We start from the raw sequence: 72,089 nt of genomic DNA on the forward strand, positions 1-72,089 counted from the left end.
ACCATGATTTTTATTTAACAGTTGACGTTTTTCTGCTTGCATGTGTCTTTGAAAAATTTCAAGTTGTTTGCCTTGAGGTCTACAGGTTGGACCCTGCATGCTTTTACAGTTCACCGATTCTCAGCTGGGATGCAATGCTTATTACCACAGGAGTTAAATTGGAGCGTCTTCATGAGTACGACATGTTGTTATTCTGTGAAAGCTTTTCGTGGTGGCTTGAATGGCATCGGTTCCTTGCGCTATTTCAAAGCCGATAATAAGTACCTTTCAGATTATAAAAGCAGTGAAGCTTCTGTTTTTGGGGCGTTATTTGACGTCACTTCACGGAACTATGATGAAAAAACTGCCAATTGGTTCTTTTCAATGGGACGACACTCTAACAGTAGACGATATTAAGCATTTTGATTGCGATGGTGAATACTATTTTTTTGTGGAAGTTGATCTCAAATATCCAACCGATTTGGACATTGATCATCAAGACTTGCCATTGGCTCCCGAAAAACTTGTCAGCTGGTTGTCTGACGAAAAACTTGTCAGCAACGAGTCTAGCTGGTTGTCTGATTACTGCTCTCACCTGAAGTCAAAACGATCTGCAATAGTTCCAAAGCTCATTGAGACTGTATTCGACAAAAAACTATATTTGTAACATCAAAAGTCTACAATTTTTTGTGAAAAAGACTCCAGATCAACAAAATTCACAAAGCGCTGAAATTTGAACAAAGCAATTGGCTTTCTGTATACATCGAAAAAAAACACAATGAGAAAAATTGCCAAAAGTCCCTTTGAGAAAAATTTCTGCAAACTAATGTCAAATGCTTGCTTTGGAGGAAAATGAAATCGTCGTAAAATTCATTTTGTTTGCGATGAGGAAGCAGCAAAGATATCTAGAAAACCCAATTTCTAATCATTTGAGATTATAAGTGAATCTCTTTGCTCTGTCTCTATGGCATAGTACAAAGTTTGTTGGCCAGTGGGCGCTGCGATTCTTGATTTGTCAAAAATGTCCTTGTACGGATTCCACTACAATGAGATGAAACCCCGATATGGAAAAATGATTTTGGTAGAATACAAAGACAGATTCTCTTCTTTACCGAATAGAAACTGATGACCTTTATGAGGACATGAAAGAATTTCAACACTTGCTTGATCTTTCCGACTACCCTACCGAGCATCCCTTGTTCAACTCTATCAAAAAAAGTTCCCCTGACTATGACGGATGAGCTCAATGGTCAGGTGATGGACGACGCCGTTTTGTTGCGATCAATGTTGTATAGCATCAAGTATCAAGGTTGTGCTAAACAAAGTGCTAAGGGAGTGCAAAAAAGCGTTAAAAAAGCCTACATCATGACAAGTTTCTGAATTGTTTAAAGAGTCAGAGCGTAGAGAGGGCACCAATGACAAGAATAACTCAGAGAAACATCAGATTGTTTTATAACGACAAACAAAGTTGCCTTGAGTTGTTTCGATGATAAGAGATTCATTCTTGAACCAGGATTGGAAATCCTGCCACATGGTAACTTCTGGTTAAAACAGAAGCAACCTAACGATGACCGAGCGTTATCCATTCCTGATGATGACGATGATGATGATGAACAGACGTCTTTGAACAATTTTGATGAAAGCGAAGAAGGTAAGATTTTGTCGGACAAAAACGAGAAACCATCTGACAAGAGCAGCGGGGCTGAAGAATCGGATGACTTGGGCAGCATTTCATCAATTCTTGACAGTTTTGGTGAGTGTCATTTATAACACTGAACATTTTGTTGCCGCTTCATTATATATTTAGCCAGTTTTTAAACCTTTTTTGCGGAGGTGCCGGATCCAGGCTTTCTACCTCGTGACCTCCATGCTGAAAGTGATGATGCAGACATCGTCGATTGGAATGCCTTGAGTGATGAAGAAGATACAGTTGGCTCTTCCTTGCCGCATAACCCCTTTATTGAGTACGAAGCTGTTGAATGTCTGGTGGATGTTGAACCGGAGGGAGACGATGAGGAGCTCAATGAAAGCGCAACATTCTTGCGTGCGCCCAAACGGAGGAGAACTGTAATCGACTCGGACTAACTTTCAAAAGAGAACTTTTGTATGAATGCAGCTCAATTATACAAGTGTAAAAGTATATTCAGTATTTAACCTAGCATTAAAAAACCATTAACCTAGAGTCCGATCTCTTATTAAATTTATTTTATCCAATTTTAATGCACAGCTCGCGCAAAATTGTTCAACATCGGAAAACACTGGGATCTTTTTCTTTTGAGGTGAATTGTTTGTTGTGAAGAACAAAATGGCAGCGTAAATGCAATATAAACTGCATAAATTTGATGAAGCTGTTTGAACTGATGTTCATATTTCGTGCAAAACAAAATCTTTCCGATTTTATAATCCTTGTAATCGAGTGTAAACATCTGAAGAAAGCAAGTGGGATGCATAGACTGTTCCAAATTAAATTTTGGTACAACTTTTGTTTCAAGTTTTTGTTTGTTTTGTTCGCAGCCGCAGGAACTTTATAGTACTCGGGAAAGCTAATAGTAAAATCCAATGGGTGCCTCGCGTCTTAGACTTAGATGTGTTGATTATTTGGAAAATGACAGCTTTTTTGTGAACTTTTGGAAAATTATCGGCCGACCACACGCCTCCAAACAAAAACTTGAGTTCCTTGAATTGTTTTACAACTGCAGCAATTGACACGCTATCTTTCAGGTCAAGTGGAAGTCAGGAGCTGGTTTTTGCTGATATCTCGGGCGCTGTTTATAAAAACTTGACTAAACTTTTCACCAATCAAATAGAGCTCTACTGCATCAGCCAGAGCTGTCCCAAACGAAAGCTTTAATGTAACTGGTGCTCCTGTGAGTTCCGGAAAAAGTGTCAATGGTTTAGATGCCTCCTGTGACAATGTCAAGTCAAATGTTAACATGTATTGATCGTCAAAATCGTCAAGCTCAATGCCGTTCCCACCATTTTTGAAACCCAAAGCAGTCAAAGTGTTATGATAAAGACAAGAATTGTTGCGAGCGTCGACGGGCGTTCACGCAATTGGCAATCCGTTGCCCCGACTGATTTCTATGGGCGTTAGCCCAAATTTGATGTAATGGAATGGATCAGTTGCTAAGATTCCGCGGAATCTTGCATTAGCTATCATGCACATTGTTAATCTCTCTACTGGTTCTGACCCAAAAATAGTTTCTTTAACAAAACTGTTTTGACCCAACTGAATTATGTAGCTTTTACAAAGACTTCAATGTACGGATATCTTGCTGGCGCTTTCAAAAGTGCAGGTTCAATGGAGAGGTTGACAGATTCTGTGAGCGTAACTTTTCTCACAAAAATTGACGCTTCTTCGACAACCGCAATGAACGATTTTTTGGCATTGTCGCCCAAGCCGATGAGGCTTAACTCGTTACTGGAACGATAGAGCTTGACCCGCATGTTAACATCTGGCAACAGTAATTTTTCGCACGTAAGGAAATCAACATAAAGTGCGCCATAAAAGTGGAGCCGATAGTTTGAAGCTAGAGTTTTCTTCATACGCTTTGCGTATCACTCTGTTGTTGTTCGTTTGTCGTCTGGATCGGGATTGTAGGCGTAGCCTTGACATGCAGCCCAAGTGTTTTTTTACTGTCGCTGTTTATCGTTAGCTCAGTCTCAAAACTCGATTATAAGAATTATTAATGTCTGATATCAAGCAGACGTTCAGATAGACCTCCACCTGTGAAAATAAACTATGTAGAGTATTGTTTGTGAAGAACACTGCCTTGCCGTCGGATGCCTTTACTTTGTTTCTTCGATCCGCATCATAAATGCTTGCGACCAAAGACATGTGAATATAATTGAGGTCAATACTGTTCCCTTTGTCCCCACTAACAACAAAATCAAGAGTAGGTCCATTTGGTCCATACTGCGTGAAAACTTCTTGATCGAAAGCACTTTCATAGTTTACGAGAACACTCGGTATTCAAAAAAATCCAGAGCCGTGTGAGTCACTGGGCTAGCAATATCGGCTGCGAGACTTTTGAAAGACGTCTTCGCCGCTACTACTTCACTCGGTGATACCATCGTGTCTAGATTAGATAAATTTGCAAGGATATCCGCAGAGAAGGCCGAGAGTGCTCTTTTTGGGTGATTTGGATGAAGTGGTTGCTTGTTGTTTTCGTTTCTTGTTGTTAATTTTTATCTTTTGTTGTTTGCCTGGGGGAACAACTTTCCCTCTGACTCGCCCCCGGCCTTCCGCCGTTCTGCCCGTCCGTCCGCGCATGTCCGCCCACCCGCGCCGTTCCGCCCGCCCACGCCGGTCTGCATCTGTAAACGCCTCTCGCTCGCACGTTGAAGAGTTTATTCAATCGACTTTTTTACGGACGATTTGAGGGCGCTCTTAATCTTTTTCACTCTCAACGCCAGTCCCAACTCTGGAATAGCTGCTTCAATTAGTTTGCGTCCAACTTTTTTGGCGAGAAAAGGCATATTTTCTCAAAAGAGGTAGAGCTGATCGTCCCACTCGCACAGCTAGGGCCCCCAAACCAGCAGCACCAGAACCAAACTGCCTTGCTGGTCCACTACTGTAGGCTATGATTGCTCGAATTTGAGCTTCATAGTGAGAGTCCATTGGTCTTCTTGCAACTGTTTTTTGTTTTTGAAGTTGTCGAAATGATGCAAAATTTTTCTTCAGACGAAACTTTAGGAGTAAGCGATGACAAGAAGGGAACAACATTACGTGTTTCGTTCCTCAGACTGACGGTTATTGATTGAAATGACGACTTTACATCATCTTTGCACTGTAACTTTGCAAATGATTGGTAGCAAACTGCAGTGGCGCTCTCGATGTCACCTGTCAGCGTAATGCTGCGTAGTAGAGACGTACCCTTGTCACCCAATTTTTCATTTTGCACCATTTCGCAATAAACCAGAATACTGTGACGTCCAGCGTCAATATCCACCGGAAAACGGGCCTCCGATTCGGTTGCACTCAAGGTCGTGACTCCCAAAATGTTTTGCAAATTCTTTGATCTCAACTTGATGGAGGTAAAAAAGAGTCGGCAGATGATGTTGATTTGGAAAAGTTTTCAGCTGCGTGTATCTCTAGGCGTTGATCCTCTTTTCTGATGTTCCAGTAAAGAGGCCAACGTCCAGCTTCTTTCGTGTTGAACGCCTTCCAACAAAGCTCAGTCATCAGATCGTCAACAGAACTGTATCGGCCAGTTCTTACCTGGGCTGATCGATAGTTGATGTAGCTGCTGCTGCTTTCATTGCTCTCTGAGTATTCGTTGAGTGAGGTATTTTCCTCGTCGTGGTCGTCGTCCAGAGACCAGTTGAGAGAGGAAGAGTGGTTGCCGCGAGATATGGTTCCAGAACCTAACATTATTTCTTGTCTTTTGTATCACCGAGGGTAACGAGTAAAGCTCATCATTGTTTTCTTGTTTTACTTTTGCCTCTTCTTCTTCGTCCATGCTTTCAAAATCCCAATTGGAAAAGTCGTCAGAATCATCAACTCGGTCGCACGCGTCCGTTTCAAAACGTTCGTCAGTAATGTCGTCAGTAATGTTTTGATTGTAGAGGGCCAAGAGATTTCCAAAAGAACCACCTGCCGAGTACCCATTGATTTGTTAAGTTCAATGACATTTGGCAAAAGATTTGTGAAGCGTGCCAAAGTGTTATGCTCATAGGTTTGCATGGATGCATTTGAATTTAAATTTAAAGTGAAACCAGTTGTTGATTGTCGATTCCGGTGATTGGCATATCCGAAACAGAAGTCATATCTGTTGGTATTTGAAAAGTTCAGATTCGTAGAAACTACCTGTTATCAATTCGTTTGATTCGTGAGAGACCATCCGATAAGTTAGTGGATTTCTTGTCAGAATGGCTGAAATGCGAAATAATTCGTGACTGAATTGCAGCTTATATCCTTTGTGAAATGTTTCCAGCTTTTTTCTAATCCTGACTGTGTCACCGATTCTGAAGTTTGGCTTCCGCAGCTGATTGTTCAGTGTCAAAGACACTAAGTAACCCAAATGATCAGGTGTTACATCTTTTGCCGCATTCCGATTACACGATTGGTTCGAGAATTTATTACTTGCACAAACTTTTGCAACTGACCAATATACCTTTGTGTGGTGCTCATTCATGTAATGGTAAATCAACGCCTTAAGTGACCTGATGTTTTGTTCTGCAAAGCACTCTTCTTTTCATTATATGTTTGATAAATGGCAATTTTTTTTCCTTGCAGTGTCTGGTGAAAGCACCCAGGAATTCGGTACCATCATCAGTTCACACACGTTCTGGAACAACTCCTCTGTTTTTCAAACCTTTCTTCTTCGTGATCATTCTGCAAAACGCTGCCTTTGTTGTTGTTGCGTCTTTGTCTTTCATTGTTTCAACTCTCAAAATTCGGCTCAGCGTATCAACAGCCACTGAAAGGTACCTAACACCGTTATTGGATAAGTGAAGGGACTGCATATCTGCCAAATCCAATGACAAGATTTCATTCAAGCGATACGATAATACCTTTAGGCGAGGAAAGTTACGCCTCGTTTGCTTGAATTTTGTGTATGTGGAGCTGGTAGATAGATATTTGAGAGCAAAAGAATTCGGCAACCCTGCTGCTTCTGCGAGTGAGGAATCGTTCCCAAAAGCGCTGCTTCAATAAGACATCTGAATAATGCTTATGCGCTTTTTGAAAACTTGGGTTGACAGTGAGTGCTTGTGACACAACTCTCTCCCGAGAACACCTTGTACAAGTAAAAGTTGCGTCATCATAGTCGCTAGCTGACGAGAAACCACTGCAGTCAAAATGGACCCAACCGCAAACTGTACACCAAAACAGCGGCTCGGTTTTCGAGCTTTTCCTCAAATACTCCGTGAACCCTCAATTACAGTTCAATCTCCGTGGCCCCGGGCTGGACTCCACGCAACCAATTCTCAACAAGCAGACAGCAGTAAATTGCAAAATGCCAACCACTGAACGACATAAATTTTGAAAGTTTTGGATTGATTAAAAAATGGAATGCCAGGTTGGCGATGCTCCGGCACTGAATTGATAACTTGTTTCTCCATGTGAAGTTGCTGATGTCGCTTTTGTCACCTTCTTGGCAAATGTGTTTGCAACAAGATGAGGTGGCAACTGTAGTTTGGATATAATTTCAAGGTCTTCGCTTGCTAATTTGTTGTTGGGATTCTGTACAGCTATTAGAAAGTCAAACAAATTAATCTTAGACTTCAAACCGTCTTTGCCTTGTAATACACCTGTTACCGTGTCCAACGTAAAATGCTTTTGATTAAAAATGTTAAGTATACGCTTGGACCGCTCAATTTTCGCACTGCTCATTCCATTTGCGAGCAGTGCATCAAGTACTTTATTGACTGCATGAACAGGAAGAAATTTGTTTTTTCCGCTAATGACTCGGTTGCTTGTGAGCTGGCATTTGTTTGATCTTTCTGGGGGCTTAAACAGAGTGAAAAATCATTGTTCTCGTTTTTTTTAAGAAGTTCTGAGGAGACGTTTAGTTTGGCTACTGCCTCTGAGTCTGATTGGTTGAAGGCGCTTGCACCCAAAATTTCATTTTTTGCTTGCTTAACGAGGTCGTTGTACGAGTTCAATGGCAAAAGAACATACTTCCTTGTGCCAACTTGTTTCTTCATCTGATTTTTGACAAATGAAGTTCGACATCTGGAGCAATTATTTTTATTAGTGAAATTCCGTGGTTGGTTGCGAAAAGTCTACGCTTTTCGGAAAGCTTGACTTTTTTCTGACACATCATAGAAATAATATATCGAAATCGTTTGAAAGTATGTTTGGTATTAGTTTTCTTAGACAGGTATACATTCCACTTAACCACGTTGAAAATGCAATCAACTAAAAATCTTATATAACATACATCGGCATGAATTTAAATCAATCTCTGTAAAACAGGTTGAACAGTTGTAAGAATCTGTAATATACTTTGAGATTGTGAAAGACTCATTCAGTGTTATATATTCGTTGTTTTTGGAGTCTATATGAAACAAGGGTGGTAATTTGTCTGCAGAGCAAATATTCGAAACGAGGCGTAAGTTTTCGTCACAGCGGGGTTCCAAATCAATTTGTTGATGCCCATATGGCTCCTCGGTATCGGATCGATAAGCATACAACAAAAGATCTCGATCTCCCAACTGTCTTCCAAGACAGTCAATTTGAACTATGTCGCGTGGACTTTTCAAAAGTAGTAAATGGGTAAGGTTGAGGTCGATTGTCTTCGAATTCGAACTCTTTTGGTACAGGTTGTGCTTAAAGAAAATAACGTGTTGGTTTTTGTGCCGAGCGGATACAACAAGATTTAAAAACTCTAATGAACTAGCGATTTTGTCGAAGACGTCATCAAACACCAGAAGGTGGCGCTGAAAATTGATCATTATTTCCAACTTTTTGAAGTCCAGGCCATTGAGAAAGTTGATTTCTTTTGGAGTTCATTTCTGACTCTATTTTTTTTGTAAACTGGCTGCCAGTGCTGATAGATGTAGGTTATGCAATCAAAGTTTGGCCGAAAGATTTGCCTGTTTCACCAGTAAGTCCGCCACTAGATGTCTTTTTCCGCAACCACTGGGGCCAACAACGGCCATTAGGAAGTGTGGATCGGTTCTCAGTAATTTATTTATTCTCATTTGAAAACAAGAGTTGACTGTTTTGACAGTCAAGAAAAATCTACTTTGGATGGTTACTTTGGTGTAGGTACAAGGCAACCCAAGAAGTGACCAGATTTGCGGGTTAGTGAATTGGTAGTAAGTAATGGTTATAAAACAAAAGATAACTGCAGAGAGTTGTAGGAAAGAGTCAACAACACATATAAGAGATCGCTCAATATGACCGCAGCAGATTTTCCAAGGAGGACGCTCCTGATTCTGGCTGCCGAAAACAAACTGGTTGTTGAGGTCAATTGCACAGTCTGGGTAGTCTGCCATGATCAAGCAAATGTTACAGGCTGAGGTGGTTTCGGTGGTCCAACTTTTGAACTAGCCTTTGTAATGGAAAGAAATTACTCCAACAGCTTTATGGCCTCACAAAGCTGGGAGAGTTAAGTCAATCTCTGTTTTCATTATGACCGTTTCTCCCCCAACTTTTTGTAGCACTGTTTCTGAAGAATTACTTCAGTTTCATCGCCATTATTTTTAACGCAAAGAGCAGCTATCTTAGACACGTGCAAAGTAAGTAAATTATGGTCAATGGAATTCATGCTCAGAAGGGTAGATATTTCAAAACTTCAGAATTTTGGCACTTGAAACCTATCCAGTAAAGGAGACCGCTAAAGTTACCAAGAAGAAAATGATTACGCAAGTTAGGTATAACATAAATATAACCCCAGGTCAGGTTGACTTCATAAACCCATAAGCGTCTTGAAAAATTGCGTGACACCGAACAATTTTTGAATATTTAAAATAATTGTGCAAAATGCTGTCACCTGGTCCTATTGGACCACCAAAAGGTGCTTTTTTGTTTGCTTCGCAGAGGCTGCTCTTTGGATCAATGGTTAGGCAAACTGCAAGAAGAGCATTTTTGGTATCAGAGTTGTTTTTAAACAGAGAACAGCAAACGGAGAAGTTTTCTAAGACTTTTTTCAAATTTTGATGTGGAATCATTGAACGACCAACCGTTTTACTAATCGAGTTCACAAATTATAATGTTTTTTTGTTGCCTTATCAGTAATTAGTTTGCTCAGTAGAGTAAATATTTTCAGTTTTTTGGTCTTTCATCCGAGCTCTCATTTATTTTCGAATCTTCCCAGCACTTGCAACAATTGCATTGAGCTTCTGTGAGTTCACACTGTACTTGCAAAAACGCAGTGCTCAGACATACTTATGCTCCCGTAACCAGCAGCCAAAATATCAATGTAGGATTCTAGCGATGATTTAAATCGCGAATCACTGCTCTGGAGACTCTATTTTTGCCATCAGGCGACGCTGATCTTCAGTCAGACAAGAAAGATGCAGTGGTCTTACGGGGCAAGCTTTTCCCATTTCCCAGACAATATCCATTTTTTCGTTAGATCTTTTCTCAAGTCCTAGCTCGTCTGCTCTGAGAAATTGTTCGAATTTATCTCCACGACTAACAACGTCCACAGCACAAATTCTGAACTGATTAATAATTCTGAATGGTTAATATCCACAGCACAAACTCAAAACTGATTAATAAAATTTTGCAGGGGTGATTGAGGAATAAACATCCGGGTTCATATTTCGTACAATACTTTGCCTTGGTGTCTAACAAACGCCTTGATTGTCTTTTCCATTTGCTTCGGATTGTCACTGCACACCATAATGTGTTGGTGATCTGAAGTGTTAGAAGTGTTTTGTGCGCCAGCCTCATGAGAAATAACTGCAAGGTCGTAGTCGGTGTGATAGTCGGTCCAATGAGTGAGGCCACGTGTTTGATTTTGAACGGAGAGTGAAATCTCATTTGAATCACGTTTTCTCTTTTTCTGAGAAGAAACGTTCGTCTCTAGCGTGAGTTTTATCGGTACAAGTAACTTTGCCGAATAAACGATGAATCGGTAATGTTTTGGCAAGTACTTTGACACACTCATCTGTTCAACTGATTCACAAAAAACTTCCTGTTCAACTGATTGAGCAAAAAGTATAATGAAAATGAAACGAATTGGGAAGGGAAAAATCCATGACAATTTTGCCTGATAAGATAAACAAACAAAATTTCTGAAATGGAATTTTCTTCTCTGGTACCAAAGCCAATGAACTGGAAAAATCAACAAAGGAAAAGTCCTAACAAGGGAAAGGAAATTAACATCGCCTTAAAAGATAGACAAATAATTTTTCTGTAATGAATTTTACCTAGCACAAAAAGACAACTTTTACTCTCAGGAATCGAACCAAATTAAGGGATACAATTGCAGCATTAAACAGTCGCGGTTCCTGAAAGGCCAAGTTGCCTTGGTTTTCAACAAATTTAAAGGCATTTTGTAGTTTGATTAACCTAGACAAATTGCACCTAGATTGACTTGAAATGATAAGTTTAGCAACTATTTCATAGATGAATAATATTTCTTAGAGGTTCGGAAAACATTCAAAAGAGCATGGATTGAATTTAAGAACATGGTCTTTGGCGCAGTGGTTACGCCTTTGGAACAAAAAATTTGAAATTCGCACTCGTAGGCTCGAATCCGGGTGGTAAAAAAAGTGTTGGGAGAAATGTCAAAAAGTGTGCGGCAGACCCCCGTATTTCTTACTTCTGACGTATTTCGCCTATTTTTTTTTTACTTTACGAGAAAAGGATCACGTGAGGAATTTTTGAGCAAATCTTAACCAATGAGACCTTCCCGTATCAGAAGAATGAAGCTGCATCTAAGACAAATAATAGCTCTGCAGACGTACACCAGTAAATTAACGTTGGCCAATTTTGCTCGTCGATGAGCGCCTGTCGATACATTTGGACTGCGAGATTTTTCAAGCTCGCATTTTTCTCTTCAGAATTTCTAGAAATTGTTGTTTCATCACTTGAAGGTGAAAGTTACAATTGAAGTTATTTTTAGAGGTTGGACAGTTCATGTGGCCCCTTTCATAGCAGCGTTGTCTGTCATTCAGCTCCCCGAACATCGTAAGTGCCATCTGTATAGCAGAGGTTCTCAACCCAGGGTATTGATAAAATGCTGCGAAGACTCGCCCAAGCGAAAACCCTTTGTTATAGCGGGCAATAATTTTATAACATCATTTCTTGTGGCCAAAACGAAACCTCGATATTGTTGCGATTTTCTAGATAGGTAGTCATCATAAAAATTAATTATTGCTCACATAAAATGGGAACTCTTGAAAGTTTTCATGTGGAGTATAATTTACCATTGCGTGAGATTGTACTTCTTGACACGTGTGAAAAACCCGGATGCTTTTAAAATCCAGTTGCACAACCGAAAAAATTTTGAGCCATTCACCAAAAAAGCCACTCACTCAGCTCAACAAACTCACTGGCAATTCCGATGAAGTGACTCATTATGTGGCATTTCTGAAAAAAAACATGTGCAAGAAAAAGTAGTGGGCAATTAAAAAATAGAAAGTTTTGGTTTCATTCAGTGCAAAGGACACTTGAAGTAAATGCTTCTGGAATCCACAAACCTCGGTGATATTGTAGGCGACTTGAACCAGGTGAAAGGAGAAAATGTTATTCCAAGTGTAAATTCTTTTAATGAAAAAAGCAATAAGTGTCAGACCTCTCATGGGTATGGTATCTTTTAGTTAAAAAGCATCCCTTAAAATTTGTTGGCTGTCTCTGTGTCAAGAACTTTTTTGCGGCGGAGTTTTTTTCGGCAGCACAAAAACACTTCTGAGTCAAGTCGTGTCTTAACATTACAGGAGGACATAACTTGCAGAACTTATACGAATTGTGGCAAAAATTCTGGAATTTGTGAAGAATTCATTTCTCAGGATTCATTGACTATCTTTGAACGCAGAAAATATCACTAATGTAAATGTTAATCGTGTAACAACAGAGTTATCTTCCGTTTTTTAATCACAAAATTCACAAAGTTTGTATACCTCAGCAAATCCACGAAGTATCAGCCTTGGCACGGGAAGTGTCACAATTTCTGGACGTTCTTCAAACTTTGCCTCATCAACAAAACTATCCTAATAATGACGCCGAAACGAGAGGCGTAATAGCTTTTGAGAATCACGTAAAGCCTGCACTCAGCTGCCATAAGCATAGAAAATCTAGGTGCGGAGAGACTGGGGTGGCAAGCATCTGATGAAATGAATCTGATACCTACTCCCAACTGATGATTATCGGTTTCCCAGCAACCAAATGCAACCATGGTTTCCATTTTTTTGGGTTTCGAAAGTTTGCACAAAACTCAAAATACTTGATGCAAAGAATTTTAACTCCATTCGCTCGCAAAAGTTTGGTCTAAAAATTATTTCAGACTGTCTTTAGTAAGCACATGAAATAGGGTTGTTCTGATTCTGCCTTGCAACTCTAAAGAAAAATCTTTTCATATTTTTTTTTAATTACCAATATCCAGGTGGTGAGCTTGTTCCAATCCTTGTCCGTAAACTGCGGCCACCAGTCCCTGATGTTTGTCTATAAATTCCTTTTGACTATCTACGTTCGAGATTCTTATTTTTAACGATCAAGATCTCCCTAAAGTTGGCCTGATTTTTTTAGCCACTTGTCTTCAGAAGCCTGTCAGGACAAAATACCATATACCAAAATACCCAATGTGATTTAAAAAAATACGCAATAATTTATTCTAACGTTGAAACTGCCAGAACGATTATTTAGCATACTTAGTTAGTGCATTTGGCCATGCTTCAGAGGTCCGGGACACTTGATATGAAATTATCTCAATCGAACATGGGATTAAACATTCGGCTTAATTGTGAGAAAACATGTTTGTAATAACGAGTGTTAATTTGTAATCGGATTGTTGAACGAAAAGATCAAGGGGAATAAGTTGGGTATAGATGGCATTGGGTATTTTGTCATACAACCCTTCGAAACGAACGTAATTTTTAGAGAAAATCCAGCAGATTTATGTTCTTTGAAATTTTACTTTTTTGAACTGTGATCGAGCTGTTTTACTTGAATGGCAACTTTTACTGTTATTGGATTGTTCTCTCTGGTGACTCTCTCGTTCTCAAGAAAATGCTTTAACCCAAAACTGGCGACCTTGCTATAATCGTTGGTGCTTTCAGTAACTTAAATTGGTTTAGGCAATTGGTATTTCTTTTTGTTTGCACTTCGATGCCAAATAATTAGTAGTAGACATAGCTGTGTAGTAACTACTACGGGAGGGGATTTTACATGTTAGATAAGCGATACCATATAAGGAAGGATAGATGGGGGACATCTCCTACAACAACTTTAAACATGTCCAGTTATACCATTCGAGGTGAGAGGTCGAGCATGAATGGCTGAGTCATCGAGAAAAATTTAGACAAATCACGTTTGAGAATAAGGTTTTTATTTCTAGCAATATATTATTTGAGCCATTCATTTCTTTAGAAATTGTCAACAGCATTAACTCTTGCAATGATTAGCCGATTTGTGAAGGATGAAATTGATGTTGTGGCGTGACCAATTTAGTTTTCGACGAAGGTATTAAAGAGAGATCACCATGGCGTTGCTGTTCTATTACTGTGTTTTTGCGATCAGAGGCTATATTCTTTGTCCAAGTTCGAATTATTGTGCTTGTGATAAGCCTTTGACTTGCCCTGCTCTTTTTGATATCAGAGAGCTGAAAAGAAAATTCAATGTGGATTGCACTGCTTTCATGTCTATTCGTTTACATCCTGTCAAATCCTTAATTGTGAATAGAGTTATTCTCGCGCATGACAGGGTCTTTATGGCCATTGTGAGACCCAATGGATGTGGAAAAACTACTCTCATGTTCAACATGTTACGAGGGCTAACTTTCCATCCCCGTTTCTCAAAAGTCTATTTTTTAAGGAGTACCATGGACTAGTCACGGATGTTCAACTTCAGCTTCCGCAGGTAGAGTTCATTAAATTTTCTGGATTTGAAATAACGGAACTTATGGAACTGTTTATTGATTTTTGATGATTCTTGCGAAGAAATGATCAGTGATAAAGAATTTGTTAAATTTGCATTATCTGGCCGACATCGAAAACTGCATGTCATTTATGTTTCACAATTTGCCACACAATTTGTTTCACCAGAGCAAGTGGTCTCTTTCAATTGACCTAAACAAAACTCACTTTTTTAAAAGTCCCTTTGTGACCTTCAGCAGATAGAATATCTCGGGAAACAGTTGAATTGTCTCCAACTGCTTACGAAGGCGTATAGTTTCGCGACAGCTGAGTCGTGCGGGCATTTGGTGATTGAGCTGGATCCGAAAACAACTCAATGCTTACGCTTCTCGTGGAACGTAATTGGACCCGAACCATTGATCTTCTACATTCTTTCCAAGGAAGCAGTCATCAAACCAATGGCCAATGAAAAGTAAAAACTTGCGTATGCTGAAGCTTTGGTACGTTAGCAATAACTCGAAATCAAAAACTAAGAAAAATAATCTGACGATCAATTCGGATTTCTTAGGTTTCTAAACAACAGCTGTGGTATGAACGTGCTCTCCGGCGTTGTGCCTACAAACAAGACAAAAAGCCAAAAATTTGAGACTGAGCTACGACAGTTATCTGACAAAAAGTTCGGCAAAGAGTCGACAAGTAAGCTTTTCCAAACAGCAAGAGGTCATCGTCTGATTCAGCTGTTAGCTAAACCTTGTCTACAATATTTACAAGAACATATCAACTGAAGAATTGGTGTTGATTCCGCGCCATATGTTTTTACAAGAGCAACGGTAGTCTCCTAAATTTTTAAGAATCCAAAAATTCAGGATCCGGCCAGGCAATTGTAACTCCTGTGAAGAAACTCAAAACGACAATCATCACCATCTACAATATGTTTCAATTCAGAGCAGCGAAATCATAACGTAATAACTGCTGATAAAGAAAACCGATCGATGGCTAACGACATAGTAGCAAGGTTCTATATAAAATCGATTTTCTGCAAAGCAAAAAGTTTCCAAATAGCAAAGAAAATTTTAGAAACAATGAGACAAAATTTACTTTGACAGTAAAGGCAACCTAATTTTCTCAAACGAAAACACTGAAATTCCGACATCCACGTTTTTGTACGCCTTACAGCAGACCCCATCAAAACTAACAGGTGTACACTATCATATACTCTATCATCATTCTCACTCATTTTACCTGTAACAAACAAAATCCTAAGACTAACGAAGAACAAAAAAGAAGCTGGAAAATGAATCTACCCACAGGAAACAGAACATTCCTCTCAAGACGGCGGAAGAGACAGAGACTGCTATCAAAAAAAGTTGAAAAGTTCTTGCAAACAAACAAACAAAAAACTACAAAACCAAATGTCGACATCTCAGAAATAGTTTTCCGCGACTGAAAGATATTGCTCACAGAGTAAACGAAATATGACCTGTTGACGTTGCCTATATGGACAAGTTGGCCTAACACAAAAATGAATTAAAATATCTGTTAGTCGCTTTCGATGTTTTATCAAGTTACTTACGTGTCCAACCCATGAAAGCTTTATATGCAAAAGATGCAGTTGAAGCATTCAAAAAAATGGTCCAGAAGAAACAGCCAATGAAGGTATGGACAGACAAACGCTCATAATTCATAGGAGAATTCACAAAATTTCTCAAAAGGTAATTCTTTTATGTACAACAGAAAACGAAACGAAGTCGGCCTTTGCTGAGAGGAGTATTCGATCGCTCAAAAACGATATTTACCGATTTTTGGAGGAAAATTGATCCTGGTTATACATCACAGAACTTTCTAAATTCGTAAATATTATTAACAGCCGTATAAACCGTGCTACTAAATTAGCGCCAATTAAAGTTTTCAGAAACACGAACCTTTATTGGTTTCGCTTTCGCTTAACAACAAAAAATACACTAAGTTTCTATGAAGGTGATTTCGTTCGAATTGCGAAACCAAATGAACCATTTCGGAAAGGTTACAAACAAAATTACACGAATGAACTTTTCACAATCGCAAAAATTACTAGGGTCAGTTTGTCCACTTAACCTTGTGGATGCAAACAACGAAAATAATCATCAGCAAGTTGTCATGTTGCAAGACTCTCCTGTAGCAGTCCAACTCCCTTCACGTGGCTGCTTTCCTAAAGCGACTTTTATTTACTCCATTTACTGAAAATAAAAAGTCCCTATAATAGGCCCCCAAAGCAGTCCTCTCCCTCACAATAGGCTTTCCAAAAAATACTCAATCATTTATTTCATAACTCTGTCTTAAAGAGAAACTAAAACGAATTTAACATTCAGCGAGGAAAACATTAAACTATTAATATACCTGTAATTTAAAGCGAAGTTTTGCCGGTAGGCAGCCAATATCAATCTTAAAACTGACCACAGCAGGAGGTCTAGGGGACAGATGAACAGTATGGTAGCTGATTTGATACAGTACGAGACAACGATATGATATATTAAAATTAATGAGGTTTAACTCAAGTTACTCAACAAACGTTTACTTTATTTGCTTTAAACTACATTCGAAAGCAATTGATTATATATAACACCGTGGTGACTTTTTACTCAAAAAAATTTCAATTTCAGGAGACAGAGAACGACGAAGCATTTCACAGGCATTGATTTTAATCTTGATATTTGAGGCAATTATTGTAAACGTGTTGTTCTCTTTTATGCAAAATTTTCGCTTGAGGGTTTCTTCTAGAACTTTCTTTCGATTTCACTTCTCGAGTTACTTTTTCGTCTGTTTTAACTACTTGATTTTTTGGGTGATTTGATTTTCGCTCGTTCAAAAAATAAGTTTGCTGCTGAAGTAAAATGTTTTGTGAACTTTGAACGAACGTGATAAATGTAGCGTATAGAATAATGAAGAGGCTGTCAGTCGAGGGGTCGTGGGTTTGAACCCCTCACCATTCAGAAGTTTTTACACTAAACAAGTTTCTCTAGCCTATGCTCCCTTCTAAATTGTTTCCTCGCCAATCGTTCGAGAGCAATTCCTCCGACTTTAGTCCGTTTGTTTTACCACAAAATTTAACGAGCTTGATAATATAGGATTGGTGCTATGTATATTGAGAACCATCTCAAATGCATCGTTTGAGTCTACGCGAATGCTTTAGTTTCTCAATTAGCATCCTTCATCACTTTTACAAGATTTTATTTCGAGACCATTTAACCTCTGACCAATTGATTATCTATAGGAGACATTGCACTTCACAAAAATCTAGGCTACGAAGAGCTCGGAAGTCAGTTGTGTATTTAATCTGCTTGGCCGTGACAACTTAGGACATCCGCTAGGTCGCCATGCTTTTTGCGTAATTAAGTATTGGTAGTAGTCCAGTCTTTCTTTATCCACCCTTTCTTTACACAAAGGTGGTGGCATATAACATCTGTAGAATATCTTCAGCCCATAGCCGGGCATTTTTTCCAAGAATACGTCCAGAACACTTCATTTGTCCATCATCAACTCCAACCGAGTACTTTTTGGTGTAAATCCATTAATTCATTCAGATAAAAATATTGGAATTAAAATAGCTTCAGAACTAACCGTGCACGTCTCCTTGAATAAAAAATTTCAGTATGTTTGATCGCACGTCGAAAGTCAGAGGCGAGTTGTCTGCTATCGGTCGGGCTTGGATGAAGTCCGTCACTACATAGATTATTGTGGGATTTTAACTTCTTCAAATTGACAAAAGGAACATTCAACTCTCTTACAACATCTCTATAACAATTGTTCAGCCTTGTTACAGTTTTTGTTTTGCCTACTCGACCAATTAGCTCAACAATTGCCACATTAATAGAATGAAACTTCACTTTTTGCATCAAAGAGTACATTTCCTCCGATGTTTCAACTGGACCCATTGACCGTTTTTGTTCTTATCATACAGGTTATTTGTACCGGCGATGTTTACGACTTGTCGTACTTTCCTGTTCCAGAGCTTAAGAATACTATCGCAGCACATATTCGAGATTTTTCCACCTGGACAAGAAATTGTAACGCAGTTTTGTGCAAAGACACCAAAGACTAAAGACGAACCGAGTATGCAAGAAGTCTTTTCAAATCGTTCATTGTTGTGGACTACAATTCTTTGGAACGGTTTTTGAAATTCTTTTGAAAGGCAACCTCTGAGACTGAGGTTTCTCTTGATAGTATTGAAACGAGATTTTCGAAAAATTGGTGGTATCCGTATCAACTTCTGAAAGCAGTTTGATAATTCCTTGTGAAAAGGAAACTCTTCAATTCTCTTCTGAACAGGTATTGATTGCTAATTTTTCTCAAATTAGTAAGCTGTTCCATTTGGGACCGCAAATACTAAATGCTCTATCACCAAATGAGTTTTTAGACCTGACTGGAAGAGCTTTCCACAAATTATTTGATTGTTTGGAATCATTTTTAGGCTGCAGTGTAATAAGACTTCGAATGTACTCTGGAGCTGGACAGTTATGAACAGAAATTAAAATTTTAAAATCAATGAGCTTTTCAAGAGGCAGCAAGTGCCGGTTAAACACGAAATTTTTGCACGACTCATCTATTCACGGAAAAAATGAACCGGCAGGCAGCGTTTCGCACTCGTTGCAGCTTCATAATGTCCATTTTACTGATACCTGACAAAAGAGAATTGCAATAATCAAGACGTGACTTAATTAGGTTCTGTACAGCAATTTTTCTGGTTTCGAAAGTGAGGTAGTGCTCTATTTTGTAGAGTATACGAAGTTCATTATAACAGAAACGAGTAACTGAATTGACATGGTCCGACATGCTTAGGTGCTGATCGAGAGTTACCCCCAGGTAGACTACTTTGGGTTTCAAGGTTAACAATTCGCCCGCTAGTTGAGTCTGATTGATTTGGAGTTTTCGTTTTCTTGAAGAAATTAGCATTATTTCTTTTCTCGGCGTTGACTTTTAAGCTTCACATTATTGAACACTTGAAAAAGATTACACAATTTAGCAGTTATGTTGTCGATTTGGGATTTTCTGTCAATGTGGCTCAGACTATCAAAATTAGACTGTCGTCAGCGTATATCTGATGATTCAGCTCATTTTGTCGCATGAAGTCGCCAATTGGAGTTATATACATGGTAAACAGAAGAGGTCCCAGGATTGAGCCCTTTAGAACTCCGTAATTAACATCAGAATCAAAAGAAACTGTGTTGCCAATTTGTACTTTCTGCTTTCTTGTTACTTGTACAACATTATCCAGTTTTTGCACTTCGCTGTGATTCTAAAACGTTTTTCTAATATGTCAGCAAAAATATTATAGTCAAATGTGTCGAAAGTTGCTGAAATGTCTAGGCCAAGAATAAGAACCGTCTTGTCTAAATTAAGTTGGTTTTGAGTAAACAGGTCTCAGTAGAGTGATCAGTTCAGTAAACAGACTGTTTGACGTCAAGCAGTTTATTATCTTCAAGACATCGTTTGATTTGATCGTTGGCTAGTCGTTCTAGCAGTTTCGAGAAAAATATGGTGTTTGCAAGAGGTTGATAGTTTTTGGATACCTCAGGGTCAAGCGAAACTTTCATGCTTTGGTTTTATAATTGCTACTTTGAAAACATCAGGGTAGACGCCTTGTTCGAAGCTGCTATTAGCAAGGTTTGTAAAATTAGAGCAGAGATTAAAAGTTTTTTTGAAACCGAGGTGGGAATTGGGTCCAGCTCACAGTAGCTGTTTGATAGATTCCTAAGTGCGATATTCAAGTTGTGTGTCTCTATCGGCTTAAATTCATTTCAGGGAGAAAAATGAATTTTATGACAGGACACTGAAACATCAGACATTTTTGTTTTGGTGGAGTTTCTAAGGTCAACAATTTTGTTTGTGAAATACTTCCTGAACTCTTCTGCTGTTTTTGATTGCAAACCCCAACTGTTAGGAAGTTTTTGTTCACTGGGAACGCCAAATATTTGACTGAAATTTGAGAATTTTGAACGAAGATTCAAATTTTTTATTTTTGTCAAAAAACGCTAACTTCTTTCTAAAAAATGTTCTCATAGTTGGAAATAGATAGCTGAAGTTGAGTTTTATTTTTAGTAGAGGGGTTCTTCTGGTAAAGCCTATCCCTTTTCCGGCAATCTCGTTTTAGAAATTCAAGCTCTTCATCAAAAATTGGGATGATCATTTGTTTTAGACTGCGCTGTTCGCTTGGGACAGCTTCCTCTACAGCCGCAGTAAAATTGTCAGGTAATAAGTTTGCTAAGTCGTTAGGGCAGTGACTGTGTTGATTCAAGCAGAGAAGTAATTCTACTGCATTGTAAAATGCAATTCAATCTGTTTTTCTCCCAATTTTCTTGCGGCTGGTTTACAATTGTTGGGTTTGAATAGGGAGCATATTCTAAACTTGCTAAGTTTGTGATCAGAAAAGCTCAGCTCATTGACAGAAATCAGAGAGACACTTTCATGATCATTAGTAGGAAATAGGTCAAGCACATTTCGACTCTGATGGGTCGGTTCATATACGAATAACCACGAATCATATACGAATAACCAGGACCTAACTCGTATTGTAAACGAAACCTCCATGCAGAAAGCATGCAAATGCAACTTTTTAATCCTCTTCAGGAACTTGTCCCATGACGAGTTATCAGTTCCTATGGCGAGTACGCCATGTGCCTCAGTTGTAACGCAATTTCATAATCAAATTTATCTGAACCACTGAAGTACTCACAGGTTGCAACAAAATAGATTAACCTAACAGATTTTTCTGGAATTTAATTTCTTTTTGTATAATTTTGTTGTCTTCGAATTGAATCACTAGAGCCTAAACCAGGTTTTTCCGGGTACATTTGAAATTTTGAGTTGACTACCTTGCGAATCATTTTTTTTCTGATAGAAATTATTCAGCCAAAAGTTCTCAAGTTCAAAAGGTAAAAGCAGTTTTTGATATTCAGAAATTCCATGATCTAAACACTCGTTTAATATATCAAAACTCAGAACTAAAAAGACAAGTTCTTTCAATTTTTGAGAAGGTCAATTTTCGGTTGTCGACTACCAAGACAAAATATTTTGGCTAAGGCATGCTCAATTTTTTTTCACTTGTGTTATATCGAAATATGGTCTGAAAAAGGACTTTCCTTGCCCACATGGCCTACTGGCGGATTTTCCTTGCGCAGTTTCTATGCTACTAGCCTGACTAATCACGTTAAATTTGGTTTAATAATAATATGGTTGCTGACGAAAGCTAACTGTTGTTTTTCAATAACATGAAGGAGAAGTATGACACCCTTTGTTGGGAGTACAGTTGTTTTTGCAGTAAACCATTGTTGAATGCACGTTTGTGCCACAAAGAATAGAGAGGGTGACTGTTCGTGCTCGTCTAAAAAACTACATTTCGGCGCTAACTGTTGAGGATTTTTTTTTGATTTTTTGGAGAATTGAGCCTATTGATCACAACATTGACTTGGCAGAATTAATCGGTGTTCTAAGAATGACAAGATTTTGAAAAGAAACTACATTTTTAACTTTGACGAATGCAATATTCCATTAGCCGGGATTACAGTTTTTTTTGTCCAGCCAGGCTTAAATAGTGGTGGAATTAAAATTTTGCGACAAATTTGTTTTTTCTAAATTCTTGAAAAATCGAATGGAGCCAAACGTTGAGACGTCAAACTTTTGGTTGAACTCATTCTAAAGGACGGTCAAGAATACTGCCACAGAGCAAAAAAAAGAGATCAATACACAACTTTTAAAAATAAATGATAAAACTACAATTTTTATTCCTTTCCGGAAAATTTGATAAACTTTCCTTCTAAAAGTTCATTCTTACCCCCTTGATATTACGTACATACAAGATACTATGATGCAGTGCTGAATATAACCATTGATATGATGATAATAATGGATTGTTTCTAGAACAGAGAAGCAACAATATAAAGGATATTAACTTAGAAAATTAAACCTTATAGAGTCATTGTCCTATAAGAACACTAAAAGCCTCGCCGAGTGGTGTCTTTAAGCAGAAAACTTTTGCCTGCGTTATGAAGTTTGTGAGAATTAATTAGTCGCCGATGAACTTCGCAAAAAATACAAATTTTGGAATATTGTGAATAAGTACTTATATACAATGGCCCTCTGGTCCTGAGTAGTCGCTAGTGCTGTAACTAGGGGGCTTCAACTAGGGGTCTATAAATTATGTTCAAAATGTAAGCCAGATTTCTGTTCAAAAAATATTTAACTATACATTTGTTGTCAGTTTTTTCCCCAGCAATATCCGAGATTTTAAATGTAAGCATTATAAAATAACGAACTGTGTTCTATTTTGCTATTTCAGATCATTGAGATGGTGTTAACATCTGCGAAATTATTTCTTTAATCAACGTGAGTCTCACCGTGGTCACAAACAATGTACTTAAAAGCACTCCGTGCTTGGTCTCTGACAGCTTCTGGTCTGCCAGTGATGTTGGGCAATGTTCTGGCCTTCAGAGACGTGGGTTTTGAGCCGCTGGGGACGCGTCTGTTGATTTTGGTGCTGACACTAATTTGTGTATCTTTTGTTCACATGGCTGGCAATCTTATCAACACTTATTACGACTACAAGGTAAGTATTGGTCTACAAAATTAACCACTGATTCTCTCATATATGTGAGATAATTTGAAGGAAGATTGTAGCTATTCAAATTTATAAGTTTTAAGATTATCAACAGCTTAGATATTCAGAACATCCAATTAAAGTGATTGAAACTGATTTCAGAACTAAGTTCTGTGGGCTTAAGTTGAATTAGAATTCTTTGTAAATTTATTGTGACCTTGACATAAAAGTGGGTTACTTCGAAAGTGGGCTGATCGAGCAAGTAATGGCTTCCAGTGAGCTGGGAAATAATGAGATCGTTGTTATAAGCAACACATTTTTTACCGAGCTTTTTAAAATATTTCAAACAATTTTTGGGTCTTTGCCATTATAGCTCCCCATTATGATATAATTACCATGATTGAGGGAGTGGGGCTATTGGTTATCTTGCCACTAAGCTGGGGGGGGGGGGGGTATAATGGGAAAGACCCCAATTTTTAATGCTACTTTTTAAAATAGTGCTCAATTTTTTTGGTGACGTTCTGTTTTACTTATTTACGCAATATACAATCCTCAGAACGCGTATATGACGCAAAAAAATAGAACTTTTTAATACCTTGTTTTATATAAACTTATTTCAGTATGGCGTTGACCACCCCAAACAAGCGGATGACCGGACCCTAGTCGACCACGTGTTACAGCCATCTGAAGTGTCCAATTTGTGCTTAGTCTTCTACTCCATCAGCCTCATATCATTCTTAGCTGTTGCTCTCTGTTCTGAGTTACGTCTAGAGTACTCCGCTTTCCTTTTCTTTGTCGGCTTAAGTGGCTCCTTTTTATACACAGGTGGAATGGGCTTCAAATACTACGCCCTGGGTGATATCTTGGTCTTGGCGTTGTTTGGTCCAGTTGCTGTCACCTTTTCGTACATGCTTCAAACCGGAACATTCGCAATTAAAACTATTCTATTTGCGGCGCCTTTGGCATTTGGAACTGACGCGATATTGCATTGCAATAACACTAGAGATATCGAAACCGATCGTCGTGCAGGGATCAGAACCATTGCAATTGTTCTTGGAAAAGAATGGTCCTATGTTCTGTTTTGTTTCTTATTGTTTACTCCTTATTTGATATTATCTTATCCTGCCTGTAAAATTTCGCTGCTGATATTTCTTCCGTATATCACAATCAACGAAGCTTTCGCAATTGAGCTGAAATTTAGACATCAACAACTTGAAAAGTTACCGGAGAGAATTAAATTCTTGACTTTGAATTTTGGATTGCTTTATATTTTGAGTATTTTGCTGTCATTTTGGATGATTTAATTCAATTTAGAAAATGCAAGCTTTTGGAATGCTTTAAAATTAGATGTCGTGCCAACAAAAAGGCCATGCATTAATAATAATTTCAGTGCTCACATTCAATTTTAGCGTTCATATTCAAGTTAGCGTGGTGTAAACGCTCAATTTCATCTTTTGTTTTATGTTATGCATTAACTACTAACGAAATTTATTACTCAATTTTCGGTTGGTCGCTTAGATTTGATAAAACTCAAAAAATGCGTTAAGCTGCATTAGTCTTCTTAAGTAGTCCTTAGAGTCTTAAGAAGTTCTTGGCGTGCTGATGTTGCGGGGAATTCAAGGTGCCCCCGATGCTGGCCTAATTTCAAAGTGGCGAAGAAAAGGTCTCGAAATGTTGGTGCCTAAATTGGTGAGGTTTTTGTTTTGTTTTCTCTGAATTTGTATTATGCTGGTGACACCTTCTAGAGGTGTCCCTTAAGTAGGACTGCTTCTCATCTTTTTGAGGCATATCTATTGGTATTGAATACAAAAAATTTAAAGGAATTTTGAATTTCACTGAAACTTTCTGAAAATTCGTGAATTTCAGGTTCACTTTTCTTTTTGTTTGCGGATTCTTAAATAGGTAGATTTTAGGCGCATAAAATTGATTTCAAGAGCTTAATTTTATGAGTGTTTGTTACTTTTGCTATGCTCATTTTTCAATTTTTTGAAGAGATTGTCGGTTTTGCCTGCATTTGTCCCTAAAATAGCCAGCCATAGCTTTTGAAGCCTGCAGTTTAGTTCTTCAGATTTTGGCAAAAAAGTTGGTTTTGAGGACACACGTAGAAAAAAATTAAGATTATTTTAAAATTTATTTTAAGTTAACTGTCTTATTTGTGTTTTTTGTCTTAGCTTAAGGGTGAAATATCTTTGGTTGTGAGGTTGAAGATGAGGAAGATGTAAAAGGAGAGGATTTTAGCAACCCAATAATTCTTTGGAAGACCTTGACTCTCGGAACCTTCAGAGAATTAAGAAACTTTTGTCGGTTCTTGTAGATCTTTTGACATCTTTGGGGAGGTGCCAATTTATCTGTTCTCCATTTCTTGCGTATTTGGTAAGGAACATTGGTTTCGAATACTTTAACATCGGACGTGCCTGTAATTTAAATGCAAATGTTGATTAAATGCAAATCTAGATTAAATGCAAATCTTCTTTAATTTTGTGAAATTACTTTTGTTTGTTCGATCGTTAATGCTCTATTAATCTGCTGGCCAGATCAAGCATTTCCGAGTTTTTCATACAATTCGTAGGAATATTTTGCAGGGCTTGTTTTCCTGTGTATTTTAATTGAGAAAATTTGAATTGTATTGGTGCGCTGTCTGTTTTTTAAAGATTTGTTGTTAGATTAAATTTTTGAAGTCGAAATTGAGTGGCGATTTAGAGCGAAAACCGACTTGGTGTGTGGTGTTTGTTTAGCGTCGTATTTTTCACTTTAATGGTTAAGTAAAGTAAGAAAATGACTTTTGATGAGAATTAGCTTTCTCGATAGGTTTTTATGTGCAGAAATTCGAATTCTTTCAAATTTTGAGTTTTTAATTGCTCTTGAACGAAGTTCATAGCAATTATTGTGAACGTCTTTTATGCAAAATTTTCGCTTGACCGTTTTGACTTTTCGAGTGACTTTTACGCCCTTGACTTTTTGCGTTTCGCGTGATCTAAAATTCTCTCTCAATCACAATTTCAAGCAGCTGAACTCAATTGGCGGCAATTTAATACTAAAAGTCAAATGAAAAGTGCGCCGAAACTGGTGTCATTTTTTACTTAACAGTGGTATATGTTAACATCTAATGTGGTTATTTGAAGCCCACTATTGAACTTCGTAGTCCCATTTAGGCTCCTTCTACCAATCACCAACTGCATTTGTGCGCGCTAGTTCAATTGTTAATCAGTGAGTATGAGTTTTTATGTCAATCATGTTTATTTTTTGATATTCACTAAAATTGAGTTTGTGCTAACTTCTGAAATCTAAATGGAGAATGTAAACTCTAATTGGAATTCGATTGAAGTCACGCAAACTAGATAGTTCTAAGGCTGTATTGTTGAAAGAGGTAGAGGTTCGAAATTTGATTTGATAGTAAGAAAAAAAATAAATCAAAATATCATTTTGAAATAGATTTTTGGTTGGTTGTAATTTTTAAATAGGAGTGGGTCTCAACATCCTTATTCGCAGCTGTTGTACGGCAAAACTTCAACTATGATTTGTAACTGTTTATCAGCAAATTAAATGGCGGCCGAAACTGACTAGATCTTCAATGCCAATAGCGACTTTTAGAGAAAGTGTTTGTCAGAACTGATGTTTTCAGTTGTTTTGAATGAACAGTTCTGGTGATACCTTCAATTATGAAGTTGATGCAACACACAAGCTACACAGTGGATTGTTCCACCCAGTGTTGAGAGCATGGCAGACTAGATGCACGAAGCCATGCAAGGAGAACTTGATTTATCCGATCTTCGTTACTGACAGTGAGAATCAAGGTTAGTGAGCCCCGGGGTTAATTTCTGAATCGTACCGTGTCGAGACCGGATGTGAACGTGTAAGAACTTGGTAGAAAAACTTGTAAGACGGTTCGTCACCTTGTAAGCACTGGTGAGAAACTTGCCAGGTCTTACAAGTTAAACATCAGTACTCAAACTGGGTACCTTAATCGTAGATAGCTCTCGAGAAATTTAAGAATACAGGAGTATTGAAATTTGAGTAACATCCTGAACTAAATTGAGTTGTGATTCTGGAGTTAATCAAAGTCTCAGTTGAATGAGCAATAACAATTTTTTCTTTTCCTTATTTAATCGGTTTCCAAAAGAATAGCATCATATGAGTGGACAAATTTATGGAAATTTATCATTTCAAAACTTTCTGCAATGCTCAATTTTGAAATGATGAAGTAAAGGAGTACTTATCGAGAAAGGTGGTCTGGGTTTGAAAAGTCATAAGTATTCATTCAGTGCAAAAAATATTTACTGAATGCTAAAAAGCATTGAGATTAATTTTTTAGTGGAAGAGATTGGAAGTTTGCCTGGTCAGAAGAGGTACTCTGTGGATAGATTGGTGGAGAGTTTGAAGCCTCTCATTGACAAGGGACTGAAGAGTGTCATTCTCTTTGGTGTCATCAACACGTGAGTTAATTTATAGCATTTTTACTAGAACCGGAATCTCATGGGATCTGTTCTGCTAACGCCCCCCCCCCCCTCGCCCTATATAGCCGTTATTTTAGCACCACCCAAAATATAAGTTTTCGCTAATTGGAAGAGCGGTATTTACATTTTATTGAAACATGAGTGTCTAGGTAGATTGAAGGGACTTTTTGAACAGATTCCTATTTTTTTTATCAAGCCCTTATTGTAGCCGATAACACCAAAAATGATATAATACGCAAATTTTTATTGATGCTTACGTTATATGCAACAAATTTTCGTTGAAATTAGTAATACTTTCAAACCATAGCTGTGCTAGCTTTCAATAAATGTTCACATGCGTTCATGTATGAGCATACTTAACTTTAACAATACGTTTAAACATGTATAAATGGGGGGAGGGGTTGCACAACTAAGCCGGGAGGGGGGCGCTAGCAGAAAAGATCCATCTCACGAATAAGAATACCCCACGCAATTATACCTAATGCCATTATGCACAATGCCATGTTACCCATGCACTTTGATCTTTTTGTTCATTAATTTGATTATAATTAGCCGTTGGTATTATAAGCATGTTTAATTGCTCTCGAACGAAGTTCATTGCAATTATTGTAAACCTGTCTTTTTTATGCAAAATTTGCCGAAACTGGTGTCATTTTTTTACTTTAAATCTTAATAGTGGTATATGTTAACCTCTAATGTGGTTATTTGAAGCCCACTATTGACTTTCTTAGTCCCTTTATTCTCTTATTGATTTTTTCGTTCAATAATCCGATTAGAAATTAGCACTTGGTATTACAAGCATGTTTTCTGATAATTTGAGCCCATGTTCTGCTGTGATAGTGTAATATCGAGTCCCTCGGCTGCTGACGCATGGCTGTGGCTTAGGAGGCGTGGTCATATACACTAGCTAAATATTATGCAAAATAATCGGTCTGGCAGTTTTAACATTAAACTAAATTTTTGGCTATATGGGTATTTTGCCGTTGGGTACTTTGTCCGGACACTCAATTTGATTAATTGCCGCACAGCGATAGGTGGGGCTATTATTGGCCTTCTCTTGGTTTTTTTTTGTTTCGTCATGATTTTTGTTACGACCATATGACGTCACAGCCACTTTTTGTTCATTCGTTCATGCAATTTCAACTGAATCGCATGTGTGACGTCATTTTTTGCTCTTAGTGGAGCGAGTTTTTTTTTGTTGATTTGCATGATTAAATTTTTGGTCACACTTGACTTACCTCACTCTCAAAAGTGACTTCCTCACTTTGAAATTGACTTTTATTTACTTTAATTCAAAGAGATAAGGTCAAATGGTTGTGTTTCACTCTAAATGAAGGTTATTTGAGATCGGCTAATAGAGGCAGCAATAACTTATACAGATTTTAAATCAAAATATAACAGATCAGCCTTCAATGAAAAGACGAATTTTTTTGGTCTGTCTTTACTGTTTTTTTAGACCGCTGATCTACGAATCTATTGCGGCTATTTTCTGGCAATCTGCCAGCTATGTTTATTTATTGGAAGGCATTGGTCCCTCCATTGCAATGTTGCGATTATATTGGCTCCACGATTATTAATTTATAATTACGTGACTCCGATGAAGTCATTGATAAAATCTAGCCTGTAAGGGAAACGGCAGCAGGTCCGAGTTGTAAGTCTAAATTTCAAAGTGGTTTTTAGCGGAGTCACTAAAAAGCCGTTATTTTAGCACCACCCAAAATATAAGTTTTCGCTAATTGGAAGAGCGGTATTTACATTTTATTGAAACAAGATTGTCTAGGTAGATTGAAGGGACTTTTTGAACAGATTCCTATTTTTTTATCAAGCCCTTATTGTAGCCGATAACACCAAAAATGATATAATACGCAAATTTTTATTGATGCTTACGTTATATGCCGCAAATTTTTGTTGAAATTTGTAATAATTTCAAACCATAGCTGTGCTAGCTTTCAATAAATGTTCACATGCGTTCATATATGAACATACTTAACTTTAACAATACGTTTAAACATGTATAAATGGGGGAGGGGTTGCACAACTAAGCCGGGAGGGGGGCGTTAGCAGAAAAGATCCATCTCATGAATAAGAATACCCCACGCAATTATACCTATTGCCATTATGCACAATGCCATGTTACCCATGCACTTTGATCTTTTTGTTCATTAATTGGATTATAATTAGCAGTTGGTATTATAAGCATGTTTAATTGCTCTTGAACGAAGTTCATAGCAATTATTGTAAACGTGTGTGTCTTTTTTATGCAAAATTTTTGCTTGACAATTTTGACTTTTGAGTGACTTCTACGCCCTCGATTTTTTGCGCTTCGCGTGATCTAAAATTCTCTCTCAATCACAATTTCAAGCAGCTGAACTCAATTGGCAATTTAATACTAAAAATCAAATGGAAAGTCTGCCGAAACTGGTGTGATTTTTCTACTTTAAATCTTAATAGTGGTATATGTTAACCTCTAATGTGGTTATTTGAAGCCCACTATTGAACTTCTTAGTCCGTTTATTCTCTTATTGATTTTTTCGTTCAATAATCCGATTAGAAATTAGCACTCGGTATTACAAACATGTTTTCTGATAATTTGAGCCCATGTTCTGCTGTGATAGTGTAATATCAAGTCCCGCGGGCTGCTGACGCATGGCTGTGGCTTAGGAGGCGTGGTCATATAGACTAGCTAAATATTATTTAAAATAATCGGTCTGGCAGTTTCAATATTAAACTAAATTTTTGGCTATATGGGTATTTTGTCACATTGGGTATATTGCCGTTGGGTATTTTGTCCGGACACTCAATTTGATTAATAGCCGCTTAGCGATAGCTGGGGCTATTATTGGCCTTCTCTTGGTTTTTTTATTTCGTCATAATTTTGTTACGACCATATGACGTCACAGCCACTTTTTGTTCATTCGTTCATGCAATTTCAACTGAATCGCATGTGTGACGTCATTTTTTGCTCTTAGTGGAGCGAGTTTTTTTGTTGATTTGCATGATTAAATTTTTGGTCACACTTGACTTACCTCACTCTCAAAAGTGACTTCATCACTTTGAAATTGACTTTTATTTACTTTAATTCAAAGAGATAAGGTCAAATGGTTGTGTTTCACTCTAAATGAAGGTTATTTGAGATCAGCTAATAGAGGCAGCAATAACTTATACAGATTTTAAATCAAAATATAACAGATCAGCCTTCAATGAAAAGACGAATTTTTTTGGTCTGTCTTTACTGTTTTTTTAGACCGCTGATCTACGAATCTATTGCGGCTATTTTCTGGCAATCTGCCAGCTATGTTTATTTATTGGAAGGCATTGGTCCCTCCATTGCAATGTTGCGATTATATTGGCTCCACGATTATTGTTTTATAATTACGTGACTCCGATGAAGTCATTGATAAAATCTAGCCTGTAAGGGAAACGGCAGCAGGTCCGAGTTGTAAGTCTAAATTTCAAAGTGGTTTTTAGCGGAGTCACTAAAAAGCCGTTATTTTAGCACCACCCAAAATATAAGTTTTCGCTAATTGGAAGAGCGGTATTTACATTTTATTGAAACAAGATTGTCTAGGTAGATTGAAGGGACTTTTTGAACAGATTCCTATTTTTTTATCAAGCCCTTATTGTAGCCGATAACACCAAAAATGATATAATACGCAAATTTTTATTGATGCTTACGTTATATGCCGCAAATTTTTGTTGAAATTTGTAATAATTTCAGACCATAGCTGTGCTAGCTTTCAATAAATGTTCACATGCGTTCATATATGAACATACTTAACTTTAACAATACGTTTAAACATGTATAAATGGGGGAGGGGTTGCACAACTAAGCCGGGAGGGGGGCGTTAGCAGAAAAGATCCATCTCATGAATAAGAATACCCCACGCAATTATACCTATTGCCATTATGCACAATGCCATGTTACCCATGCACTTTGATCTTTTTGTTCATTAATTGGATTATAATTAGCAGTTGGTATTATAAGCATGTTTAATTGCTCTTGAACGAAGTTCATAGCAATTATTGTAAACGTGTGTGTCTTTTTTATGCAAAATTTTTGCTTGACAATTTTGACTTTTGAGTGACTTCTACGCCCTCGATTTTTTGCGCTTCGCGTGATCTAAAATTCTCTCTCAATCACAATTTCAAGCAGCTGAACTCAATTGGCAATTTAATACTAAAAATCAAATGGAAAGTCTGCCGAAACTGGTGTGATTTTTCTACTTTAAATCTTAATAGTGGTATATGTTAACCTCTAATGTGGTTATTTGAAGCCCACTATTGAACTTCTTAGTCCGTTTATTCTCTTATTGATTTTTTCGTTCAATAATCCGATTAGAAATTAGCACTCGGTATTACAAACATGTTTTCTGATAATTTGAGCCCATGTTCTGCTGTGATAGTGTAATATCAAGTCCCGCGGGCTGCTGACGCATGGCTGTGGCTTAGGAGGCGTGGTCATATAGACTAGCTAAATATTATTTAAAATAATCGGTCTGGCAGTTTCAATATTAAACTAAATTTTTGGCTATATGGGTATTTTGTCACATTGGGTATATTGCCGTTGGGTATTTTGTCCGGACACTCAATTTGGTTAATAGCCGCTTAGCGATAGCTGGGGCTATTATTGGCCTTCTCTTGGTTTTTTTATTTCGTCATAATTTTGTTACGACCATATGACGTCACAGCCACTTTTTGTTCATTCGTTCATGCAATTTCAACTGAATCGCATGTGTGACGTCATTTTTTGCTCTTAGTGGAGCGAGTTTTTTTGTTGATTTGCATGATTAAATTTTTGGTCACACTTGACTTACCTCACTCTCAAAAGTGACTTCATCACTTTGAAATTGACTTTTATTTACTTTAATTCAAAGAGATAAGGTCAAATGGTTGTGTTTCACTCTAAATGAAGGTTATTTGAGATCAGCTAATAGAGGCAGCAATAACTTATACAGATTTTAAATCAAAATATAACAGATCAGCCTTCAATGAAAAGACGAATTTTTTTGGTCTGTCTTTTTTACTGTTTTTTTAGACTGCCGAGCTACGAATCTATTGCGGCTATTTTCTGGCAATCTGCCAGCTATTTTTATTTTTTGGAAGACATTGGTCCCTTCATTGCAATGTTGCGATTATATTGGCTCCACCATTATTGTTTTATAATTACGTGACTCTGATGAAGTTATTGATAATATCTAGCCTTTAAGGGATACGGCAGCAGGTCCGAGTTGTAAGTCTGAATTTCAAAGTGGTTGGAGTCACGTAACCTTGCCTGAAAAACTTTGCAAATTTAAAAATTGGCCTTTTATATGGGAAAATCTGCCACCGCAGAGATTTAGTATTTTCCTATCTCAGCAGTTCAGTCGAAAAGGTATTTGCTGCAGAACAAAATGGCTTTTTGTTTAATTGTAAGAACTTTTTGGTATTTGTTGCCGCAACTTAATCGGATTTGCCATTGTAACAAGATGTCGCACACCTAATAGAAATTAGTTCTGCTGTTTTTAGTTTTCCTTGCTCAAAAATTTAAATCTCACTGCAATGCAAGGTGGAAAGAAGATCGTCTGAAAGGTTGCCTTCTATACTTTCTATTGTGAAATGAATGACGTATGAGTACTTCTTTAGCCTTCCCAAGAATGACGATGCTTCAAACGCGGACAGCCCACAAAACCCAGTAGTGCGAGCAATTCCACTTCTTCGGAAAGAGTTTCCTCATCTTCTTATATGCTGTGATGTTTGCCTATGTGCCTATACCTCCCATGGGCATTGCGGCATTTTTACAACAGACCCGAGCTCGGAAGAAACTTTTATCGACAACCAATTATCGATTCAGAGGTTGTCCCAAGTTGCTTTGAAGTATGCCCAAAGTGGTGTGCATGTACTCGCCCCCTCGGACATGATGGACGGGCGAGTTGGTGCTATTAAATCTATTCTTTCAAAACACAATTTGTCATCCAGAGTTTCAGTTATGGCTTACAGCGCCAAGTTTGCGTCCAGTTTTTACGGACCGTTTCGCGATGCTGCCAAAAGCGCGCCATCGTTTGGCGATCGTTCCACGTATCAGCTCCCGTGCACAAGTAGCGGGTTGCCATTAAGGGCTCTGCAGAGAGACGTTAATGAAGGTGCAGATATTATCATGATAAAACCTGGTATGCCGTACCTTGACGTTATCCGTTCAGCGAGGGATCGTTTCCCGGACTATCCGATATCTGTTTATCAAGTATCTGGCGAATATGCAATGATAATGCATGCAGCAAATGCGGGGACGTTTGACTTGATTAAAGCTGTTTTTGAAAGTCTCTATTCGTTTCATAGAGCAGGAGCCGATGTTATAATTACATACTTTGCACCATTTTTACTTGATAAATTATAGTATTTTTTTCGCTGTATCTATAAACTACTTCAACATGAATTTAATATCTACTCTTAGAAGAGTTTTATCGTGTTTTCTTTAAGAGCAAGTTTTAAGAAATCATGTTAGGAGAATCGGATTTATTTGCAAAATAGAAAATAGACAGCAAAAATGGTGTCTGTCCCCGTGTTTCACCCGTATTTGTTAATCCTCCTCCCCCCCCCCGCAATTTCACCTCGATTTTAATCGTTTATAAAATTGGTACTATCAACGTGGATGCGATAATCATTCGGCCATGCCTCAGCGGCCTGTGGGACTTCATATGAAACTATCGTAACCGAACATGTGATGGAGATATCCGCTTCATTATGAAAAACATGCATGAGATGATATGGTGATAAAATATGCGGGGTTAAATGAATCGGAGTGAAAACAAGCAGAACCGACAAAGATCTAGTGGTCAAATTTAGAGTTTTAAAGGTTCGGGTTTTTCTTCAAAACTGTAACGCTCGCCCCATTGCTTTTACCCGATCATAATCATTCGCAATCTAACCCATCAGATTCAAAAAACCGAAAATTTTGCTTTTAAAAACGGTTCTTTATTAATTATAACCTAATCCAGATCTATTCTGTTTCGGCTCACGCGCCCCAAGATCACCGCTATTTTTTCCATAGTAGAGTGCTATATAACATTACATAATTCGTATGGGGGGGGGGGGGGGAGGGAGGGGGGGGGGGGGGTTGCATACAAAACCTGGGGACAGAAAAGAGCCCAAACTTCCTTACTGTACTGCTCTTTCAGATTTGAGATTTTGAATTTTGCGTATCTTATGACCGGTTCTCCGCCATTAATGAGGCCGAGGAGAGAGGCTTTCGTGCAGTAATAATGATTTATGACTTTGGCGTTGAGGATGAGTTGGCTGAAATGGTCTCTGCTATAAGTCAGAGGAATAGACTGAATTTGACAGGCACTTCTGCCAAGGAAGAGGAGCTCTCCTTCGATTTATCACTTATCAAATTCAAGGTGAGTTGCACGGATTTTGTTTGTTTTAGTTTGCATGTCGTTGTTGAGTTTAATCAGTTTGTTTGGTTACTACCATTTGACCTAATAATTTATCGACTAGGCTGATGTGAACCTCTCCCATTGCACTGAATATTTGAACCGACCTCTCAAACGATTTAAACAATTTTCGGATCTATTCTGTCCCCCCCCCCAGTGTTTTGTATGACCTCCAGTTACAAATTATATGTCGTTATATAGCACTTTACTATGTAGGATAATATCACGTGCACCTTGAGGGTCATAAAAAGTTTATGCTCACTAAGCTGGGGGGGGGGGGCAAAACAGAATAGAGCCCAATTTTCCATTGTTTCATAATTTGGATCTTTTCCGTTTGTGCCCCCCAGTACGTTATGCTCCCCCCAGTGACAGAGCACGTGTCATTACATAGTAAATCATTATGTAAAAATATTGCACGTGCGTCTGGGGGTAGCAAATAATATGCACCCACTAAGCTGGGGGGGGGGGCACAAACGGAAAAGATCCCATAATTTGAACGTTTTGGTTATGCGAATTTTGTTTCGTCCACTTTTTGTTTGAAACTGTTTTTTTATTGTAGGAGGTTGAAAAAAAGAGTTTCTTGAGACTCATTTCAATTTATGCAGTAAAACTTTTTCTTTGCGACACAAATATTTAAAAGAAAACGAAAAACGCTCACCCAAAATAGCTAAGAAACTACTCGGTGGTAAATTGTGAAAGATAATGCGAAATGCAGTTTGTTATTTTGGTTAACTCTTGCAGAACTGATGGGATAAAAATGCTTTTTTTAGATGTTATTAATTACTGGGAAAATGCACTTTTTCCGAAAAATTTTGATTATCTCAGATTTAAAAAGAAACAATAGAAGCCAAAGCTATCAAATGCTTTTTTCGATAAGCTGTAATATTTGTGGACCGATTCAGTTCTTTCACGCAACTATAATTAGTTTAAAGCCAATGCCATTCCAGTTTTAGATCACTGATAAATTTTATATGTTTTCTAAAAATAATTAGGGCAACTAAAAATCAATCACGTCTGCAGCCACAAGATATGTCAGAGTATAGTTCTGGGAAGCCTAAGGCAACTAGAGCTCAAAGCCGAGGGCGCTTGCGCCCGAGGCTGAGCTCGAATTGCCGAAGGCTTCCCAGAACTATACTCTAACTTATTTAGACCCCAATTTCGCTGTTCAAAACTCAGAGAGAATTCAATTAAAATTTATAGGAACATTGCAATTCTCCTGCAGCGAATCAATCCAACAATTGAATTATCCTTCAACCCAAATAATTTTTTTTCTGAATTCCTTGATATTATTGTAGGAGCGAATGGATCGCAGAGGTCGTCAGCCGGCTCTGTTGTGTCACTTTTATGGTTTTTTAGAAAAATGAGCAATTTATAAAAGTATTTCCTCATATTGACTAAATTATAGACCTTAAAAAAAGTCCTCTTTGCCGACTTTGTTATATTTTGTGACCGTTTCCTGTTTTCAATTATCCCCCTTAATTATCGTTGAAAAGTGTATGCTTTGTCTCATGAGAAAAAATTGGGCTTCCACTAAAATTTTCCAAGAAACTTGCCTTAAGGCTTCCAAGAATTTTTTCCAATAAGTTTGCTCAGTTGATTGCTCATTTTATACCATTTTGTAAGGTTGAACTCTTCGAGACAAGTGTGATATGTGAGCAAAAAAATGATTAAGTTCGAAGTCTATTGTGATATGAAACGTGAAATCTTGAAAAAAAGTGGGACGCTTAAAAGCATGAAATAATGACTCTTGCTTGATCAATTTTCAAAATTAGTGATCGAGCCTAACTTTATTGTTGATTTTCTGTAACAGTGAAATTGAGGTCTAATTTTCTTGGGTCCAGTGAACGAGAAAAAATGCAATCATTTTTTAATTGGAATTGAATGTTGACAGTGAAGTTTGGGGTCTTTTCTGATTATAACGCAAGACGAAATTATAGCTCACATTATGGTATAATTAAGGTGATGGGGGTATACGTTGAATGACCACTAAGCTGGGGGGTTATAATGGGAAAGAGCACCCACCGAGTTTCATTCTACATTAATGCAAGGATAGTACTGTCCTTTCGCAACCTCTATCTTGAGAACTTGCTCAGGAAGTGAATAAGTTCCGATGTGCTGACTTAACAAGTGCTGACTTTATACAACTCAAGTTTCATGACATTTCATCCGCCTTTATGGCATAGTTTGGGATTATTGGTGTGCAAGTTTCATTTGATGGAACCATTTATAGGATAATTTGAGTTTGTTCGAGGCATTTAATGTGCTTGCTGGAATGCGATTGCTTGTGTTGATGAAAGAGAGACTTTTTGTTATCTTCTAGACTAACCTTTTGTCTATAATACGCGCCCAGTTAGAATCTGGGTAAACTTGTATGATCATGAGGGATTTTTTAATGATTGGTTACCGAACTTTAGTACCTTTGAGATACTTTAGACATCCTTTCACGGCGAATAAGCGTCGCGCACCTGGGTCCGTGGGATAGTCTGAGTGCTCTCTGGTTTTCTTATTACTGCGACAGCTGAGGCTATTTTTGGCCTTCTCTTGGTTTTTTATAATTCAAAGAATTTGAATTGTATTGGGTCGCTCTTTTTGCGACTCGAAGAGGAGTATTGGAGAAGTCCTTTTTTAAATCAATTTTATTGGAGTGATTTTTGAAGCGGGGAAACGCGTGAAAAAATTTGGAGTGATTTTGGTGCTGAAAAAAAGTGAAGAGCGGAGCGAAAAGAGAGTGGTTTTTGTTCATACAGCTGTTTTTGAGAGAGCGAGAAATTGATGTGAAAAAATTTTCTCTAAGCGAGCGAAATTTTTTTGTTCACGTGCGGTTTTTAGAAGCAGTTTTTTTTGCAACTTTTGATGGTTATGAGGTTGGATTATGATATTGTATTTGTTTTAGCCTTGTTTTGATAGGAATTGAAGGTTTCAAGTAGTTAATTTGAGTTTAATGCTAATTTGGAGGTTTTTGATCGGTTTTGCTGTTTTTTAGACGAAATTTAATGATTTTTTGCCTGTTTTTTTTGTTTTAATGCTTTAAGTGGGATTTGAATAGAAGCTTTTTAGTGAAGGAGTATTCAGTTGCCATATGACTAAAGTTTTCTTGGTATAAATCATTTTTTCCTTAGGAAAATTGACAGAAAAATTGAGAAATTTTAAACCATTCTTCCTTTTTTTTCTGCAGTTTTCTGTTAATCTTAGACAAGTTTCTTAGCCTATTGTGACTTTCCAATTGTTTTGCGAGCTTTTCCTTGTTCTTATTGCAAAGGAATTTTACTCGGTTTTGTGTTTCCTTGTACTATTAAAAAACTCATTAATCTTTTCTAGTATTTTTTTCAATTTGTTTTTGGTTTATGAATACCGTTTCTATTCTTCCTCAAATTTTTTATGGCATTTGTGGAGGTTCAGGGCTCACAAAAGTTGTTGTAGTTGTTTAGTCATAATTATGGGCAATTTTCTGCTTCGAGTCGTTTCCGGAATTCTTTCGGCTATGTTTTTATTTTTTAAGACCTGTTCACACATTTTCATGATTTTTGAAGTCAAATTGGAGTAGTGATTTTGGTCACGCCGAAACAGGAAGTGGAGCAAAAAACGAGTGGTTTTGCAGCGTGAAATTTTTACGCTCTAATTTTAAAGTAGAGTGAGAAAACGGAGTTTGAACAAAAGTTCGCTTTCTCGCTAATGGTTTTTTGTTCACATGCGGCAATTTCTTTTTGATTTTTTTTTGTTTTTAATTGCTCTGAAACGAAGTTTGTAGCAATTATATTAGACCTGTCGGTCTTTTTTTGCGATTTTTCGTTTTATCGATTTTTCGTCTGACGCTTTTGACTTTTGGTCCTCAAAAACGGGATAAACAGGTAGCGCCCAGCGGGCATAAAGTGCTCTTAGAGCCTCTCAGCTCAAATTGTTTCAGAGACTTAAACTTATGTGGTGAAGGGCAGTTCTTAGAGGTTGACTACACCCCCACTGTTGACCCTACCCCCACTATTGCCCCCACCCACCCTCCGCGCTGTTGCCCCCAACCCCACTGTTGCCCAACTCCCCTCCCTCACCATCAGCCCCAAGGTGCACACCTAAACCCCCCCCCCCCCCCGTCGCTACGTTCAACAACCTATCGCTAAAACACGCAATTTTCTACTAATTTTTACAATTTTTTTCAAGTTTTTGAAAATGTTTGTCATTTTTTGAGTTCCTCCTGCCCTTGGTGTCAAGGAAACTCCTCTAGGGTTTTATAATAGGTTACTGCATAGTTTCTAGTGATATTGAAGTGGTTTCAACATTTTAACTTCACGAATTTTAGCATTTTTTGAAAAAAACGTGCAAATTTTTTCAATTTTTTGGACACCAGAGACAGAAGTTAGTTTTGAAACATTTTGACTGCTAAAGCTGGAAGCTTTTCTTTTATTTTTTGCAATCTTTTGCAAATTTTTTAATCAGTTTTTTTATTATTTTATTACAAGGCTAGAAAACTAATAGTTGCTTAGTCGAATCAAATTAAAGCTAGCCTCACTAAACCGCGGCTAGCTACTGATGAAGCCGACTGCTCGCCTGTCGTTTGAGAGCAATTCGCCCGACGTTAGTCAGTTATATTTTCGATTTTTTTGGATAGGATAGTTTTCTAAATGGTTTTCCCAATTCATTCATAGTTCATTCGAGGCATATTTTTTTTGTTTGAACCAAATTTTCATTTATCGCTAGTGGTTTTAGGATCACACGCGGCATTTTTGCTTTGGTTTTCTGTTTTTTAAAAATCTTATAAAAAAGTTTTCCCAAATCACTCATAGTCCGTTCTAGGTCTAGTATTTTTAGTCAATGAAAATTTTTTGAATTGTACGTCAGGACTTGTCCTGCTATGTTTTTTTATATTTCGTCGTCAAGATTTTTGTTACGACCATATGACGTCACTATCACTTCAAATCCGCTTTTTGTTCATTCGTTCATGCAGTTTCAACTGAATTGCGTGCAGGACGTATTTTTTCACTCTTATAGGAACGAGTTTTTTGTTCATTCGCGTTAAAATGTTTTTGGTCATACGTGATTTACCTCTCTCAAAATTGACTTCCTCACTCTAAAATTGACCTTTCGTAACTTTGATTCAAAATGATAAGGTCAAGTGAGTGTTTGTCACTCTAATTGAAGGTTATTTGAGAGCAGTGAATAGAAGTACCATTAGGATAAACAAATTCTTAATAAAAATATAACATCTCAGCGTTTAATAAAGATTTTTATGGTCTGTTTCTTTACTAACTTTTTGAGACTGCAGATCGACGAAGCTATTGCGGCTATTTTCTGGCAATCTGCTAGCTATGTTAATTGAATACTGCGTAGGTTAATGCTCAACTCAACTGATTTTAGATAAATTCATCTTCAATTTGGTGAAACTGTGTATAAATGTACAGTAAACAACTTCGATTCTTTTTGTTTTTCAAAAATTTATTTGTCGTATACTTCTTGAACTTTTTTGTTGTTCTTATTTTTTAAGAAGCAACTCTGATCAATGGTTGTTTTTTGAACCCCACTAATTGTTTGTGTTATTGAAGTTTTCATTCAAGTTAGTTTGTAGCCCAGAGTTTATCTTTTCTTATAGCCAGAGACATCCGAGTCCTTTCATACTCATCATCATATCTAATCAAGAGGCTCCTAATTTTTGTGGACGGACTGAAACCTTAGCTAAATAGAAGAGTTCCGTTTTTTAATTCCATTTTTTAGACTGCTTCATTTCATTTAAAGATTGTGTTAGTTTGTATAACAGTGGCTGATGCGTGAAAATTGTCTGGCGGAGTTCAACGTTTAAAGAAGATATTTTAATTTTCAAAAAATCATTGAGCGTCTTAACAAATGGCATATTTAAGTACTGTAATCGATGGGAGGGGTGTGGTGACAGAGCAGGTTTCAATAAAATCTGATAAATCCTTTAAAGTCGTTACTAATATTAGGTTTTATTCCGCTTTCCTGTGTCTTCTCAGGCGTCGAAATGAGAAATACTCATTTGTTGTCGAAACAGTATTTTTACGGCAAGACAGACCTTCCTGCAAATTTTTGAACAGTTTTCCTAACTTCGACGCTTTATTTTTTTCTGCATGTAATATCTTGATGTCAATAATTGAACATTGTTGTTGTTGTTACAAGTTTGCTTGCAGTGACAAAGGGACAGATTTTTTGCATTTCGGATAAGCTTGTTTTGTTCTTGCTCTTATATTTTGTTTTTGCTGTCAATATATTTTTCCCCTGAAATCTCTGCAGTTTTTTGTCTGTTTTTTTTTGGAGGATGAAGTTTTGTCTGATTTATTTGCAGTATTTTTTTTGGAAGCAATGTTTTGGATTGTATTTCAGGACGTGTTCGGCTGTGTTTTTTCCGTCGTCAAGATTTTTGCTAAGACTATATGACGTCACAATTTTTTCAAATATGCCTTTTCATTCGTTCATGCAAATCAACTGAATTGCGTGCGTGACGTCCACTCTTTGGTGAGCGAAGTTTTTTTGTTCATTGGCGTGATTAAATTTTTGAGAGTGAAGTAATCACACGTGACTTACCTCTCTTAAAATTGACTTTTAAGACTCTGAAATTTGACTCTGAAATTGACTTTTCGTTGCTTTCATTCAAAGAGATGGTGCAAGCGAGTGTTCGTCACTCTAATTGAAGGTTATTTGAGAGCAGATAACAAAAGAAGCAATGAGATAAACAGTTTTTTAACGAAATTAACATCTCAGCATTTCATAAGTTTTATCTGCTTCTTTTATTATCTTTTTGAGACTGCAGATCTTCGATTCTGTTGAGCCTTTTTTCTAGCAATCTTCCAGCTATATTTACATTTAGACGCAATAAAATGCGTAAATATGCGCTGAAATTTTGCTGTGCTTATAAAAGGTCATTTGCAATGTCTTAATAGTTTCAACTATTTTTCAGAGCTCCAAGAGTATGTCTCGTTGGAAAGATTCTCCAAAAATGACTGAAACGGCCAAAAGAATTGAATCTCATCGAGACGAGGACTCCATTCTAAACACTTCTAGACAGTCCACGAGGTTAAGAGAGCGAGGACACATGTATTCGACCTCAATGCGCTTGATGAAGAAAGATGCACCTGATGATGATAAACCAGGAAGTCCGAGTGTTTCTTCTCAAGGTAATCGGTTTAATTGTTACCGCGATAAGTTTTTTATTCTGTGATAAAATTGACTTTCTTCATTCAGTTTAAAGCTGTGAACATGTTTTCTTTGTGATGCAAAATGTGATGAATACCTACCACCTTATAGAAAGCCATCTGTCTGTCCTCGTGTAGTTTTTTATTTTCAAGTATACACTTGAAATTTGAACCTAACAGAAAACGAGCGTCACTTCGTCTCCTGACTTCAAAAGAACTGTCCCGGATTGAAACTGTTTTTTACTCCAGTGATTGCAGTGCGTTCCTATCAATATCTGTTTGTTGTGATAAACTTGTTAGCCTAATTCTTGTGATAAACTTATTGAATATCACTCGTGCTGTGTAATAAGTTAGTGTTTAAGTTTTTGTCATGCAAACGGAGTAGGCATATTCTATTTGATTAGCCTCACAACGAGGATTTCAGAAGCCCCACATATGTTTGTTAAAAATTGGCGACAAATGTCGTACCTGCGATGAATGCGTTGAATTGTCTGATAATAATGCACTTGACTGTCAATGGTGTTGCAACTTGTTAACAAATCCTGGCTCGGAATTAGTGGCAAGGTTAAACTCGAAAACTTCTACGGAGCTGCGATATTTCTGAGAAAATTGGTCATGAATTTCGTTACAAAATTCAGCATTAGAAGGTACGCTAAAATCTCTACCAGAACAAGTTAAAACAATTGAGGAGAGAATAATTAACAGACCGACCAGTTGAAAACCCTAACGTTCCGCTTTACTTCATTCCATGGTATCAAACAAGCAGCAGGCAAACGATTCTTTTTTGCCTTTCCCGTGCGTGAGCGTAAGCTATCGAAAAACGTGACTGCTCTCCATCTGCATTGGTCGCAAACTCTGGACCCAAAAAAATCGAACTGCGAAGACGTTTATGACTGGATTAGAAAGTGGAAACAAAAAAGTATCAGGCGTCGAAAAACCTAAATGTCGACACTTGTACGTAAGTAGATTCACCAATAATAGTACTTTGGGTGACTTGTTAGAAAGGTGTGAAACAAATGGTGGGCGACCTATTTTATCACGTGAAATCAAAGTTATCATGGCCAAAATTGATAATCCTGAGTTTTGGCCACGAAATGTAAACACAGGAAACTATTGTATTAATGTGGAAGCTACATCTCTAAACCGCACATCTAATATCAGTGAAACCTGACAGATGAGAGCTAATCCAAAGTTTGGCCTGCTGAACTGTAGATCTATTCGGCAAAAAGCTTGCAAGGTGAGTAATTGATTCATTCAAGTGACTGCGACATTATAATGCTGAACGAAACTTTGCTTAAGCATAAGGAATCTTTTGCTTTACGCCAAATTTACAATCAACTTGACAGCAAATTGTACACGTCTGCTGATTTTAATCGTGATTATGTTTCCAGTGGTGGAATGCTTTAATCAGAAATTTGAACAGATTTTCGGAATGTTGGGCAGATAATGTACTTGCAAATTCTTTCGAAGATCGCTGATAATTATGGGAGATTTCAATGTTCCTGTAATCATGCTGAGTTACAATTCGGCTAATTTACTTCATTTTATTTCCGATTTTGACCTAATTCAGCATATCAATCAATCCACTGATAAATAGGAAATAAATTTGATCTGATTATTACTAACTGAATTTTGATGGTAACTGGATTTCTCATAGCTAGGTGTTTCCGTAACCACTTTTTTATTACATGTGTTGTGGAATCTCAACTGTTTCTACGAAAAATTTAAAATTGTTCAGATGTTAATCGAATGCTTCCTGAAAATTTTTTGGCGCAGATCTAGATGAGAACCTGATTCTTAAAAATAACACAGGAGACCCATGAATGCAGACAAATTTGAAATCCCTCAGCTCCTTATTAGACAACATCAACCGTTGATCTCAAAACAACTCCACAATTCCAGATTTTGATGCAGAATTGTGTGAACTTAAGCGTTTTGGTCGCAACGCCAAAAGGATTTTTCTGAAAAATCAAAGGTGTGCTGCTTATCAAAAGAAAACAGCAGACTCCAATGCTGCGTTTCAGCAATAAAGTCAATTTTATCAAGAATTATTCAGACAATAAAGATCAGAATCCTCTCGAACACCCGGTCCTAAGAAATCTTCTAGGTTGTAGAGAAGAGAAAGTTTTCCAAAATTTTATTCTAACGACTACGTTCATGCTGAAGCTTTCACCTTTTTACTTAAAGTTAGTTTTAATCCAGGGACATCAATTCATTCTTTTCCTTGGGGTTTCTTAAATACTATAAGGAAGGACGTACCCATTTTCAGGTTCCATGAGGTGTCAATCTCGGATGTACATGAAGCTGATGCGTATGTCTTTGACTCCACGTCACATAATGTTTTCAAAACAGAGTATCTCAAAAACTGTCCGACAGCTGGGCTCAATAATTCAAAGATTTCGTCAAATTGAGTTTCATAGGCGGTGTTTATCTTGAAATTCTCTGAAATTTCCTTAATTTTTCCTGAAATTTTTTGAACATGCTTAATTCTTCCGGTACTGAAGAAACAAGACTCGGATCCTGTCTTCCTATCGCCCGTCTCCAACGTAATCAATTTTCTGTATGATTTTGAAGGATTAATGTTTCTTCCACTTATAGAGCACCTTGAGCCACAATCTCATTCACAGTCGACAGTCTGCCGACAGGAAAAACCCTTTAACTGAAACAGCCCTTATATCAACAATGGATGGCTTTCATCTAGCTATTGAAACTGGAAAAGTTGTTAGCATTTTGCACACACATTTTCGAACACATTTTTTAAATTTGGAGAATAATACATTTTGGACAGTGTCGCAATTAGTTTCATGGTATTTTTAATAGCCGCCCTCATCTTCTCAGCCGGCTATTATAGCGCTCCTATTTTTTTTACAATTCAAAGAATTTGAATTGTATTGGGGCGCTGTCTTTTTTTTTTAAGATCTGTTCACACATTTTCATGATTTTTGAAGTCAAATTGGAGTAGTGGTTTTGGTCACGCCGAAACAGGAAGTGGAGCGAAAAAGCGAGTGGTTTTGCGGCGTGAATTTTTTTCGCTCTAATTTTAAAGTAGAGTGAGAAAACGGTGTTTGAACAAAAATTCGGTTTCTCGGTAGTGCTTTTTTGTTCACATGCGGCAATTTCACTCTGATTTTTACGGTTTTTTCGATTTTTTGGATCGGATTTTTTTCTAAATGGTTTTCCCAATCCATTCGCAGCTCTTTCTAGGCCTAGTTTTTTGTTTGAATTAAATTTTAATTTCTCGACAGTAGTTTTTTTTGTTCACATGCGGCATTTTGACATTGATTTTTTGTTTTTTTTAAATCTGATTTTTCTGAAATGGTTTTCTCAATTTACTGATATTCCCTTCTAGGTCTAGTTTTTTTTGTTTAGTCAATGAAATTCTTTGAATTGTACGTCAGGACTTGTCCTGCTATGTTTTTTACTTCGTCGAATAAAAAAATGTTTCGCTTTACCTCATTTTGCCGCCTTTTCAACATTTTGCGTGAAATCTTTTTGACTTCTCTAGGCTAGTTTCTCTCTTCTCTCATTCTGCTAAAAGTGATTTTGAACATCAGTTGCTCAGCAAAGCAATTCAAAATGAACAGTCAGTATAAAAAATTGAAGTCAGAAATGGAAACGGGATAAACCCATAAAGCCCAATTTTAGATGCCCGCTATTTGAACGTCGGTCCTATAAGTATTAGTTACCTCTCTCTAATGCTGATTGTTATTGATAGTAGCCCCTGTAGCCTCTCTCTACGAAACAGAAGTATGTTCAACTACGAAATGCCATCAAAATAAATCGGACTTAAAAAAATGTTTTTGTACGAAAATCTTTTTTTTTCAATATCTTCTGTTATTTCAATCCCAGTCATGCTTATTGGAATCAACGGCGGCTATTTTCCGGCAATCTGCCGGGTATGTTTTTTAATAGGAAGATTCTGATTCGTGATACAAGATCTAATTTTTTAAAATCAAAAATGGGGTTCCATTTGGATACCTGCTCGTCTCAACGTTGCTCTCCATGTTTCTGACCCCGTTATCGTTTATACCTTTGAAAACAAGTTTCAAACTAAGGCAGATGACACCACCCTCTATGTTCCAATTAACGCCAATAATGCCATCACCCGATTATGTCTTCTGATGTTCAATCCGTCTTCCACTAGTAAAATTTTGGCTCAGGTAACTCTCAGTAGCCAAATGAAAAGCCTGGGTCTTTATTTAGATAGTTATTTGGGTTTAGCGCCTGAAATCACTGCTTTTTGTAAGTCATGTTATCTTCAAATACATAAATTTAAGCATTAGTTATTATCTAAAACGCGTGAATAAAGTTCTTGTGCGTATCCTAATTCTGTCACGATTAGACTACGTTAGTAGTCTATTTCAACTTGCCTAATCGCTTTATCTGAAGTTTCAGATGGTACGAAATGCTGCTTCTAGATTTGTTTACGGGCTAAGGAAAAGAGAGTATAACCATGTTTACACGATCGTCAGTGGCTACCGTTGAAGCAACGAATCACGTTCATTTTTTTTGATCCAGGGCACCCTTCATGGCAGATTTGACACCGAATAATCTGCGAACCCTTTCTGTCTTCAGCAATAGCTCTAGATAGAAGAACCTGCTTGTTCAAAAATTAAATACGATTTATAGGATGAAGTTTAAGCTTTGGCGGGGTACAAGCTTGTAATGCCTCACCGTTTGGAATGAATGTTTTGAGTACCCCCTTTTTTTTCGAAAAATGGTGAAGACATTTATTCAGAAGTTTTTTTGCCATTTTTTTTTACTTTTCGTTATAAACCATCGTTAAAATGAAAAAAAAACTAAATCACAAAAAAGTTGTATATCTGAAATTTTTAGCTTTGCGTGAACGTAAATGGTTACGTATAGGAGTGTTACAAGCCGAGACTGTGTACCCTGAAGCAAAGTATATGAGATCACAGAACCAACTTTGTACTTGAGTCCTCACTTGTGTTTGGAGTTTTCCTCGAAAATCCCGTTACTAGCTCTTGTCCAATTTACAACTCTGAGCTCTCCTGAGTTATTAAAGATATCAAATTTTCTAACTCTGAATATTGTGGTTATGGCAGTGAATAACATTTTTTTTCTGATCAATCTTTACTTAAGCTCATTTTTGTTTTCAAGGCCGCAGCTTCTCATTTATCACACTTCTTACTTGTCCGTTTTTTTATCAGTCTATTCTTTTCTCCGATGACTCTTCTTCGTCTCGTCAACCGAACTAATTTCATTGTCTGCCTTTCTTCTTTACTCTCTCTCAGCGTCAAGATACCGAGCTCATTTCAGAGCTGCCTTATTTTTCTGGTTGCTTTCCCTCGAACACCGGCGTTTTCATACCGAGCTAACCGTAGAGTCGGCGGATTCCTTGGATATTATCTTGTTACTCTGGTTTATCATATTTTTTATTTGGGGTTCATTCAAGATTTTTATTGGGCATGTCTCAGCAGCACCAGCATCTAGGAATTTCGATTTAACAGTGAGCGTTCATCTGACAGATTGTTTCATGCTTGTGCTGCATATTTTTTATTATTCTCAAAATGCGCACAAAACTCTTGCCCGTTAGTTGTATGTTTTACCCAGTCTAATAATGCGCAGTTTATGGAGTTTTCGTTCTGTTTGCTACTGGTTGTTTGGTACCATCAAATATAGGCCGGACTACTTTTGGTGGCTGTAGCAGAGTAATCAAATTTTCAAAGTTGCAATTTCCAAGCAGAACTTGTGAATTTTAACTGATCTTATTTTTAGTACAAGCAGGCAGTGGCTGCTTAATTGCTCTCAAACGATGTTTGCAGTGATGATTAATAGCCGCCCTCATCTTCTCAGCCGGCTATTAAAGCGCTCCTAATTTTTTCACTCGTCGAACTTTTTTTTCGGTTTACCATTTTGCCGCTTTTTCAGCATTTTGCGTGAAATCTTTTTGACTTCTCTAGACTAGTTTCTCTCTTCTCTCATTCTGCTAAAAGTGAATTTGAACATCAGTTGCTCAGCAAAGCAATTCAAAATGAACAGAGTCAGGATAAAAAATTGAAGTCAGAAATAGAAACGTGATAAACCCGTAAAGCACAATTTTAGATGCCCGCTATTTGAACGTCGTTCCTAAAAGTCTTAGTTACCATCTCTTATGCTTATTGGTATTAATAGTAGCCCCTGTAGCCTCTCTCTAAGAAACAGAAGTATGTTTATTTACGAAATGCCATCAAAATAAATCGGACTTAAAAATGTTTTTGTACAAAAGTCTTTTTTTTTCGATATCTTCTATTCTTTCAATCCCAATCATGCTTATTGGAATCAACGGCGGCTATTTTCCGGCAATCTGCCGGGTATGTTTTTAGTATTCCGGTCTTTTTTAATGCGATTTTTTTGTTTGACACATTTAACGTTTCGTTCTCAAGAACGGGATAAACAACTAAAGCCGAGAGCATTAAATGGCCGAGCAGCTTCTTAGATCCTTACGCCCTAGTATTTTCTAAGTGTGCGATTCTCCTAAACTTTTGAGAAGACAATTTCTCGGCGTAAGGGGACGTTCTCAATCTTAAAAGATTAAGCCCCCTCCCCCTCAATCACCAATCTCCGCCCCACACACACACACACACACACACTCGCTAACTCCGTCCCCCAACAATCCCCCTGCCCGTCCTCCACTAGTCCACAAGTGTACATTAGTTTTCGAAGCTACTGAGACATAAAATGATAGTGTAAGGGGCAATTTTTTGCCTGTTCAAGCCCCCTCAATTGTCTTCCCTTTAGCTTCCGCTCCTTGAGATCCCAATCAGCACGACACGCTCCAACTCCCCTGCTCCTGCTTCAACCCTTATCCCCTAATGCCAGTCTCCCTAAGCTGAGTGCCAACAACGCTAACCGCTCGCCGGTCGTTCGAGAACAATTTTCCCGAAACTAGTCGATTGTCTGTCTGCTTGCTATCAATTTTCAAAACTCGGAAAAGAACATTGCTTTCCACTTTTCTTGTAGCAGATGCATGTGCTAACAGCAACATATTAGACGACGCTTAGTTTCTCATTTGATTCTGATTCAGTGACCATCAGTTTTTTCAAAAGGATTTCTTGATTTTGCTGAAGTTTCCGTCAGGCGCAAGTATTGTTCAGGTGGAAAGACATATGAGCGCTTTAACCGTTTTGTTTCGTTTTTCATTGGCCCATGAAAAAATTACTGATTTATATTATTTTTACTCTCCTTGTCATTAATTTTAAGGCCCCGATGTACGTAGATACTTTTAAAGCATATTCAAAATCGGCTTGTATATAGCTTGTATATTTTGTTTATTGAGCGAACAACTCGAAGTAAGGGTCAACAAGGTTCACCTACTGTATAGACCAATTATTATTGCCTGTTCGGATTAGGGGAACATATGCGTTTTAAGCATATTTTTACAGATGGAAACGTTATGCTGAACAAGTGATGGGCGCTTGCATGCGCCATCATTTGCTTTCAATTTGCTTCATCGTTGAACTGTTGCGTCAATTCTCTACAGACTATTTCGTGGCTATTATATGTATATCTGCGGCTATGTTTATGCATTACCAACTTCTAGTTGAAAGCAGGTGTTAACCCGAATTACTTTCGAGTACTTCAAAATTCATTACATCAAGAGAATCGTCTGGCAACTGTCTCAGCATATTGGTTGTTTTAGTGGCTACCCGTGCTTCAAACTATAGAAATTAGAAAATCGTTGACATCTTTTTAAAAGCTGCCCCCATCTTCTCAGCCGGCTATTATAGCGCTCCTAATTTTTTGTTACTTCGTCAAACTTTTTTTCGCTTTACCCATTTTGCCGCTTTTTAATAGCCGCCCTCATCTTCTCAGCCGGCTATTATAGCGCTCCTATTTTTTTACAATTCAAAGAATTTGAATTGTATTGGGGCGCTGTCTTTTTTTAAGATCTGTTCACACATTTTCATGATTTTTGAAGTCAAATTGGAGTAGTGATTTTGGTCACGCCGAAACAGGAAGTAGAGCGAAAAAGAGAGTGGTTTTGCGGCGTGAAATTTTTTTGCTCTAATTTTAAAGTAGAGTGAGAATACGGTGTTTGAACAAAAATTCGCTTTATCGGTAGTGGTTTTTTGTTCACATGCGGCAATTTCACTTTGATTTTTGCTGTTTTTTCGATTTTTTGGATCGGATTTTTTTCTAAATGGTTTTTCCAATCCATTCATAGTCCGTTCTAGGTCTAGTTTTCTGTTTAGTCAATGAAAATTCTTTGAATTGTACGTCAGGACTTGTCCTGCTATGTTTTTTTACTTCGTCGAATAAAAAAATGTTTCGCTTTACCTCATTTTGCCGCCTTTTCAACATTTTGCGTGAAATCTTTTTGACTTCTCTAGGCTAGTTTCTCTCTTTCATTCTGCTAAAAGTGATTTTGAACATCAGTTGCTCATCAAAGCAATTCAAAATGAACAGAGTTAGTACAAAAATGGATGTCAGAAATAGAAACGGGATAAACCCATAAAGCCCAATTTTAGATGCCCGCTATTTGAACGTCGTTCCTATAAGTCTTATTACCATCTCTAATGCTTATTGTTATTGATGGTAGCCCCTGTAGCCTCTCTCTAAAACAGAAGTATGTTCAACCACGAAATGCCATCAAAATAAATCGGACTTAAAAAAATGTTTTTGTACAAAAATCTTTTTTTTCAATATCTTCTGTTATTTCAATCCCAATCATGCTTATTGGAATCAACGGCGGCTATTTTCCGGCAATCTGCCGGGTATGTTTCGACATTTTGCGTGAATTCTTTTTGACTTCTCTAGGCTAGTTTCACTCTTCTGTCATTCTGCTCAAAGTCCTTTTAAACAGCAGCTGCTCAGCAAAGCAATTCAAAATGAAAAGAGTCAGTATAAAAAAATCAAAGTCAGAAATAGAAATGGGATAAACCCATGAAGCCCATTTTTAGATGCCCGGTACTTGAACTTTGTTCTCATAAGTTTTAGTTACTATCTATAATGCTTATTGGTATTGTTACCAGACCCTCTAGCCTCTCACTGAGAGACAGGAGTATGTTCAATTACGAAATGAGATCAAAATAAATCGCACTTAAAATGTTTTTTTTACAAAAATCAATTTTTGTTGATATTTTCTTTTCTTTCAATCCCAATAGAGTTATTGGAATCAACGGCGGCTATTTTCCGGCAATCTGTCGGGTATGTTTTTTGTTAAGAGTAGGAAAATCATCCGGCTTCTAGTGATCTGAAGTGTAATGTATTGAGCAATTTGATATTTTTGAGAAGCACATTTTAGTTTCCTTTTTTAAAAGAAAAATTGCGTTCGCAAATGTGTCAATATTTTTGAATTTGTTTGTTGCTGTTTATAAGTTACGCCAAGCAAAATATTTTGCTGCTTTGTTTTCAATATGAGATCGTAACTTATTTTAGGAACGGAAACTGATTGAGTATACACCAGAATAAGTGCTGTCCATAATGCGTTGAGGCCAAAGTACGTTTTTATACTTTTTTTTATTTCAGCGTTCAATAAGCTGAAGAAAAAGTTGGCGCCAAATTTGGGCTACGCTTTTATGGACGAAACAGCTGCAGAATTGTGCATCCCTTTATCTTGCGAGTCGCAAGAATTACCCGATGAAAAGGATCAGAGTATGATGCCCGCACAACAATCTGTAACAGAAAGTGCCGCCGATGAAAGCTTTTTGCCCGAGTTAAACCCAATGCCAGTGTTTACAAGTACACAAGAATCGGATGTTCCAAGCACAACTGGGGGAGCTGAAACTGCGAGCAACATTGCCAGTGGTTACAATTTGAGCAAATTTGGGATTGTCAAACCTTGCTCAGTGAAGTTGATTGACGTGATAGGAGAAAAGTTAGGCGAATCGATTGAAAGTGAATATTGCGATGCAATGGATGAGTCATTTGTCTCAATGGTCAATGTGGAAGTTCAGACGTCGCCGATTGAAGTGAATAGTCAGATGGAAGGAATAGGAACAGGTAGGCGGAGTACGTCATATCATGTCATACATTCTGTTAATGACGGTTTATTGCGTGTGAAAATGTCAATATCTCATAAGGTTGAGTATCGTTCTCTCAACGAGCATTAATCTAAAAATCAATAATGCAATTTTTGGAAATATTGAAAAGGCATCGGAAAAGGCTACAGGGCAAACGGTTAGGTTTTCGAACAAAAATTATAGCATGATAGAGGGCAATTTTGGATATTCTGATTCAATTGAAGGATATTTTCCGTTTGTGCCCCCAGCTTAGTGTGCGCATAATATTTGCACCCCTCAGAAGCATGTGCCATATTTTTACAATGATTTACTAGGTAATGGCACGTGCTTTGTAACTGGGGGAGCATAACGTACTCGGGGGGGGGGGGGGGCACAAACGGAAAAGATCCCAATTGAAAATTAATTAAGAATAACGGTATTCGAATAATTCCGAGTTTGTTGCAGGTTCACAATCTGAAACTTGTATTGCTCTTTTAGGCGAAGGAAACCAATCACCGCCGCTTAGGGTGTTGTACAATACGGAATCACAACTACCAGATCTAATTCCATGCTGTTCATACGGAAGTGTGAAGAAATGTTGGAGTGATAGGATGCTCAGATCGGCTGAAAAGTGTGATAGAAGAAGTGCAAGAATAAAAAGAACAGAGGATGAAGATAAGGAAGGGCAAACTACGCCCCACTCAAGAAAAGGTGATTACATTAATGCCATTGACGAAATTCTGATATACAAATGTTGTCAAGTATTGAATGACTGTGTTTAATTGCTCTTGAACGAAGTGTTGGTCTTTTTTATGCAAATTTTTTGCTTGACGATTTTGCGTTTTTCTTCTAGAACATTCTTTGACTTCTCAAATGACTTTTTCACGCTTTCGTTTTTCATTTTTGAGTGATCTCTATTGCTCTCACTCAGAAGTAAAAGCTGTTGCTAATATAAGTCGGTTGTAGCAAAGCAACGACAAGCGCATGGTAGCCGAGTGATCAATGCATCTGGTGATGGATCGGGAGGTGAGTGGTTCGAATCCCGGCGGGGGCAAATGTTTTTCCACCCGCCGGTCGTTCGAGAGCAGGTCTTCCGACATTAGTTGCTTTGTTTGATTTTGCTCTCTGTGCAATAACAAAAGCTGGTGTTGATCACATAAGTCAGGAATTTCTTTTTAATTAAGAAGACACTCCTACATTGAGTTTCTGCATCAAAAATTTTAAATTGCTCTTTAACGAATTTCATTGAGACAAAGGATAAAATAGTCAAGCCCGTTGGCAATAATTAGCTGGGCAGTTGTGTACGAAACTTTATTAGTCTCTAAGTACGCGATTCACTGAAACTGCTGAGTAGACATATATTCCTGGTCTGAATATCAATTCTTTTTCTGACGCAATCTGATGCAATCCACTACCCTACAAAAAACGCTTTGTAGGCATTAATTCACGCTGTAAAGGGCAATTTCATATTGGTTGGAGAACCTCTCCCCTCTTAACCCCTATGTTGTCCTGCGTTTGTTGGTTGCGTTTAAATACTCTGAAACGAAGATTGTAGCTATTATATCAGTCATGTGGATTTTTATGCAATTTTTTTGCTTGACCGATTTTTCATCTGACCCTTTTAACTTTTCGTCCTTAAAAATGAGATAAACAGGTAAAGGCAGGAGGGCATTACGTGGCTGAGCAGCTCTCTCAGAGCCTTTCTAGTCTAAGTCTCCGTAAAGTTTCACCCCACTCGGTACACCACACCCCTCCCCCAACACTTCCCCGTCAACCCTGCTCTACCTGGCGATTTGGTTTGCCTTGTTTTGCCTTGATTTAGTTTGCCTTGTTTTGGATTTATCCAGCTGTTTTCTTCTGATTTATAAATTGCTCTCAAACAAAAATTTCTGGCAATTATATTAGTCCTGTGGTCGTTTTTTTGCACTTTTACTTGGTTGAGTTTTTTTCGTCTGAACAATTTTATTTTTTGTTCTCAAAATGGGATAAACAGGTAGCGCCCGGAGAGCATTAAGTTCTCTTTGAGCTTTACGCCTTATCAATCTCTAAAAATGCGATTCAACAAAACTGTTTTGAGGAGACAATTTCATGGTGTGGAGGCGCGTTCTTGACCGTAAAGTTCAACCCCCACTACCCCCTTCCAATCCATCTCTAAGCGCCAGCAATCACAGCCAACGGCTGGCCGGTCGTTTTAGAGCAATTCGCCCGACGATAGTTGGTTATGTTTACCAGACTTCGAATGTTTTGAATAACAGTTGTTTCAAAATGGCGAACTAATTTCATAGTACGTGATCGAGAATCATGTGGAAATTGATTTTCTTTCCATGAAATATTTTAACGTACAACTGCCCTGTATTTTAACGTACAATTGCCCTATATTTTGGTGTATTTTTTGAAAAAGCTTTTACAGTTGAGAAATTAATTCGGAGCTGACTATTCAATTCAATGTCATGTTTTATGATAGCTGGTATGGCTAGTGGGGTGCGATTTGCAGATGAAACTCCCGGGAGGAGAATTGAAATAATGGCGTCACCTCACGTCACAAAGCGCTTGTCAGCAAGTGCCTCTTTGGATGAGAGAAAGAGAGCTGTAGGGCTGAGGAGAAGCAATGGTTTACTCGCTTCAGATGCCAGTAATTGGTGCTCCAAGAAAAGGAAATCGATACACATTGTTCCTGATGGTTAGTTTCAAAAGCAACATTTCCTGAGCGTGAGCGAATTAATGTCTATCAGACTATACAGAACATTCAAAAGGTTTTTAAAAGAATAATTCATCGGATCTATTCTGTCCCCCCATTTTTTTTTTGACCCCCAGTTACAAATTATAGGTTGTCATATAGCACGTTACTATTTAAAAAAATAGCACGTGCGCCTGGGGCTCATAAAAGATTTATGCTCACTAAGCTGGGGGGGGGGACAGAATATATCCAATTCATCTATATCTAAGCGCTTAGATCGCAGCAAATCACTTAGCGATCACTGGTTCAGTTAAAATTTTAATGAAATTAAAACCGATTAATTAATCACCCATTATTTCACCCCATTTTTTATGTAGTCATTTAATAAGTAATATGTATATGATGACTGCATTGGGCAGATCGGAGGATAGGAGACGCTAAATATGAGCAGAAAAACGCTATTGTGAATGTGTTATAAAACCGCCATTTGTCGTATATAAACATTGCAGTTGTACACCCATTACTACTGTATCACACCATTGTGCCTAATATAATTCCTCAGCACTATTAAAAATGGAAAAACAGGTCCTGCCAAATAAGTTCCTAGTAGACTATCGGCTAGAAATATGCCAGACTTTTAATTAATAATGAGAAAAACGAATTTTAACCGGAATTGGGTTAGAAATACCAACCGCTAATTTGTACATGAAAAAAATACAAATACTTTTTTCTTAGCAGAAAAATCATCCTCAGTGTCACTCGATAATAGTAGTAAGGAAAGAATTTTAATTCATATGTTTTGCCGAAATGTTATTTAGATCTAAAATGCTGCATAGCAAAAGTCAAATATAAAAGTTTTTAATGGAACAATTCAAGATCATTGAGTTGGAGAGCATTCAAATTCAGCAATTAATGTTTTTATTTCTTTCACTAAAAAGTAATTGTAAGCTATTAATGACACCTCAGAGAGTGTAAGCTGCCCATCGTATATATTTATGTATCATCTGGGAAAATGCAGTCGTCTTTTTTGCTGGCTTGATGAAAATTATTAATTGCTATCAAAAGAAATTTGTAGCAATTATATTAGTCCTCTGGTCTTTTTATTAATAGCCGCGAAGCGATAGCGGCTATTATTGGGGACATCGTGGTTTTTTACAATTCAAAGAATTTGAATTGTATTGGGGCGCTGTCTTTTTTTTAAGATCTGTTCACACATTTTTATGATTTTTGAAGTCAAAATGGAGTAGTGATTTTGGTCACGCCGAAACAGGAAGTGGAGCGAAAAAGCGAGTGGTTTTGCGGCGTGAATTTTTTTCGCTCTAATTTTAAAGTAGATTGAGAAAATGGTGTCTGAACAAAAATTCGGTTTCTCGGTAGTGGTTTTTTGTTCACATGCGGCAATTTCACTTTGATTTTTACTGTTTTTCCAATTTTTTGTATAGGATTTCTTCTAAACGGTTTTCCCAATCCATTCATTGTCCGTTCTAGGTCTAATTTTTTGTTTAGTCAATGAAAATTCTTTGAATTGTACGTCAGGACTTGTCCTGCTATGTTTTTTATTTCGTCATCATGATTTTTGTTACGACCATATGACGTCACAGCCACTTTGTTCATTCGTTCATGCAATTTCAACTGAATTGCATGTGTGACGTCATTTTTCGTTCTTAGTGGAGCGAGTTTTTTTGTTCATGCGCTTGATTAAATTTTTGGTCACACTTGACTTACCTCACTCTCAAAAATGGCTTCCTCACTTTGAAATTGACTTTTATTTACTTTAATTCAAAGAGATAAGGTCAAATGGTTGTGTGTCACTCTAAATGAAGGTTGTTTTTGATCAGCTAATAGAGGCAGCAATAACTTATACAGACTTTTAATCAAACTATAACAGATCAGCCTTCAATGAAAAGACGAATTTTTTGGTCTGGCTTTTTCACTGTTTTTTTGCCGAACTACGAAGCTATTGCGGCTATTTTCTGGCAATCTGCCAGCTATGTTTATTTATATTCTGGGACTTTGTGACGTTGTAGGCATACATGCTACTCAATATCCTATTGTTTCTGTCATAAACAGATTACTACATCTCAATATGAGAAAGCTCGATTTCCAGGTTGAAAGTTTTAAGAGTTAGATGATTAATGAAACATTTTTTTTGCAGATCGCTTTTTCTCCAACTATTTTTTATTCTATGACAGCTCTTGTAGTTGCAGCGTTTCTATTTTTGTTTGAAATCAATTATCAGATTTCTTTACAAAACTGTCAAATTTCAATGTTTCAATGTCAAAGTAGTTATTAGCTGTATATTTATTCGATTATAGCCTATATATAAAAGATGGACCAGAAATGATTTTGAAAAGTTAAGTTTTCAAATTCTGAATGTAGTTTATATCCATTGACAAATTGTCCTCTGTTAATTTTTCAGCTGCGGATCTGAAATGATGTTTTTGTAAGCCAATTGTGGTCAAGGGACAATTTGAAGCTGCATTTTCAATTTATTTTCAAATATTTTTCACGATAATCTGCTGAAAGCAACCAGACCAGACCTCCAAGATAGTACAGTTATTTGTCAACCTACTCATGTAGCGTATTAGTGGCTCCACAATTTTTTATCTTTTCATAAATTTTATACATTGTTTATTATGGAAACACTGAGCAAAAAAGCACATCACCAATTCTACTTGAAGTTGTTTCAACTGTTCAGATTTTAATTTGTTTGGAATGGTATTGAGGTCTTATTAATTGCTCTCGAATGATCGGATTTTTTGGATCGGATTTTTTTCTAAGTGGTTTTCCCAATCCATTCACAGCTCATTCTAGACCTAGTTTTTTTGTTTGAATTATATTTTCAATTCTCGCTAGTGGTTTTTTGGTTCATATGCGGCATTTTGACATTGATTTTCTGTTTATTCTTATTTTTTATCTGATTTTTTTAAAAACGCTTTTCTTAATTCACTCATAGTCCATTCTAGGAGGTCTAGTTTTTCTGTTTAGTCAATGAAAAGTCTTTGAACTGTACGTCAGGACTTGTCCTGAAATGTTTTTTAATTTGTCGTGTCCATCGATGATTCTTACGACCTGACTTCTTGGAATTGATTTTTTCAATGACTTCTACTGCTTTAAATTTGTGTACATGATGTCATTTTTGTTTTTAGGTCAATTGCGTGACTTACCTCACTCAAAAAAATGACTTGTGAACTTATGGAACTTTTAAATTTTATGAACATTTACTAGTTAATAATGTGCATCTAAGTAGTGCCAAATTTATATATGCCCTCATTCTTGATTATTAGTCTTGAGTTTTTGATTTCGAATATCAATTTTGAAAACGCTTTTTTCCTTATAGACCGTATGTGTCATAAAATTGACAGTCCGAATATAACCCAAAAATAATAATGGTCTATTAAGGGACTCGTGGTCGATCTGTCACTCTTATTCCTTTAGTTGTTTCAATTAATGGAGGGCCACAAGCGTCTATCGCGGCTATTTTTCGGCAATCTGCCGGCTATGTTGCTGTTTATCGCTTGACCGGTTTTTTGTCTGACCCGTTTGACTTGGTCCTCATAAAAGAGATAAACAGGTAAGCGATTCCCATTCAACACTTTTTTGAGGAGAAAATTTTATGGCGTGAAGGGTGGTTCTTAATAATGAAAGTTTGACTCCCCACATTTATTAGTCCACCCTTCTTTATCTGGTGATTTCGACCCCTCTCTCGTCCAGTCCTCCCAACCCTACCCCCTATCGCGCGACTCACCCCCCATCCTAGCATCTCTGATCCCCGGCCTGGTACTACCAAAGCCAACCGCTTGCCGTTCGTTTGAGAGCAATTTGCCCAATGTTAGTCGGTTTTGTATATTTTGTTCAAAATAGTGTGTTTTATGCGTATATTTAGTGTCTCATGTACCCAGATGGTCCCAAGGCAATCATATACATATTACCTAAATGTGATTGATAAAAATGAAATTGAAAATTAGGGATAAGCAAGGTTTGGTGAAAGGGTTTCAGGTTTAAGAGTTTTGCGGGGTTAAATATTTTAGGAGTAAAAAGTTATGGTGTTTTGAAATATGCCGGGGGGGGGGGGGGGGGGGGAGGGGGGAATGAATTGGGGTGAAAAAATGCAAGAATTTTTATTGGGGTATCTACTCACGTTTAGAGGGTTGTGATTTCATAAATTTGACGTAAATGTAAATTGTTTGGTTCAGATTTTAACGACAGACTCAATTCTCTCAAGGCGGATGTGAGAGCCTGTTTTCTCGATGAAACAAAGATTTCTCAGCAACCACCGTCAAACGGGTCATTTCTGCAGGAGCAAACCAGTTGTAATTCCCGGGGACATAACTCTCCACGCAGAAGTTATCGGAGAAAACCGCTCTCTAACAAAGGAAATATGTCAAACAATTTGGAGCTTGGAGGTTCTGAATGCATTAGTCAGTCATTTCGACCAGCTTACACCAGCACTCAAAATCCAAATTCAGTTAATGTTATCACTATCAAGCGTTTCTCACCACAGAAGGCTAGAATGGTTAAACAATCTATCGTGGTCCGAGGAAACGACCAATCAAATCAAGCAATTGGTGATGAAACTGATGAATCGGAGGAAGAAGTCGAAATGGTCTCAATCGGCTGTCAAACCTCCAAGATCGATTCTAAAAATAAATCAACGGCTGTTGATCCTGATATTTTTGAATATCCGAGATCCCAAAATTGCCAAAGCGTTCAAGCATGCACCAGTAGGTCAACGGGTGAACAAGATATGAATGTAACCGAACAATTGTGCGTATCACTTAAAAAGAGAATTGATCAACATCAAAATGTCAGTTCGAATAACCGGGATTACGATGTGGACGGCTTCAAGCAATCCAAAAATGCAGCGAGTCCTTTTAAATGTAAAAAGAAACTCACTTTTGCTTTTAAAAAACATCCGAGTATGTCGACCCAAATTTCACCCTCAAAGCGAAGCGAAGTGACTTCCAGCTCTAGTTCAAACTTTGAAAAAACTGTAGGCTATAGTAAAGAAACCATAAACTCAATGAGTGATGCTGAGTTTTATCAAAAGTTTTGTCTCAAATATCTCAGTGATGTTTATCTAGAGAAAAATTGAGGCAGTTTGTGTTGATTTTTTAATTCGGAAAAGTGTTTAGCTTTTTAGGATAGCATGTCCTGATTTGTTTTTGTGTTTCTCACTGAATTGAATTCTGCATTGCAACTGTTTTGCAGACTTCGTGACGTCACACTTCTTAACTGTCTCCTGGTTGAAGAATTTTGACTGCGTTTCTCTTAATAATCGAATATTGACTTAAGTGTAGTGAGCAGACATAGATGGGAAATTATTAATTGCTCTTGAACGAAGCTCATAGCAATTATTGTAAACGTGTGTGTCTTTTTTATGCAAATTTTTCGCTTGACAACTTTGCGCTTTTCTAGAACATTCTTTGACTGCTCAAGTGACTTTTTCTCGCTTTCGTTCTTCATTTTTGAGTGACCTCTATTGCTCCGAAGTAAAGCATCGATTGCAGAATAGCAGAGGTAAGTGGTTCGTAGCGCAGTGGTGAGTGCATGTGGTTGTGGGTCGGAAGGTCGGAGGTTCGAATCCCGTCGGGGAAAGGTTCTTTGCACCCATAAAGAAAAATTGATCTAGGCTACAGCCCTTGAATTAAATTGCCTTGCCTGTCGTTCAAGAGCAATTATTCCGACATTTTTCGGTTTATGTTCCTTGACGGCGATAGGTAAACTTTCTATTTACTATTTTTTTAATGGAAACAAATGGAACTTAGCAAATTCGGTAGCATCTGTAATTTGTATAGCTGTAAGCTGAGCAAAACTATATTGTGATGATCTTGGTTTTTTTACCATTGATAGAGTTTGATTTTTTTAAAACATGTAAATTAATAATATAACCGAGAGGTTACAGTTTACATGCCTTCAGAATAATCAGAAATGTTTATTGAAATAATCAAAATTATACATTAATCTTCTGGTTATTAATTGATGTTAACCATTAAGCTGTTCGTTCCACTATATAGAAAAACAAGACACAAATGATCCTAACTTTCTATCTATTGGAAGATTTTTATGTTGACGTTGCAAAATGCTTTTAAAGTTCTTTTGAAAAGAGTTTTGTTCTCCGTCGCTCTTACGTTAAAGGGTAACTTATTCCATTTTTTTTATGCTCTTCAAAATCAAAGATCTTTTACTCTGCTTAGTATGCTTTTGCGTTCTTATTATCAGCTGTTTTGTCCGGTTGTTCTGTTTTAACTGTCGGAGGTTTCCACTTTTTTAAATGTTTCTGATACTATCCTCTGATTCAAATCTGTGTGGAGTTTCAATATACTAAACTTTGAAATAATTAATTCAGCTGGTAGGACATGCGATTTGAGAAGAATATCACGACAATGATCAATTTTACGACGCTTATAACACACTTATGCCCCAATTAATCTGACGATTTATACGCTTTGTTTTTTGCTGACAATGTTTGTAAATAAACTCCACTGATTGACAAATGAGACAGGACTAAAGATTCGAAAACTTGCAGCCTTACTTCCAAAGGTATATGGTTTCTTAGCAGACACAGAGAGAGCGAATGGTGGCCGCCATTTTTTTAAAACTACTTATAGATGTGCTTCAAAAGTCAATTTTGAGTCAAGGATTATTCCTAGATAACGACAACTCTCAGCAGATTTTATTAAATTTCCGTTAAAAGTAGCTTTTAGTTCTAATTCGTCCCTGGTAGAAAAATGAAGGAGTTCTGTTTTTTTAGTATTCAAATTGAGTCGATTTTCTTTCAAATAACTATCCATCTTCAATAAAATATTTTCAATTCTGGTTGCAATTGTTTCTGGTTCATATCGACATGAAATACTACTATCGACTGCAAATTGAACAAGCTCAAAGTCACCTTTGATTTTTTCTGAATAATTGTTAACGTATAAAAGAAAAATTAGGGGTACTAATACTGTGCCTTGCGGTACTCCATGATCAACGAAAATGTGTTCTGAGACCTCGGCACCTATTTTGACGCATTGTGATCTTTCTTCGAGAAAAGATTTCAATAAATTAACTGCAGGCTCAGAGAAGTTGAAGCACTCTGCTTTTTTAAAGAATATTTTGAGCGAAATTGAATTGAATGCTTTCTCAAGGTCTAAGAAAATTCGTGCGGTGTTTTTCCCATTTTCATGGTTTTCTATTACTGTCTCAGTGAAAAACAATACTGCATCTTTTGAACGTTTTTTGTTTTGGAATCCAAATTGCTCTTTATTCAACAGATTGTTTTTATTAATGTGATCAATCATTTGGAAAAAGAGAAGCTTCTCAATTAGCGTAGCAAAAGTAGGCGTGAGCTAAATTGGTCGACAGTTGCACACTTGTAATGTTTAACCTTTTTTTTGAATTGGTGTGACATGCATTATTTAAAATATTTGGAAAGACCTTGTTTTGAATACGTTCATTAAAAATAAATTGCAGATGATTACCAATTGCGTGTTTTGACGCCTTTAGAGCCCACGCATGGACAAACTCTGGTTCCGGTGATTTATTGTTGTCTAAACTGTCAATGATTTTGTAGATTTCTTTCGAAGTCAATACTCTAAAATTCAATTTTTCTGAACAGTGGTCCAACTTATGGATGTTGAGAGGAACGAAATGACGAGAATATTTGCCCATTTCCGTAAAAGATTTATTAAATGCATTGCAGATTGCTTTTTGTCAACGGTCTTGGCTCCGTCTATTTCAATTTCAGACACATTACTACCTTGTTTGTGGTTTCCTAGTTTTTTATTGAAATTCCATTTCTGCTGCGATGTTTCACGTTGCTTAAAAAAATCAACAGAATATTTTTGATGTGCGTCTCGTAATTTTTGGACTAGGTTACGGAGTTTTTTGAGCTCGTCGAAAACATCGTAGTTTTGAGAAAATTGGTAATGATTGTGTAAATGATGTTTTTCTGCTGTTATTTTTTTGAGTTCCTTGCATATCCATGGTTTATCACTTTTTTGTTTTGTTTTACTGAAGAATCACAGATCTGTATAGGTGCATGTTGATCAAGTATACTTTGAAAATTTTCAAATTTTTAAATATTTCATCCCAATTTTCTCTTGATACATAGGCCCCCAGTCCGCAAAAGTCAAAGCCCTCTTGAATTTCTCCCCGAGAAAAATTTCATGTTTCTTCTAAAAATCATCTATCTTCGTTCCTCCCTATCATTTCTAAAATGCTCTGATACTATCCTCTGATTCAAATCTGTGTGGAGTTTCAATATACTAAACTTTGAAATAATTAATTCAGCTGGTAGGACATGCGATTTGAGAAGAATATCACGACAATGATCAATTTTACGACGCTTATAACACACTTAAACATGTAAATTAATAATATAACCGAGAGGTTACAGTTTACATGCCTTCAGAATAATCAGAAATGTTTATTGAAATAATCAAAATTATACATTAATCTTCTGGTTATTAATTGATGTTAACCATTAAGCTGTTCGTTCCACTATATAGAAAAACAAGACACAAATGATCCTAACTTTCTATCTATTGGAAGATTTTTATGTTGACGTTGCAAAATGCTTTTAAAGTTCTTTTGAAAAGAGTTTTGTTCTCCGTCGCTCTTACGTTAAAGGGTAACTTATTCCATTTTTTTTATGCTCTTCAAAATCAAAGATCTTTTACTCTGCTTAGTATGCTTTTGCGTTCTTATTATCAGCTGTTTTGTCCGGTTGTTCTGTTTTAACTGTCGGGGGTTTCCACTTTTTTAAATGTTTCTGATACTATCCTCTGATTCAAATCTGTGTGGAGTTTCAATATACTAAACTTTGAAATAATTAATTCAGCTGGTAGGACATGCGATTTGAGAAGAATATCACGACAATGATCAATTTTACGACGCTTATAACACACTTATGCCCCAATTAATCTGACGATTTATACGCTTTGTTTTTTGCTGACAATGTTTGTAAATAAACTCCACTGATTGACAAATGAGACAGGACTAAAGATTCGAAAACTTGCAGCCTTACTTCCAAAGGTATATGGTTTCTTAGCAGACACAGAGAGAGCGAATGGTGGCCGCCATTTTTTTAAAACTACTTATAGATGTGCTTCAAAAGTCAATTTTGAGTCAAGGATTATTCCTAGATAACGACAACTCTCAGCAGATTTTATTAAATTTCCGTTAAAAGTAGCTTTTAGTTCTAATTCGTCCCTGGTAGAAAAATGAAGGAGTTCTGTTTTTTTAGTATTCAAATTGAGTCGATTTTCTTTCAAATAACTATCCATCTTCAATAAAATATTTTCAATTCTGGTTGCAATTGTTTCTGGTTCATATCGACATGAAATACTACTATCGACTGCAAATTGAACAAGCTCAAAGTCACCTTTGATTTTTTCTGAATAATTGTTAACGTATAAAAGAAAAATTAGGGGTACTAATACTGTGCCTTGCGGTACTCCATGATCAACGAAAATGTGTTCTGAGACCTCGGCACCTATTTTGACGCATTGTGATCTTTCTTCGAGAAAAGATTTCAATAAATTAACTGCAGGCTCAGAGAAGTTGAAGCACTCTGCTTTTTTAAGGAATATTTTGTGCGAAATTGAATTGAATGCTTTCTCAAGGTCTAAGAAAATTCGTGCGGTGTTTTTCCCATTTTCATGGTTTTCTATTACTGTCTCAGTGAAAAACAATACTGCATCTTTTGAACGTTTTTTGTTTTGGAATCCAAATTGCTCTTTATTCAACAGATTGTTCTTATTAATGTGATCAATCATTTGGAAAAAGAGAAGCTTCTCAAATAGCGTAGCAAAAGTAGGCGTGAGCTAAATTGGTCGATAGTTGCACACTTGTAATGTTTAACCTTTTTTTTGAATTGGTGTGACATGCATTATTTAAAATATTTGGAAAGACCTTGTTTTGAATACGTTCATTAAAAATAAATTGCAGATGATTACCAATTGCGTGTTTTGACGCCTTTAGAGCCCACGCATGGACAAACTCTGGTTCCGGTGATTTATTGTTGTCTAAACTGTCAATGATTTTGTAGATTTCTTTCGAAGTCAATACTCTCAAATTCAATTTTTCTGAACAGTGGTCCAACTTATGGATGTTGAGAGGAACGAAATGACGAGAATATTTGCCCATTTCCGTAAAAGATTTATTAAATGCATTGCAGATTGCTTTTTGTCAACGGTCTTGGCTCCGTCTATTTCAATTTCAGACACATTACTACCTTGTTTGTGGTTTCCTAGTTTTTTATTGAAATTCCATTTCTGCTGCGATGTTTCACGTTGCTTAAAAAAATCAACAGAATATTTTTGATGTGCGTCTCGTAATTTTTGGACTAGGTTACGGAGTTTTTTGAGCTCGTCGAAAACATCGTAGTTTTGAGAAAATTGGTAATGATTGTGTAAATGATGTTTTTCTGCTGTTATTTTTTTGAGTTCCTTGCATATCCATGGTTTATCACTTTTTTGTTTTGTTTTACTGAAGAATCACAGATCTGTATAGGTGCATGTTGATCAAGTATACTTTGAAAATTTTCAAATTTTTAAATATTTCATCCCAATTTTCTCTTGATACATAGGCCCCCAGTCCGCAAAAGTCAAATCCCTCTTGAATTTCTCCCCGAGAAAAATTTCATGTTTGTTCTAAAAATCATCTATCTTCGTTCCTCCCTATCATTTCTAAAATGCTCTGATACTATCCTCTGATTCAAATCTGTGTGGAGTTTCAATATACTAAACTTTGAAATAATTAATTCAGCTGGTAGGACATGCGATTTGAGAAGAATATCACGACAATGATCAATTTTACGACGCTTATAACACACACACTTATGCCCCAATTAATCTGACGATTTATACGCTTTGTTTTTTGCTGACAATGTTTGTAAATAAACTCCACTGATTGACAAATGAGACAGGACTAAAGATTCGAAAACTTGCAGCCTTACTTCCAAAGGTATATGGTTTCTTAGCAGATATAGAGAGCGAATGGTGGCCGCCATTTTTTTAAAACTACTTATAGATGTGCTTCAAAAGTCAATTTTGAGTCAAGGTTTATTCCTAGATAACGACAACTCTCAGCAGATTTTATAAATTTCCGTTAAAAGTAGCTTTTAGTTCTAATTCGTCCCTGGTAGAAAAATGAAGGAGTTCTGTTTTTTTAGTATTCAAATTGAGTCGATTTTCTTTCAAATAACTATCCATCTTCAATAAAATATTTTCAATTCTGGTTGCAATTGTTTCTGGTTCATATCGACATGAAATACTACTATCGACTGCAAATTGAACAAGCTCAAAGTCACCTTTGATTTTTTCTGAATAATTGTTAACGTATAAAAGAAAAATTAGGGGTACTAATACTGTGCCTTGCGGTACTCCATGATCAACGAAAATGTGTTCTGAGACCTCGGCACCTATTTTGACGCATTGTGATCTTCCTTCGAGAAAAGATTTCAATAAATTAACTGCAGGTTCAGAGAAGTTGAAGCACTCTGCTTTTTTAAGGAATATTTTGTGCGAAATTGAATTGAATGCTTTCTCAAGGTCTAAGAAAATTCCTGCGGTGTTTTTCCCATTTCCATGGTTTTCTATTACTGTCTCAGTGAAAAACAATACTGCATCTTTTGAACGTTTTTTGTTTTGGAATCCAAATTGCTCTCTATTCAACAGATTGTTTTTATTAATGTGATCAATTATTTGGAAAAAGAGAAGCTTCTCAAATAGCGTAGCAAAAGTAGGCGTGAGCTAAATTGGTCGATAGTTGCACACTTGTAATGTTTAACCTTTTTTTTGAATTGGTGTGACATGCTTTATTTAAAATATTTGGAAAGACCTTGTTTTGAATACGTTCATTAAAAATAAATTGCAGATGATTACCAATTGCGTGTTTTGACGCCTTTAGAGCCCACGCATGGACAAACTCTGGACCCAGTGATTTACTGTTGTCTAAACTGTCAATGATTTTGTAGATTTCTTTCGAAGTCAATACTCTAAAATTCAATTTTTCTGAACAGTGGTCCAACTTATGGATGTTGAGAGGAACGAAATGACGAGAATATTTGCCCATTTCCGTAAAAGATTTATTAAATGCATTGCAGATTGCTTTTTGTCAACGGTCTTGGCTCCGTCTATTTCAATTTCAGACACATTACTACCTTGTTTGTGGTTTCCTAGTTTTTTATTGAAATTCCATTTCTGCTGCGATGTTTCACGTTGCTTAAAAAAATCAACAGAATATTTTTGATGTGCGTCTCGTAATTTTTGGACTAGGTTACGGAATTTTTTGAGCTCGTCGAAAACGTCGTAGTTTTGAGAAAATTGGTAATGATTGTGTAAATGATAATTTTCTGCTGTTAATTTTTTGAGTTCCTTGCATGTCCATGGTTTATCACTTTTTTGTTTTGTTTTACTGAAGAATCACAGACCTGTATAGGTGCATGTTGATCAAGTATACTTTGAAAATTTTCTTCAAATTTTTAAATATTTCATCACAATTTTCTCTTGATACATAGGCCCCCAGTCCGCAAAAGTCAAATCCCTCTTGAGTTTCTCCCCGAGAAAAATTTCATGTTTCTTCTAAAAATCATCTATCGTCGTTCCTCCCTATCATTTCTAAAATGCTCTGATAAAATATGATGTTGTGGTCAACTTTAATGGGCGACAAACAAACTTTCCATTCTACAATTTGATTTTTTGTCATGAAGCAGTGATCTATAAGCAATTGATCAGCATGCGAGTGGGAGTGTCCACATTTGTTGGGTTAAGTGCCAGACCAGATGTAAAGTTATCAAGTAATCTCTCTTTTTTTAATTGGTCAATGTTGCAGTTAGAAGAAGGTTGTCCGTTAAGGATTATGCATTAAATATTTCAAGCACTCTACTCGTTCAAGAAAAAATTGCAAAGATTTTTACTAGGATTGTACGAAAGATTCACCAAACATTTATCTTTCAGAGGTTCATTATTTCGAGCCACTTTGATTAAAAATCTCAAATTCGTCCTTACGTTTAACATTGCAGTGTTTGGGGATCCAAACTTCAAAACCCCCACCTCGCTGGATTCCCGTTTGTTTTGATCGAGTTTTTAGGAAGAGAAGGTGTTGATTACTCATATTGAAATTAGTGTCCTGCTGCTCGGAAATCCATGTTGCGGTTACTCTAATTATAGTCTGCGACTCTAGTTGTTGAAGCAATTTCGAAAGATCTTGATACTTATTTTGTATTCTACGCGCATTTATGAGAAAAAAGTTCAAACAATTTTGGGATGGACCTAGCACTTTATCAAAAGACAACTTCGATGTACTTATTAAAGGGTCCGGGATTTTTTTCAATATCGCCACAAGGGAGTAATGTATTTCTCAAAACCAAATTGCAAAGAAAACGAAAACCTTTGGGGCGCAAATTTCTTTCACGCCAGCTGAACATCTATGTACACAATATTGTATAGCGAATGTTTTGCTTGAATTAAACTGCTCCTAATGACTATGAAGTGATTTTTGTAAAAATTTGTCAGAAAAAAACACTGCTTATATTAAAAAACAAATTCTCATATCTTTCACATTATTCAACTCAAGCAATATTGCAATTATTGGAAATTTTCGAGATTGAATCACATTCTGTGTTGCAGGTAGTTTGTTCAAGACATTATAGTGCCGAATATTATTCACATGGTTTTTGATTCCATTCGTTTGTGTGAACCTCGTCATGAGAAATATTATCTGTAAGAGTATTATCGAGACACCTAACTTTTGACCACGGATACAGACCATCCGGTTCGAGACATATCATTTCTGTTGCTCATTAAAATTTGTAATTGCCTCAATATTACTATTTCGACCATAACAACCGTCTTTTACAGGTGAAGTTTTGCAAGCAGCTACAGTGTGATTTCAACTTTTTCATGCACTTTCTAACTATCTTTCATTTCCATTGCATCATCTTGCCCAGATAAACCTTTATCAATTGAATTATGTCCAGCGTGTAGTACTAAAGTTTCCTATTTAGCCACAGGAGAATATGCTTCAACAACATTTCCAATATCTTTAATCGTTGGTGAAGAAAATAATTGTATTGTCGTTTGCTGCGAGATGTCTTAACAATGAACAAAATTACAGCATCAGTTTTTAAAAAGTTGCGTGAAAATTGTGCCTGAAACAGAATTAAGGATTTTGTGATGTAAATGGTTTGGTCTCACACGATGATGAGATGGAATACAGCCCAATTTATGTGTATAGAATACCCGAGTTCAGATAAATGAACGTTCAAAAAAACTTGCGATTAAGTTATCAAAAAATAAAGCAAAACTGTCTGTGGAGATCGTAACGGTGACACCAATAGGTGGTTAGAGATAGAACCCATAAACTGATAACTAGAGTGCCCAGTAGTAATATACCGTTGCTTGAAAGAAAAATTTCTTCACTCCATGTATTTAATGTTGAGTACGGCTTGGACGTTCAGTAATTTTTTAGTGTTCAGAAAGGAGTAGACCAAATTTATCAATTCAGTTTCAATGTTTACACGCAGCTGACTTCTGACTGCTGACTTTTATTATTATTTGATTTTTAGTGAGGGGCTGTATTTTTACAACTCGAGGAGGAGAAATGGAGTGTATTTTATTGATCTATACTTTTGTTGAAGTGCATTTGAAAGAAATACCGCACGTAAGAAAGTGCTTGGATCGAACTGCTGAGCAGAGAGAATTTGGTTGATTTTCTTTTCATGACCCATTTCTGAGAGTGAGAAAAGCAGATGTAACAAAGTCACTGCCAGGTTAGGGTTAGGTTTTTTAGGCTCGGAGGATGTTAGTGCTAAAGAATAACTTCTTACGTTCATTGTGCTTCACTGCTTCTTTTTTCAATTGATTTGCTTTCCAAAAAAAGGTAACGAGAAAAGCCATGATGATGATGAAATATAAAACCGGAAATGATGTTCTTGCTTAAAATATGCAACTTGAAGAGACAATATGAGCAACCAAAGGAATTGAAACTTAAAGCCTATAATCAAGAATGATAAGGACCTATCTCGCTTCCCAATACGGACCAGTGGAGCCAAAGCGTTATCAGTGTTTTTGCGACTTATGACCAGATGAGGTATTTAGTAATTTTTTTGCATTCAATTTTCTCGTTTTTAAATTATGGCATTTTTGGTGTAGAATTTGAGGCAGCAGCGGTTTTCAGGGGTTTTCTGGACATTCTGATCTTTGTGGGTCTTTGGTACAGATTTTGCTCTAGATTTGCCAATGCTAAGCCTAAAGCGTTTTGTATTAATTGTTTTTTGTCTTGTGTATCCAACTATTAGTGCACGGCCTCATTTCTTTCTGTTTTTGGCGCCGATTGTTTATTATGATAATTCTGTCATTAACAGGAATTTTTTTGAAAATGACTGTCAGAGTTACCTGGTTAAGATCCTTTCTTGACGTTAGACTGTTAGTGTTTTTTCAAGTTCCATTAATAGGCCAGAGCGCACGTGTCCAAGCCAGAGGTATCTTTTTTCTGTTTTGTTTGTTCCGTATTTTTTTAATGGTCTTACAGAATAACCAAATTCTGGAGCTCTAGATCAAAATTAATTCAAAACAAATATTGCACCAAAAGCAAAAAATCAAATGTAAAAAGTTCTGAATTTGAAATGTTAGTAAATTTTCTTACGTTCATTGTGCGTTACTGCCTTTTTTTGGTTGATTGGCTTTCCAAAAGTGGAGACGAGAAAAGTCATGATGATGATGAAAGATAAAACCAGAAATGATGTTCATGGTTAAAATCGGTAACTTGAGAAACAACATGTGCAACCAAACGAATTGAAACTTAAAGCTTATAATCAAGAAAGATAAAGACCTATCTCGCTTCCCAATGCGGACCAGTGGAGCCAAGTCGTTATCAGTGTTTTTGCGACTTATGACCACATGAGGTATTTAGTAATTTTTTTGCATTCAATTTTCTCGTTTTTAAATTATGGCATTTTTGGTGTAGAATTCGAGGCAGCAGCGGTTTTCAGGGGTTTTCTGGACATTCTGATCTTTGTGGTTCTTTGGTACAGATTTTGCTCTAGATTTGCCAATGCTAAGCCTAAAGCGTTTTGTATTAATTCTTTTTTGTCTTGTGTATCCAACCATTAGTGCACGGCCTCATTTCTTTCTGTTTTTGGCGCCGATTGTTTATTATGATAATTCTGTCATTAACAGGAATTTTTTTGAAAATGACTGTCAGAGTTACCTGGTTAAGATCCTTTCTTGACGTTAGACTGTTAGTGTTGTTTTACGTTCCATCAATAGGCCAGAGCGCACGTGTCCAAGCCAGAGGTATCTTTTTCCTGTTTTGTTTGTTCCGTATTTTTTTTAATGGTCTTACAGAATAACCAAATTCTGGAGCTCTAGATCAAAATTAATTCAAAACAAATATTGCACCAAAAGCAAAAAATCAAATGTAAAAAGTTCTGAATTTGAAATGTTAGTAAATTTTCTTACGTTCATTGTGCGTTACTGCCTTTTTTTTGGTTGATTGGCTTTCCAAAAGTGGAGACGAGAAAAGTCATGGTGATGATCAAAGATAAAACCAGAAATGATGTTCATGGTTAAAATCGGTAACTTGAGAAACAACAGGTGCAACCAAACGAATTGAAACTTAAAGCTTATAATCAAGAAAGATAAAGACCTATCTCGCTTCCCAATGCGGACCAGTGGAGCCAAATAGTTATCAGTGTTTTTGCGACTTGTGACCACATGAATTATTTAGTAATTATTTTGCATTCAATTTTTTCGTTTTTAAATTATGGCTTTGGTGTAGACTTTGAGGCAGCAGCGGTTTTCAGGGGTTTCAGGACATTTTGATCATTGTGAGTCTTTGGTACAGATTTTGCTTTAGAATTGCCAATGCTAAACCTAAAGCGTTTTTCATTAAATATTTTTTGGTCTTGTGTATACAACTAGTATTGCACGGCCTCAATTCTTTCTGTTTTTGGCGCCGATTGTTTATTATGATAATTTTGTCATTAACAGAATTTTTTTGAAAATGACTGTCAGAGTTACCTGGTTAAAATCTATATTTGACGTTGGACTGTTAGTGTTGTTCTAAAATTCATTAACAGGCCATAGCGCACGTGTCTAAGCCCGAAGTATTTTTTTCCTGATTTTCTTGTTCGTGATTTTTTTATTGGTCTTACAAAATAACCAAATTCTGGAGTTCTAGATCAAAACTAATTCAAAACAAATACTGCACCAAAAGCAAAAAGTCAAATGTAAAAAATTGTGAATTTAAAATGTTAGTAAAGTTTCTTACGTTCATTGTGCTTTACTGCCTTTTTTGGTTGATTGGCTTTCCTAAAGTGGAGACGAGAAAAGTCATGATGATGATGAAAGATAAAACCAGAAATGATGTTCATGGTTAAAATCGGTAACTTTGGAAACAACATGTGCAACCAAACGAATTGAAACTTAAAGATCAGAATCAAGAAAGATAAAGACCTATC

General features: G+C 36.9%; 2 protein-coding genes across 5 annotated transcripts; both read left to right on the forward strand.

Annotated features, from left to right (window-relative positions):
- Positions 1 to 2,170: 2,170 nt before the first annotated feature.
- LOC142336510 (delta-aminolevulinic acid dehydratase-like) lies at positions 2,171 to 33,903 on the forward strand. 2 transcript variants are annotated; one of them, XM_075385405.1, is made up of 4 exons: positions 2,171 to 2,180; positions 26,641 to 26,814; positions 27,333 to 27,453; positions 33,097 to 33,903. In XM_075385405.1, exons 2-4 carry the CDS (start codon positions 26,652 to 26,654, stop codon positions 33,842 to 33,844), a joined length of 1,032 nt encoding a protein of 343 aa, XP_075241520.1. In that variant the 5' UTR covers positions 2,171 to 2,180; positions 26,641 to 26,651; the 3' UTR covers positions 33,845 to 33,903. The 2 variants fall into 2 exon arrangements, with proteins under 2 accessions (XP_075241520.1, XP_075241521.1); XM_075385406.1 differs by lacking the exons at positions 26,641 to 26,814; positions 27,333 to 27,453; positions 33,097 to 33,903 and adding exons at positions 22,761 to 23,029; positions 23,641 to 24,343.
- Positions 33,904 to 34,604: 701 nt separating this feature from the next.
- Positions 34,605 to 59,837, forward strand: LOC142336511 (uncharacterized). 3 transcript variants are annotated; one of them, XM_075385407.1, is made up of 6 exons: positions 34,605 to 34,847; positions 41,782 to 41,998; positions 51,488 to 51,970; positions 52,459 to 52,671; positions 54,425 to 54,640; positions 58,834 to 59,837. In XM_075385407.1, exons 1-6 carry the CDS (start codon positions 34,710 to 34,712, stop codon positions 59,730 to 59,732), a joined length of 2,166 nt encoding a protein of 721 aa, XP_075241522.1. In that variant the 5' UTR covers positions 34,605 to 34,709; the 3' UTR covers positions 59,733 to 59,837. The 3 variants fall into 3 exon arrangements, with proteins under 3 accessions (XP_075241522.1, XP_075241524.1, XP_075241523.1); XM_075385409.1 differs by having other exon boundaries at positions 54,455 to 54,640; XM_075385408.1 differs by having other exon boundaries at positions 51,488 to 51,961.
- Positions 59,838 to 72,089: the final 12,252 nt, after the last annotated feature.

This window comes from Convolutriloba macropyga, chromosome 3, assembly GCF_964194025.1.
Source record: "Convolutriloba macropyga chromosome 3, txConMacr16.3, whole genome shotgun sequence".
In the NCBI taxonomy this organism is placed as follows: domain Eukaryota; kingdom Metazoa; phylum Xenacoelomorpha; order Acoela; family Convolutidae; genus Convolutriloba; species Convolutriloba macropyga.

Coding starts and splice junctions, on each gene's coding strand:
- LOC142336511 (XM_075385407.1), top strand. CDS start 34,710: ATGATTTATGACTTTGGCGTTGAGGATGAGTTGGCTGAAATGGTCTCT. Junction 34,848..41,781: donor TATCACTTATCAAATTCAAG/GTGAGTTGCACG, acceptor ACTATTTTTCAG/AGCTCCAAGAGTATGTCTCG. Junction 41,999..51,487: donor TCCGAGTGTTTCTTCTCAAG/GTAATCGGTTTA, acceptor TTTTTATTTCAG/CGTTCAATAAGCTGAAGAAA.
- LOC142336510 (XM_075385405.1), top strand. CDS start 26,652: ATGAACAGTTCTGGTGATACCTTCAATTATGAAGTTGATGCAACACAC. Junction 26,815..27,332: donor TACTGACAGTGAGAATCAAG/GTTAGTGAGCCC, acceptor TTAATTTTTTAG/TGGAAGAGATTGGAAGTTTG. Junction 27,454..33,096: donor CTCTTTGGTGTCATCAACAC/GTGAGTTAATTT, acceptor GTACTTCTTTAG/CCTTCCCAAGAATGACGATG.